The sequence below is a fragment of the Leucopleurus acutus genome (assembly GCF_964270905.1).
Source record: "Leucopleurus acutus genome assembly, chromosome: 1".
Classification (NCBI taxonomy): domain Eukaryota; kingdom Metazoa; phylum Chordata; class Mammalia; order Artiodactyla; family Delphinidae; genus Leucopleurus; species Leucopleurus acutus.
The window spans coordinates 164,664,005-164,734,505 of NC_139142.1; the positions used below are offsets into that span (position 1 = coordinate 164,664,005).

At 49.3% G+C, this 70,501-nt stretch overlaps 2 protein-coding genes and 1 pseudogene across 3 annotated transcripts; all 3 read left to right on the forward strand.

Annotated features, from left to right (window-relative positions):
- The first annotated feature begins 348 nt into the window (after positions 1-348).
- Positions 349-10,042, forward strand: AEN (apoptosis enhancing nuclease). Its single transcript, XM_082834997.1, has 4 exons — positions 349-378; positions 5,486-6,062; positions 8,478-8,678; positions 9,647-10,042. The coding sequence occupies exons 2-4, from the start codon at positions 5,550-5,552 to the stop codon at positions 9,881-9,883; spliced, it is 951 nt and encodes a 316-aa protein (XP_082691123.1). The 5' UTR covers positions 349-378; positions 5,486-5,549; the 3' UTR covers positions 9,884-10,042.
- Positions 10,043-15,822: 5,780 nt separating this feature from the next.
- On the forward strand, positions 15,823-29,508 carry ISG20 (interferon stimulated exonuclease gene 20). Its single transcript, XM_082838940.1, has 4 exons — positions 15,823-16,428; positions 16,724-16,975; positions 27,635-27,835; positions 29,375-29,508. Exons 2-4 carry the CDS (start codon positions 16,748-16,750, stop codon positions 29,459-29,461), a joined length of 516 nt encoding a protein of 171 aa, XP_082695066.1. The 5' UTR covers positions 15,823-16,428; positions 16,724-16,747; the 3' UTR covers positions 29,462-29,508.
- Positions 29,509-50,873: 21,365 nt separating this feature from the next.
- Positions 50,874-51,773, forward strand: LOC309961527 (myeloid-associated differentiation marker-like; annotated as a pseudogene). Its single transcript has one exon. The product of its transcript is annotated as a myeloid-associated differentiation marker-like (transcript).
- Positions 51,774-70,501: the final 18,728 nt, after the last annotated feature.

Genomic DNA, 70,501 nt, shown 5'->3' on the forward strand with positions numbered 1-70,501 from the left:
TAAGTCAGCCTGCCTTTAGTGGCACGGAGCTCATAGGAGCCCGCATCCCGACCCAGGGAGCGGGATGGATTGGACAAAATTGGGAGCAGAAGTGGGCGATAGGAGGCCACGATCCCCTCCAACCGCTTGAAAATTTCCCGCGGGCTGGGCCAGCCTTGGGCACAAACCACACCCCTCTAGGAGTCCCCGCCCCTTACGCTCCCAAGCGCCAACCCGCAGCGAGCCAGGCTCCCGGCCAATCAGAAGAGGACTTAGGCGGGCGCTGCGGTTCAGCAAGCCAACAGGCTGGCGGCCGGAGCAGGGCTTGCCCGGGCGTGTTGGAGCTGCAGGTTCCCTGGACGCCACGTGCTGGCGTGAGAAGACTCGCTGGGCTTTCAGGTGATTTCGGGGACCATGCTGGGGATCGCGGGGTGGGGTAGGCTGGCGCGACGTGTTCCCGGCCGCAGGGCCCCGCGCGGTGTGTCCGCCCCCGGCTTGTGGCGGGGGACGCCCGGCCGGGCCGGCCCGGCTCCCGGGCTCCCCAAAGTGCAGGCCTGGCCCCGGGCGCCGCCTGGCCCCCATCCCGCCCTGCTCGGGGTTCTCGGGCCTGAGTGGGCGGCGCTGGGCGATGGGGCTCGGCCTGGTGGGCGTCTGCCCGGCCGCCGCGACCAGTGAGTGACCAATGCCTCAGTCCTTCCGTGGGTGAGGCCGGGCTCCTACACGTCACTCCTCGGAACGCCGGCGCCGGGGGAGATCGTGCAGGGCTCTCCTCTGTTCTCGTCTTGTGAACTTTTTAGTAGCACAGGGGATCTTATCGAGCCAGCTTTTCTCAAATTAGGGAGATTATTAGTATCATGGCAAGGGGGTGAGGCCGCGCACTCTTTGAAATACAGATTCCAGGCCCCGTTTCCACAAATGGCAGTTACGAAGGTGTGGGGAGTAGGCCTGGAAATCAGCCTTTTAAACAGACGTTTAAACAGACTAGGTTGGGGAAGCCCCTAACCTAGTTCAGTGCTGGATTTCATAAACCCTCGTTTTAAGTTAGGAGACAGTGCCTTGGTCCAGTTGATCTAGCTCTTTAGGGCCAGAGCGGGGTCTAGAACTGCCCACCTTCCTGATCAGCCAGCAGGTTGGTGGCCCTGAGGCCACTGGGAATTCTGACTTCGAGGTTCCTTTGGGCCTTTGCCCAAAGGCCTGGTGGCTGCTGATTCAAAGTGCTGGTTCTGGGCTGGAGAGAGATTTGTTTGCCTCACTGAAATACTTTTATTTGAGCAAAACTTCTCCTGAGCTTCCCTGAGCTCCATGTGGGAGCCCAGGATGAGGAAGGTGTCCCCTTGATGATTAATTGTTGGTTCTGACGTGTCAGCTAGGTCAGGGCATGTAGAGAACTGCTTTCATCTCTTGCAGCACAGGGCCAGGGCCACAGAGACCTTTTTTCTCAGGGATCCTAATTTCTGGCTTCTTTGAAACCTTGCCAACAGTGTTAGGGAGGCCACCGACCCTTGTCCTGGCCTCAGCTCCTGACCTGTAGGGTCCTTAGCCATCTCAGAGAAGGGAAAGGGCCCTCCTCCCCTACAAAAGTCAGTTATTAATGGGTCTCTGTCTAAGGCCTCCCCATTACTGGGCTGAGACAAATTGAGGTTCTGTATTTGTCAGCCTTAATATGTGACTTGTCAATATGGGGAAGTTGATTACAGTTAAGAGCCCTTTTAAAAAGGAGAAGACTTCTTGGGGAAGGGTTAAGCAAGCAGAGGGAGGATAAGTCAGGATGGGTCACCGTGCCTCCCCCTGGCCCAGGCATCACCAAATGGCAGTTCATCTCCCCTCCTATTTCTCTTAGCCTCTGCTGCTATTGCTCAGATTCGTATGTTCTCCAGGTTTCTTCCTATATGGCAGTTGTGATCCCCCTCACGCTAAAACTCTAGGGAGATTGGTTCCCATCCACCTCTGGATTAAGGCCAAACTTTCACCACTCTCCAGGAACAGTTCTTTCTCACTGTCCACACTGCACCCGTCTCCTCTCCCCTTACCTCCTTGCTTTCCAGTTGCTGCACCAAACTCCTTGCTTTCCCACAATGGATGTGCTTTGCCTCCTGGACTTTGTGTCTGTGTTTTTTTCTGTCTGGATGCCCTTCCCTACCTGGGCTCCCTGGTAGACCTTTCTGAAACCCTTCAAAGTGTCCCCTCCACTGCCAGGGCTTTTCTAACCTAGCGCTTCTGCTTTTTAAATACCTGGCCTGGTGACTCAGGCATGGGTCCTTTGTCCATTGCTCCCATCCTGAGCACACTCTTGTAAGTTCCTGACTATCTCTCTTCCGACTAAACCAGAGTTCCCTGAGGATGTGGTCACTTCCAGCACTGTAGTCCCCACAGTCTGGCAGATAGCAGGCCTGGTGTCAGCTTCTGGAGAGGATCCGCTCCATGCCAGGTTCCGGGCTGGCTGTAGGGGAAGGGACAGAGACAAACAAAGCTCTCTACCTGCCTTCATAGTGCTCTGAGGTAGGCTGTATGTAACTGTTGACTTTGAAGAGTGCAGTAAATTCTCTGATTGTGCTGCCAGAGCAGAGAGGGGTGAACTTCTTTGCTCCCCAGTTAGACTGTAATTGTCCGGGGTCAGGGCTACTGTGCCATGTTTCAGTGACCTCCCTAGGTGCCTTTGGGGCTCCCTCGCTTGACCCGCCAAGACCAGTATAGGGACACCACCTTGGGGTAGGAAAAGCCACCAGAGTGTGATGGGCTTCCCAGAGTGCAGGCAGAAGGTGGAGTGGTAAAAAGCGGACAGGGGCAGTTCCTCCAGCCAGGCCTACCTTGTGCCTTACGCCCAAATGGCATCAGGCTGAAGGTGGGCCCCTCTTCCTCAGCCCTGGGGTACTTTTTTCAGGCCTTTGCCCCTAACATGTCCACTGATTCCTCTCACTTCTACCTGGAGGGCTACTGTTCCACGTTCATGCAGACTTAACCTCTTCAGCCTGTCCTGCTTCCCTGGCACTTCTCACGCAGCCCTTCACACGCCTTCTGCTCTGTTTCTGTCTCTGCAGTGAGACTCAACTCTTGGAGTCCAGGATCTTTCTTTGTAACTCTCTGCTCAGCTCTTGCCACAATTGGGAACCCAGAGGCCTCAGTGTGATATTAGCCTGTGCAACCCGGAGGATTGTTCCAGAAGGGCTTCCTGGAGGATGTAGAAAGGGTAGGGGGGATGTGAGTGGGAAGGGAGGCAGGAGGAAGGCCTGTGGGTTGGGAGTCCAGGCTGAGGCAGCTCTGGCCTGGGAAGAACTGGTTACCAACCATGAGCAGGGGTCTTCACCTCTGGGGGAAAGGGAGCATATAATACATGCCAGGAGGGAATTCCCCTGTGGTCCAGTGGTTAGGACTCGGCGCTTCCACTGCTGTGGCCTGGGTTCAATCCCTGGTTGGGGAACAAAGATCCCGCAAGCCGGGTGGCCATAAATGAATGAATGGATGGATGGATGGATGGATGGCCCGGATTCAATCCCTGGTTGGGGAACTAAGGTCCTGTAAGCCACGTGACCAAAAATGAGTGAATGAATGAATGAATAAATAAATAAAATAAAATAAAAAAGCAAATTATTAAAAAGGCAAAAGGGACTTCCCTGGCAGTCCAGTGGTTAAGATTCCGTGCTTCCAATGCAGGGTGTACGGGTTCGATCCCTGGTTGGGGAACTGAGATCCCAAATGCCGCTCAGCCAAAATAAATAAATAAATAAAAGGCAAACAATAAAAAGATAAAGTCCTTTAAATATATATATATATATATATGTATATGCAGGGAGCATATAATATATGCAATTTAATGGGGATTTGGCCACAATTCAAATATACACTAACCAAGGGAAACTTGGGACATGACACTCCTGACTCCACAGAAAATCCCTTTGTTCCTATTAAGAATAGTTGATTCAGGAGTTAAGGATGAGCAGCTAAATTTTATCCAGATGTACTAGGAAATAGCATTTTCATGAATACAGATGCAACTAAAATTGGTCACCTATAAAGATTTTAAAGGCTACATCAAGGTACATAGTCTTGACTAAAGACAGATTAATGAACCAAATGACTAATAATTAGTATTCTTAATAATAGGGTGGGGGAGGGAAGGATTGGGAGTTTGGGATTAGTAGATGCAAACTATTTTGTATAGCATGGATAAACAACAAGGTCCTACTGTATAGCACAGGGAACGATATTCAATTTCCTGTGATAAACCATAATGGAAAAGACTGAAAAAGAATGTATATATACGTGTAACTGAGTCCCTTTGCTGTACAGCAGAAATTAACAACATTGTAAATAAACTATACTTCAATAGAATTAAAAAAATAAAGCATAATTTTAAAAAATATATGCAGATCCTAGCACACATGGATTGTGCCTTTTTCTCTTCACAAGGGAAGGGTAGTAGGGCCATTTTACACGCAAAGAACCTGAAGTTCAATGGTTAGGTAACTTATACAGAGCTGAGTTACTCTGCTCTGTCTACTTCAAAGCGCTGGTTTTCTGGTGTGTGCAAAACATACTGGCTGACTTAGTACAGCAAACAAGATGAGGTTTTCCAGGCTACATCCTTCACTGTTGGGAAGATGCCGGCCTTATTGCATGGGATTTGCAAACCCATGTGAACAACAAATATTTCCTGTGGCAGTGGTGTGTGACAGCATCTCTTTACAACCCAGCATTCAGGGATGGAGAGCTTGTGGGAGGTACCACAGGAATCTGCAGCACTATAGGTCAGGGCTTTTTCTGTTTCTCTCTTAGAGTTGAGCTGGTTAACCAGCACACCAGTGCCTGTAGGCTTCAGTGATTAAACTACATGTCCAACTGTATTTAAATGTTTGTAGACAGTGTTGTGATGAGTGAATTAGAAGAAAGGCATTTAATAGATTACATCATTTTAGTTAACCCATACCAAAAATACAACTATTGTGGCCTTCCTGTGAAATATTTTCTCCAGGTTTTGCTGTGGGTCTTGTGTTCACATTTCATAAAGTTTTTGTTTTTGTTTTTGTTTTAAATAGGATATCATATATATGCCATTTCTGTAACCTTTATTTTCTCATAGCCATACCTCTAAAATGTTTTGATGCTAATGGTATTGGAGGTAAGCTATGGCTTGGAGGTTGAGAGCATGGATTCTGGGTTCACATCAGCCTTTGTCTATGTATTAATCGGGCAAGTTACTTAACCTCTATGCCTCAGTTTTTGTACCTGTAATATGAGGATAATAATGCTTTGTTCAAGTTGTTGGGAAGATTGAGTGATTCCATGTAAAGTACTTAAAACAGTGGTTTTGCAGGTGGTATCGATTGTATGAGTGCAGTTATTATTAACATAGGTCCTTGACTCCACCTGGGATGCTGAGACAAAGTGTAGGGCTCTGGGGCGGCCTGGCAGTAGAGCACTGCAGGGAGGGAGGAAGAGAGTTGGAGGGGCAGGGCTGGCCTGGGACACTCCTCACCCAGCCCCTCTGCCCTATGTGTTCTCTCCCCAGGCTGCTGCCCTGTAGGCAGATTACCTCCCAGACCTCCCTTGCCCTGAGCGGTGAGCTGATTGGGATGGTGGCCCGGGAAGCTTCTGAGTCTGCCCAGTGCCTGTGCCCTTCCCTGGCCAGCCTGAATGCCAAGGATGTGCTTCGGAGGAAACACAAGAGGAAGAGCCGACAGCACCAGCGGTTTATGGCCCGGAAGGCCTTGCTGCAGGAGCATGGGTTGCGGAACACACCCCCGGAGCCAGGATCCTCCCCAGGCACCGAAGCCGCCAGCAGTGTGAGGCAGCGTCCAAGGGCTGAATCTGGAGGTGCCCAAGGCAGCAGAAAGCCCACCCCCAGAGAATCTGCTGGGCCCTTGCCCAGCAAGTGCGTGGCTATCGACTGTGAGATGGTGGGCACGGGACCGCGAGGGCGGGTGAGTGAGCTGGCCCGCTGCTCCGTGGTGAGTTACCACGGCGAGGTCCTCTACGACAAGTACATCCAGCCTGAGATGCCCATCGTGGACTACCGCACTCGCTGGAGCGGCATCACCAGGCAGCACATGCGCAAGGCCATCCCCTTCCAGGTGGCCCAGAAAGAGGTGAGGGCAGGGCTGGGGGCTTGGGGGCAGTGTGATGGGCTGGGAAGAGCAGCCCCGGGCCTGAGTCAACACTTAGCCACTAGAAGCGAGAGACCATTGGGAAGTTACTTAACTTCTCCAAACAGTGGGTTTCCTCTCCATAGAAAAGGGTGAATAGAAATCCTGCCCTACCTGCGTGGAAGGGGTGCTGGGGTGTCCCACGTGATAGTGTTTATGGAGAGGCCGCGCCAACTGTAAGATGCGAAACAGCTTCTTTTCTGTTATGAAATCACTATGTGTCTGCCTAAAATTTGTAAGGCCCACAGTGCTGTCACCTTCAGGTGTTAAATGTTTTGGTATTTTTTTAATGTTAGTTTTTCATTGCTTTGAAAAAAATTAGTGTTGGGACCACACTGACATGCCAGGAATTCCCAAACGTCCTTGAGCATAGGAAACACCTTAATCCTTATTAATGATCTTGGATCCTTGTCCTCAGATCCCTCCATAGAGATTCTGATCCTGCAGGTCTCTAGGCCTTGGGAGGGCTCTGATGTGTGTGTTCCTAAAAACCGTCATGCTGTGTAAACTTGCACGATAAAAACCCCAGAGCTGATGGGGAAAAGGGGTTAGGGACACAATGCCCAAAAAACTTCATTAATGACACCCCAAAAATAAAAAGATAGAAACCTAATAACAGTGGGAGCACACTATTGCACAGGTTGAGTGGTTGAGAAATGCGTAAATACAGCACTCTGCCTTGAAAGACCTGGAGCGCTCGGGGAAGTGGGTGTCAGGGGGGTCGCGGCTCGCACTGTGGGAGGGGTTGAGAGAATTACCTGAAGTCAGGAAGTGGGAAGCCAGGTGAGGGCAGCACACTGGTGAACTGCGCTGGCTGGTAGACTTGCAAGGCGTGGGTGCTTTCTGGATTCCCCAGTGGCTCTGCTCAGCTAGGTGAGGTTTCTGCATTCACTTTCGCCCTTCTGTTTCTCAAGGGCGAAATTTGCATTATTCTCAAGTCACATCCTAATATATCAACCGTGTTGGAACATTTTTCATTTTCAAACCAAGCGTTGTAGCAGAACTACTTAACATTCTGGTTTATTCTTGGGATGAGGTGCATTTAGGAAATACTAATATAAGTCATCTGTGTCTTCCTTTTTCACATAAGATACACCCTAAGGATTTCTTTCAAAAGGTTATTAATCAAGCAGGTTGATCAGGAATAGAAGCAGCAGGAAGGGAGGTAGGTGGTGAACCCTCCAGCTCCCTGTTGCTTCCCTCAGCCTGCCAAGAGCTGGACCACATTGGATCTGCCTGGACTTGGAGCCAGTGTGGAGTGTGCTGGGTGCCTTCCCACCACATGGCTTGTGTTGGGGTGTGTGTGTGTGTGTGTGTGTGTGTGTGTGTGTGTGTGTGTGTGTGTGTTATGGGGGGGTGGTGACTAGAGTGGGGTGGCCCGTCCCTACCACTAAAGTCTAAATGCACCTTATCCATATGCCGTGAAGGCTGAGTTTAGCGATAAACCATGCATCACCAGCAGAGGCAGCTGTGGGAGGCTGGTGGCGCGTGATAAGGAGATGCCCATGGCCCTGGACATGGCCTCCCTAGGGCCTGAGGACGGCGGGAGGCAGGAAAGAGAGGCGCGCATTGTGTAGCTGGTGAGAGCTGAGCCAGAGAGCATGTTTTGAGGGTGAGAAGCAGGAGTCCTGTACAGCAGAGGGGCAAAGGGATAGAATCCTGAAGATAAGGACCGTTCCATTAATGCTGTAAAAGCTGCCGTTGGTGATACGTCTCCAGTGCCTGGCACAGTTCTGGGACTTCACCCTGACACCCTCCTGTGTGCTGAGCTGGTACAGAGCATCGCTAGTCCAGGCAGACATGGTTCCTGCGTGTTACCATGAGCTCACAGTGGGGGGCAGCCGGACAGGCCACGCGGAGCTGAATGTGTGCTTAGAAAATGTGGTGAATCCCCTGAAGGAGAGAACAGCGGGGGTCCTGATGGCGTTGGGGGAGGCCTGCTGATGTGTAAGCTGAGACCTGCCATGAGAGGAGTTGGTGGGGGTGGGGGGTGCCGGGGGGCTGGCAAGGTCTTCCGGGCTGAGAGAGAAGAGCCTGTGCTGGCAGGAAAGAGTGCTTGTATGGGGTCACTTACCCATCCAAGAGCCCCTTAATGCTCACTACCACCCCACCAATGCCGTCGCCAGCTTTCCTGTTTTGCAGATGTGCGGGAAGCTTAAACGGCCCCCTGATTATAGCAAGTAGTGAGTAGAGGGTCTGGATTCAAGCTCGGGGCAACTTGGTTGACAGTGGAGCCCGTGGTCGCCCCTCTGCGCTGCCTCATTCCAGAGGGGTCCCCGCACCCACTGGTCAGGGTGTCAGGATGTGTCTTGTGCCCGCCTGACAGTGGGGCCTTCCCGACTCCTCCTCTGTTCACAGATCCTCAAGCTCCTGAAGGGCAAGGTGTTGGTGGGGCACGCCCTGCACAATGACTTCCAGGCCCTCAAGTACATCCACCCTCGGGGCCAGACCCGGGACACCACTTATGTCCCCAGCCTCCTCAGCCAGCCCAGCCTCCACGCCCGGACCCGCGTCTCTCTTAAGGACCTGGCCCTGCAGCTGCTGCACAAGAAAATCCAGGTGTGTGTGCAGGGGGGCTGGGGGAGTGAGAGGGCCTGGCCTCCATGCTGGCCTGGCCACGGACAGGCCGTGGGCTTGTGCCTCCAGCCTGCCAGTCCCAGTCCTGGGGCTCCCGCATGTCCACACAGCCCTGGGTTTTTTCTCTCCTTCGCCCTCCTTCCCCAGTGCTTTGTGACAGCCAGCCACACCCTCCCGGGCTGCTGTCTTTCAGATCTGTCTCCCACCTAGTTCCTGGCTCTGTTCCCACGCTTGCATGTAGAACCCCATCTCCTGCAGCCTTCGGTCAGGGGCAGCTGATCACTCTTGCTCCTGCTGTGCTTCACATTCATAATTCCATCTGCTCCTCAAGGCTTTGAAGCAGGGATTTTTTTTTTTTAAATAAATTTACTTATTTTATTTATTTATTTTAGGCTGCATTGGGTCTTCGTTGCTGGGCGCAGGCTTTCTCTAGCTGCAGAGAGCGGGGGCTACTCTTCGTTGCGGTGCACGGGCTTCTCATCGCGGTGGCTTCTCTTGTGGAGCACAGGCTCTAGGCACACAGGCTTCAGTAGTTGTGGCACGCAGGCTCAGTAGTTGTGGCTCACGGGATCTAGAGCTCAGGCTCAGTAGTTGTGGCGCACGGGCTTAGTTGGTCCGCGGCATGTGGGAATCTTCCCTGACCAGGGCTTGAACCCGTGTCCCCTGTGTTAGCAGGCGGATTCTTAACCACTGTGCCACCAGGGAAGCCCTGAAGCCGGGATTTTTAACCGGGTTTTCTATTTGAGGAAACAGGCAGGCTTCAAGAAGCTAGGCTTGTGGTACAGCTGGGATTCTAGCGCTTGTCTGTGTGACTAGGACCCATGCCCTTCTCGCTGTACCAGGCTGTACACCCGCATTCTGAGAGTATGCATCTCTGGGCCAGGACCCAGCCCGGGCCGCTGGGCTCCCACCAGGACTGCAGGCAGTGATGCGTGGGCTCTCGTCCGCAGGTGGGCCAGCACGGGCACTCATCGGTGGAAGACGCCGTAACGGCCATGGAGCTCTACCGGCTGGTGGAGGTGCAGTGGGAACAGCAGGAGGCCAGCAGCCTCCAACCCCACCCTGAGGACAGAGAGCCCGACAGCAGCACAGACATGGAGCAGTATATGGAGGACCAGTACTGGCCGGAGGACCTGGCCCAGGGCACCAGCAGAGGAACAGGAGAGGCACCGGGCAGAACGGAGTGAGGGAGGGGAAGCTCCACTGGAGAGCGGGGACCAGGAAAGTGGCTGGGGCTGGATGCCACCAGTGTCCCCCAGGGCCTAAAGTGTTGGGACCATCTGCCCACAGCACAGTCCCCGATTCTGTGGTTTTGCTGATGGCACTTTATAGGCACCATGAAAATGGCAGGTAGGCTATAGCTGCTTGAGCCTAGCAGGAGTAGGGGATGTGCCGGCAGACTCCCCACCCCCAGGCTGTGCTCTCTAAAGGGATGATCTCTCCCTCCTTGGGGGTGGGTGGGGTGGGTGTCCCTATTCAAGAATTCCCTTGTCTCGCCCCAGTGACCTGGGGTAAAGCTCTCTTCCTGTTGTCACCATCTACCTCTTCCTCCACAGTCATTTTCAGGAGAATAACTACGCCCTGAAGCTACAGAGTTAAGGCCACTCAAGGGTCATTTTGTCCCTTTCTCTCAGAAATGGAACCCTGGCTGTAGCCATCGTAGGAGCTGCCAGGCTACAATGGAATAGCAGAGACCTCAGCTCGTGGGGAGCTGGGTCTTCACTTGCTCGCCACCAGAACTCACCAGGCACTGTTCTGGGAGGAGGGAAGGCAGATGAGCTTTGGGTGGAGACTCGCATATGTATTTTGACCCAAGTCAGGCATTCCTCCTGCCCACCCAGCGCTAGGCTCTCTTAAGCAAAAGTCTGAGAAACAAGACAGCGGTTTGAATTCTGGGACCCCTGTGCAGAATTGCCCACAGGGATCTTTATTTATTGAGAGCAAGGCCACGGGTCTGTAGGGGAGCAGAGGGCGGGTCCACTGGGGCCGGGCCGGGCATTGACAGCTGTGCAGCTGTTGCACTCGGGTAGGTGCCCCCAATCACTGGTGGTTGGGTTTTCTCCAGATTTCTAAAAATGTTCTGTGTCAGGATTCATCCCCTACCCCTCTTTCCTTGTTTCCTAAGGGGAAGTTTGGGGGTATTGGGGTAACCCGGAGCTCAGGTCACACAGAACCTTTGAGCCCCATCTTTGTTCACTACTCAATAGCTTTGAGACTCAGGCAAGTGTGTGACTTCACTCTTGAGTCTGTTCCCTCATCTGTAAAATGGGAATAATAACACCACCTACCTCACAGGTTGTTAGGAGGATGAAGTGCTGAGTGCTTGGCCCAGTGCCTGGCGCCTAGTAAGCCAGACCGGCTGTGTTTTCTTTAAGGATCAGTGTTGGGCTTTCCGGGTAACACCTGAACACGCCCTCAGGTTGAGTGGCTTTGACCCAGACAGGACTGTCCTCGTGGCTGTTCCAGCAGGTGGGGCACAGGCTGCTGAGGACAACTCAGCGGTTCCGGGCTCTCACCGTTCCCCGTGATGCTTGGATTTCACGTCAGTCTGAGCAAAGCAGCAGGGCCAGGAAGGGAGAGACACTGAAACCACGCAACTGCAAAAGCAGGGCCGCAGATTGCTCTGGGAGCTGGCTGAGTCACTGACCACGCCTCGCCTGGCTCCAGGACTTTGTTCTAGGTTCCTTAAACATCTGTAGCTGACGCCACACTCACAGTTGAGAAGTAGCTTTGGTTCTTTGGTCTGTGGGTTGAGGAAGGATGGAACTGCTAGCAGTGGGGAGATGTACTGGGTTTAAAATCAGCTTTGTTGTAAAACCTGGAAAAAAACTCAATTGGAAAGTGGGTGAAGTGGCCTTTTCTTTGAATTCTTCAGCTAGGGTGGGAGGGTGGCTTGGGGGAGGGATGGTGGTGATGCTGGGGCGCTGAGTCTTGCTGGCTGCTTTGACCTTTGAGGTGGGCGGCTTTCAAGATGATGCTTTGGGATGTAGCAAGAAAATACTACAGAATTTATAGTTTATTATTTTTTTCCTTTATTTTTTTTAACATCTTTATTGGAGTATAATCGCTTTACAATGGTGTGTTAGTTTCTGCTTTATAACAAAGTGAATCAGCTATACATATACATATATCCCCATATCTCCTTCCTCTTGCGTCTCCCTGCCACCCTCCCTATCCCACCCCTCTAGGTGGTCACAAAGCACGGAGCTGATCTCCCTGTGCTATGTGGCTGCTTCCCACTATAGTTTATTTTTGAAAATCTTATAACTGCCCTAGTATAGAGCACAAGTTTATTAAACTTCTTTCTCTTTGAAGGTACATACTCACTTTTTTTATTTTTAAAAACTTTTTTTAGTTTTAAATATAAAATACACAATATAAAATTTACCATCTTAGCCATTTTTAAGGGTAGAGTTAAGTAGTGTTAAATATATTCACAATGTTGTGCAACCTGCCTCCAGAACTGTATTATTTTGCAAAACTGAAACTCTATACTCATTAAACAATAGCTCCTCATTCCCTCCTTCTTCCAACGGCAACTACCGTTCTTTCTGTTTTTATGAATTTGATTAGGTACCTCATGTAAGTGGAATCCTACAGTATTTGCCTTTTTGTGTCTGGCTTATTTCACTTAACATAATGTTCTCAGAGTTTGTCCCCGAGGTTGTAGTATGTGTCAGAATTTCCTTCCATTTTAAGGCTAAATAATAATTCATTTGCATGTATATGACACCTTTTGTTCATTCATCCATCCATACATCAACAGACATTTGGGTTACTTCTCCCTCTTGGTTATTGTGAGTAATGCTGCTATGTCTCTCCAGGACCCTGCTTTCAATTCTTTTGGGTATACATCCAGAAGTGGGATTGCTGGACCATGGTAATTGTGTTTGTTTATTTATTTATTTTTGGCCGCACCGTGGCTTGCAGGATCTTAGTTTCCCCCGACCAGGGATTGAACTCCGGCCCACAACAGTGAAAGCTCAAGTCCTAACCACTGGACTGCCAGGGAATTCCCTGTGTTTCATTTTTTTGAGGAATCTCTATACTGTTTTACACAGTGGCTGCACCATTTTACATTCCCACCAACAGTGCACAAAGGTTCTAATTTCTCCATATCCTCACCGACACTTGTTATTTGTGGTCTTTTTGATAATAGTCATCCTGACAGGTGTGAGGTGATATACCTCGTTGTGGTTTTGATTTGCATTTCCCTGATGATTAGTAATGTTGAGTATCTTTTTCACATATTTATTGGTATATAGTTTATTTTTAACACATTCTTTTTTATGTTTTAAAAAATGTATCCCAGGGCTTCCCTGGTGGCTCAGTGGTTGAGAGTCCGCCTGCCGATGCAGGGGACACGGGTTTGTGCCCCGGTCCAGGAGGATCCCACGTGCCGCGGAGCGGCTGGGTCCGTGAGCCATGGCCGCTGAGCCTGTGCGTCCGGAGCCTGTGCTCCGCGACGGGAGAGGCCACAACAGTGAGAGGCCCGCGTATCGCAAAAAAAAAAAAAAAAAATGTATCCCAGGGACTTCCCTGGTGGTCCAGTGGTTAAGAATCCTCCTTCCAATGCAGGGGACACGGGTTCAATCCCTGGTTGGGGAACTAAGATCCCACATGCCACAGGGCAACTAAGCCCACGCGCTGCCACTACTGAGCCCGCACACCTCATCTAAGATCCCGTGTGCTGCAACTAAGACCCGACACAGCCACAAAAACAAAACAAAACAAAACAGTATTCCATAGCACAGTTTGACATGTTTTAAGTTGAACCACATTAAATTGCCGATATTTGACTGAGGTGTTTCCATCTGTGGTATATAATTTAGAAATTCACATATACATTTTAGGGGTACGTGACCAGCTGAGGTTGGAGACAGTTGAGCTGGATTTCAAAGGGCAGGTTGCCTGTAGGGAGAGGTATCTGACCCACCGTTATGATTCATCCACTCGGCCTGTGTCCTATGCTGGGGGTTCAGAGAAGGCCATGCAGTGGCAGCCTTTAACCTGCTACAGGCACTGCAGGTGGGCCAACTGGCAGGATGCGTGTCTTGTAAGGCTGAGAGGTTTGCCCTGAATGACTCACTTTCCCCCTTACCCAAGGAAATTTGTGGATTGGTCTGGCCAATGAGTGACACCAGTTAAACCTGGGAAGCATCCCCACTAGGAAATCCCCATCCCATCCCCCTGGCTGGGGTCAGGGATTCCTCTCCTAGGCTGTTACTCGCCAATGTTTGTGTCCAACCTCAGAGCGCACAATACATTTGAAAAAATTCAGTGTGATCCAGGCAGGGTTCCAGGTGCAAGTGGGAGGGGGAACAGTAAGTGAACAAGTCCAATATGTGGTATCTCAGATGGCATCAATTCTTATAGAAGAAACCTGGGAAGGGGATGAGGGTGTAGATTTAAATAGAGGCCAAGAAAGGCCTTGGTGGGAGACCTGAGGGAAAGGGAGAAAACTGGATAGATAACCTGGAGGAAGAGCTTTCCAGACTGGCACAGCAAATGCCCAGGCTCTGGGGACAGAGAAGAAGCCAGTGTGCAGGAAGGAGGTGAGAAGGGGGTGCTAATTGAAGGTGTGGGACAGGGGCTGACCTTGTAGCACGACTGTACATCTCCTTGACCTGAAGGTGCAGACCTGATTATACCCCTGCTAACCCTAGGGCTTAGCACGTGATAAATGAATTATGGAATGACTGATCTCTTCTGAAGGAGTCAACATGTGAACACACGGAAGGCCATCAATTTAGGTCAAAACCTAAAAAAGAGTCTTAGATTGGATAGTGGTGCAAGATGAGATTGGAAAGGCAGGTGGGACAGATGTAAGAGGGTCTTGGGGACTGCGTGGGAGTTGAGGTTTATTTTTTTTTGGACAGCAGGAAATCACTAGGTTCTTGAGCAAAGTGCCATGACAGTGTAAGAGATTCGATTTTGGAGAACTTAAATCTGGTAAGATTTGAAGGATAATTTAGAGCAGGGCGTGAAGATGGAGGTAGGGCAGGTGAGGACTGGGGTAGGGTGTGGGTAGAAAAGGAGAAATGCAGAGAAGACTGGAAGATGCAGGTTTGGAGTTGACCACGGAGCAGGTTTAGGACCCGTGGGGAAAAGAATCGCAGGGGTGAGTACGTGTTCTGCCTGAGTCCTGAGGTGGCCAGTGGAAGAGAGGGGGTGAGGCCTGTAGTGGGGATGTTGATGTGGGCCGATCACCAGAGGGTGCATGGGGTCCTACGGGGACTGTAGAAACAGAAACCTCCAATTGGATCTTTAGGGGGTTACCTTTTCAATGCATGTTCATTTAAAGTAACGGGAATTTTGCTTCATCTCCCCCTAAATCAGGGTGACAATCCTTTATGCATTTGAGAAACAAAAAATTCCCAGACAGCCTGAATTCAAGAAAAAGTAGCTCATTCAGAATGGGAACCCCAAATAACCTCTTCTAACTCAACTTCCCACCAGTTGAGCGACAAACAGGAACAATGACTTATCCTTTAAACGTATGTCAGTATCTGGTTTTCTTTTTGAGGTCTGTTAAATGAAGCTGGATGTCACTTGGTGAAAACACCGAGAACCTGGGGAAATTCCTTTCCAAGCCACAAATCTTTGTGGCAACGGGGGGCTGTCAGATTCAGCTCGACAGCTCAAAGCTTGTTCCATATGGATCTGGGGTAGGAGGCAAGATGGGAGCGCTCAACTCACCACAGTATATAATGGACAATTTCCTCATTAAAGCTGATTCTATTTTTGCCCCGGATGTAACTCATTCATTTATTCAATAAATGTTGAGTGCTCCCTATGTGTTAGGCATTGTTCTAACGGGTCAAAGTTCTAGCTTGGGAGAGCGTTGCCCCTGGGAAATATGGCCGGGCTGGTGGGGCTCCCTCCAGGCCTGCTTCTCCGTGTCCTCAAAACAGTGTCAGTCCAGCTGGAGGCAGAGCACGTCGAGGGCAGACCAATGACCCTTTCTGAGGCATCCCTGAGCCAATAGAGGCCGTAGGGCTTTACTGGGTCGGCAGTGGGGGCTAGCCCCTCTTGCACCCCAACCTTCTCCTGCCCTTCCCAATCAATAACCTCAGTGTCCCAAGAGCCAGCTCTCCCTGCCCCCATAAAAGACCTCGCAGGGGGACTTCCCTGGTGGTCCATTGGTTAAGACTCCATGCGCCCAATGCAGGGGTCTCGGGTTCGATCCCTGGTCAGGGAACTAGATCCCTCATGCCACAACTAAGAGCCTGCATACCACAACAAAGACCTGGTGCAGCCGAATAAATAAATATTTAAAAAAAAAAAAAAAAAAAAGACCTCACAGAGTTGTCAGATTGGTGGTGGCCCCGGAAGTTGTGGGACATTCCCTGGGCTCCAGTCCTGGGGATGTTTATTCCCCAGGCAGAGGGTGAGAAATGAAAGACAGATGTTGCAATCCACTCCATCCACATCAGCTGCGTCATCCGAGGAGGGGGAGGGCTTGAGCGGTTAGGTGGAGGGCAGGGGCAAAGATGGGACACACGGACAAGGAGCCGGCAAGCTTGGTCAATTCTGACTCAGGACACTGAACTCCCGAGCCGGCCGAGGAGATGAAGCAGCCCAGTCCACGTGCCCCGCCTCCCGCCCCTGATTTCACTTGATACCAAACCAGAAACTGAAACAGGGTCAGGATTCCCGGCTTGAAGTCAGAGATGAGTCACTGCTAAGAGCAACTGCAGTAGCTGAGAAGGGGCACCAGAGAGGCAGGCCGGTAAGAGTGGGAGACAGGGTGGTGGGTTCAAGGCATTTCTCCAGGGTAGCAGCCAGGGGAGGTGCTGGGAGGGGATATCCTGGTCCTGAGGCTGCCGGACGGGACCAGAGAGAGGCCCTGGGACTGCCGGCTGAAGAAGCCAGTTGGGGTGGCAAGAGGCCAACTTCCGTCTGTGCCAGGTGGTGTTTGTGACAAAGGGCAGGGCAGAGGGTGTAGGCTGGCTGGGAGGTGGCTGAGGACGCCTGGGGTCTCAGCTGGCCCTCATGTGATGCCCCTCCTGCCGCCCCCTCTCCAGCACATCTGAGGGTCCTGGTGGAACATGGCAAGAGGCACAGATGTGGTGGCCATGGACTGCGAGATGGTGGGGCTGGGGCCCTTCAGGGAGAGTGGCTTGGCTCGCTGCAGTCTCGTAGACTACCACGGCACCGTGCTCTACGACAAGTTCATCCGGCCTGAGGGCGAGATCACCGACTACAGAACCCCCGTCAGCGGGATCACAGCTCAGAACATGGAGGGGGCCACCCCGTTTGCCGTGGCCAGGCTGGAGGTAAGAGAAGGGCCATATGCCATCCAGGCCAACACACATATACCCCCCCACACACACACACAGACACACTTCCCCAGCACCTCCCCTGGTTGCCGGAGCTGTGACCTGTGACCCCAGCCATGTCAGATTCCCTGCCACCCATGCGTGGGGAGCAGCAGAGCATGAGAAACACGTTGGTGTGTCCATCACATCCCTGAGGAGGCTTCCTGCCATCAGACAACCTTAGACTCGTGTCTGGGAGCAGCCTTCGGGGCATCTGGTACACCTTGCTGGTCTTACGATGGGGAAGCTGAGTCCTGCCTGCTGTTCCCTGCATACTGATTTGGGGGCTAGATTCCTCCTTCTTTCCTCTATGCCAGCTACCTCCGGGGAGCCCTGTGGGGGAAGTGGGGGATGGGTCCTGGGTGGAGGCCCTCACTGGCTGGGCGCTCGGCAGGGCGCCCTCCTGGTCCTGAAGGACAGGCCAGCCAGAGTCCACGGAGCTCAGGGAGAGCTTGCTCCCAGACCCCCCACAGGCCATCCACTCATAGAGATGGGTGTGGCACACCAAAATCTCCCATTCTCTTCCCCTTCAACTTGTTGTGACATCTCCAGTCTACTTTCTGTTTCTCTGAATCACTAGAAGAAAACGAAACTCAGCCACTCAGCACCAGGGTTGGTCATTCATGGGAAGGTGAACTCACCCTGGGGAAGTTCATGAAGAACACAAAGAACTGAGGTTCACCTCAGTCCCACATACTGCGCATGTGCCAGGCTCCAGGTGCCGGAGATAAGCCCACAACAATAGCCCCTGTTTTCTGAGCACTGGCTACTCACTGGATGCTCTCCTGAGCTCCATCCAGGAGCTCATGCCTCACAAAACAGTCTGCCAAAAGTGTCTTCAGGAGCTGTTAGCTCAGAGCTAAGAGGGCCAAGTTTGAATCCTGGCTTTGTTCCTTACCTGCTAAGTTACCTTGAGCAAGTTCCTCACCCTCTCTGTACCCCATTTCACCATCTGGAAAAGAAAATGGGGGTGATGACAGCACCAATCTCACAGGATATTGTGAGGATTGGAAAAGGGGCTGGAGAGAGTGCCTATATAAGTACTAAAAAACTGTTAGCTGTTAGGTTTCTTTCCTTGTTGTCCCCATATTACAGATGAGGAAAACTGAGGCTCTCTTGAACTAAACAGTGATTTGGTAGAGCTGCTGAAACAAAGTACCAAAAAGTGGGTGGCTTAAATAATAGAAATGTCTTCTCTCACAGTTCTAGAGACTAGTTCTAGAAGTCCCAGATCTAGGTGTCAGCAGGGCTGGTTCCTTCTGAAGGCTGCAAGGGAAAACCTGTTCTCTGTCTCTCTCTTAGCTTCTGACAATTTGCTGGCCATCTTTGATGTTCCTTGGCTTGGAGAAATGTCACCCCAATCTTTGCCTTCATATTCACATGGCATTCTCCCTGTGTGCATGTCTCACAAATTTCCCCTTTTTATAAGGATATCGGTTGTATTTGTTAGGGACTCAACCTATTCCATTATGACATCCTAACAATAACGTCTGCAATGACCCTATTTCCAAATAAGTCACATTTTGAGGTGGTTGGGGTTAGGATTTCAACAAATGAATTTGAGGGGGAACGCAATTCAACCCATAACACTAAGCAACTCGCACAAGTTCAGATAACTAGAATGTGGAAGGCTCAAAACCTCTAGAGCTGTGTGTCCAGTAGGGTCCCACCAGTTACGGGTGACAGGTGAGCACCTGAAAAGTGGCTGGTCTGTCTGAACTGAGATGTGCTGTAAGTGTAAAATATGCGCTGGATTTCAAAGACTTGAATGAAAAAAGAACCATAAAGTACTTCAATAATTTAAAAATATAGATTATATGTAGAATGGTAGTATTTTATATATTTTTATATATTAGGTTAAATAAAACAGTAACACTAATTTCACCTATTTCTCTTTACCTTTTAAAATATGGCTGGTGATGATTTAAAATTACGTATGTGGCTCACGTTATGTTTCTTTCTATTGGACAGCACTGTTCTAGAGGTACTAAGAGGGTACTAAGGAGCCCTGAGGAGGGGGCAGAGTACATCAGGGTGGTCCTGGAAAGGCTCCATGAGGCTGGTGCTATTTGCCAAAGGGGAGGGAGGAGTCTGTGTATGCAACTCAGTGGGCCATAGAGAGCCACTGAAGATTCTTGAGCAATAGCATGGCAGGAAAACCACTGTCAAGAAAACCTGAACGGGGGTGCTGGGGAGACGGATGGGAGTGAGGAAAGAGATGGCAGCAGAGAGAAGAGTTAGAGACCCCAGGGAGCAGTGTCTTAGTCATCAGTAGCATCCAGAAGATCGGAAAGAAGGAAACATTAGGACAGAGGAGAACAAAGGTGAGTCACCGAGAAGGGGAGGGCAACACGAAGAAAGGTGGCGTGCTTTAGGTGCCGATGGGAGACCCAGGGATACTACATGGAGCTGCCCACACTCAGAGCCCCACGGAGCAGTCAGGTGGGCGGCTTGGCCCCGTCCCTTCTCCTCCCCGGCCTCCCTCCCCATCCCAGCAGCAGAAAGGGCAGAAGAGAAATGCGATTCCCTGGACGCCCTCCAGCACTGGCCTGAGAGTCAGGACAACTTGGTCCTCATCCAGACTTGGTGCCAAAATGCTTTTGTTTCTCAGTTGGAGATTATGCCGGGCCCTTCCAGTGTGTAACACGGAGTGCCGTCCAGAGTAGGCACTTAACAGCCATTCGAGGAGGGAGGCGGGGATCTAAAGACCGGGCAGCTCTTTGGAACCACATCTGCGGTTCACATTTCCTGCTCCATCACTTACTGGTTTGTGTGACCTTTGGCAAGTTACTGAAACTTTCTGAGCCTGAGTTTTCTCATCAGTGAATGGGGAGTACTAATGCCTCCTTCCTGGCCTTGTGTAGGTTGGGTGTAGTGATGTCGTCTGTATCCCTAAGCACAGTGCCTGGCTCATGGCTGAAGGTCATCAACGTGCCTGTGGAGAGAACAAGGCAGAAAGTCAGATTTTACAACCCGTCCCCTCTCCAGCTTCCCTTGAGAACCTCGGTCTTAGATTCTGGCCCTCGTTTTCTGCCTGCTGCACAATGTATGCTCCCTGCCCCTGTCTTCTACCCTGCTGCCAGAGACACTTCCCCAGGCCTGGCTCAGATCATAGCCCCCGCTCCCATCCCCACCCCCTGGTTCAAGTACCTCCAAGGCTCCCATTGCCTAAGGTCTGGCAACCCAAAGTCCATGGTCCTCTAAGTACCACATACCTACATTTTCTGCCTTCTCTCTCAGCTCAGCCATCGCCCACTGTGCTTCAGACCCAACCCTACTCTCTCCCATCCCCCATCCCTTTCCCTAGAAATACTGCCATTCTGGCAGGCCCAGGCCAGAGGAGTCCTGTGTGAGGCCCTGCCCGACCCCCTCACCCTCCCCACCCACAACTCTAACCCCCTGGGGGTCTCACCCTCCTTGCTATAGCCCACACACTTCCTTTCTTTCTTTGGCCGTGCCGCCTGGCTTTCGGGATCTTAGTTCCCCAACCAGGGATAGAACCCGTGCCCCCTGCAGTGGAAGCACTGAGTCCTAACCACTGGACCTCCAGGGAATTCCCATAGCCCACACGCTTTAGAGCTTGCCTAGCCACACACACGGGTCTGTCTAGCTCCACAGCTCCTGCCATGTACTTTATCTGCCCCAGGTTGGATATTGTGCTTTGAACATAGAAGGTGCCCTGAGAATGTTTGTGGGATTGGAGTTGAATTGATTTTCATAATACAAGAGTTCTGGCAGCTGCGTGGAAGAGAATTGCCTCTGCCCTCGTGTTGGCCTTTGCTGTCAAGATACAGTAATACACGTACAGCCCAGGGGGCAGGGAGCAAGCACTGTCTTGATTTATTTTTAAAAATTATCTATCTATTTATTTTATTATTTATTATTTATTTTGGCTGCGCTGGATCTTCATTGTGGCATGCGGGATCTTTAGTTGGGGCATGCGGACTTTTAGCAAACTGTCTTTAGACTTGGCTGGATGTGGGTCCAATCCCAGCTCTGCCACCTGATTGCCCTGTGTCCTCCGGCTTGTTGCTAAACCTCTCTGTGCCCCTCAGTAGGATCCTCTGTAACACAGGGGTGATGAAGCAGCACAGGTGTATCCAGCATCATGTCCGGGCCCTGTTCTAAGCACTTTTCATACCCCCACTACCTTTACGCCCCACCACAACCCCGGGAGGTAGTTAACTAGTATCATCACCCCATTTCACAGATGAGCAAACTTAGGCACAAGGTTGAGCAAATTGTCCAAGAAAGGGGTGGAGCAGAGACTCAACTTCTGGCCTGAGGGCTTGCTTTGTGATGTTCTGATCCTGTGATCAAAGTGTGTAAATGCGGGCTGTGAATGCTAAGTGCCTGATGTATGAACAGGTAGTGTCGGAGCAGCATTGGAGTGAAGCTGTGGTATGAGGCAACCACCATCATCTGTTTTCACGAACGAGGACGCTGAGACACCCTGACCTCACTCATCACCCACAGTAGTTTAATCCCAAAGACCAGGCTCACAGATCCCAAGCTATGCTGAGGAGCCCCCAAAGGGCAGAAGCCTATTAGCCATTTATCAGACCCCACAAGTCCAGGCAACACCTCTCAGCTAAGCCACCAGCTCACCAGGCATTGGTTTCTTGCAGTCCTTTTTCAAAGGACTGTCTCTTCCTGCAAGTGGGCCCGGCTAGCAGTGAGCCATAGACCAGGCCATAGAAGCCAGGCTAGCTCCAGGGAGCCACTGAGGCCCCCAGTCCACCCAGGGCCCATGCAGCCACGAGGCACTAGGATTTTGAGGGGGCTCCCCTCACCCCTTTTCTGTTTTTTATTTTTTGTAATAGGATGACATTGCTTTTATAATGCAAGGTAACTGCCTTGTTATCTTCTGATGCCTATAGGTCTCACTGTCATCCAGAACGGTGGTTCTCAGTGCACTGTGATTTTGCCCACAAGGGCAAATCCGGAGGCGATATCTGGAAGCATTTAGCAATATCTGGAGGCATGTCTTTTTTCTTTTTTTTTTTTACAGTAAGATCAGATATTTTTATTTTATTTTATTATTATTATTATTTGCGGTACACGGGCCTCTCACTGTTGTGGCCTCTCCCGTTGCGGAGCACAGGCTCCGGACGCGCAGGCTCAGCGGCCATGGCTCACGGGCCCAGCCGCTCCGTGGCATGTAGGATCTTCCTGGACCGGGGCATGAACCCGTGTCCCCTGCATTGGCAGGCGGACTCTCAACCACTGCACCACCAGGGAAGCCCTTATTTTATTTTATTTTATTTATTTTTAACATCTTTATTGGAGTATAATTGCTTTACCATGGTGTGTTAGTTTCTGCTTTATAACAAAGTGAATCAGTTATACATATACATATGTCCCCATATCTCTTGCATCTCCCTCCCTCCCACCCTCCCTAACCACCCCCTCCAGGCGGTCACAAAGCACCGAGCTGATCTCCCTGTGCTATGCGGCTGCTTCCCACTAGCTATCTATTTTACATTTGGTAGTGTATATATGTCCATGCCACTGTCTCACTTTGTCCCAGCTTACCCTTCCCCCTCCCCGTATCCTCAAGTCCATTCTCTAGTAGGTCTGCATTTTTATTCCTGTCTTGCCCCTAGGTTCTTCTGACCATTTTTTTTCTTTCTTTTTTTTTTTTTTAGATTCCATATATATGTGTTAGCATATGGTATTTGTTTTTCTCTTTCTGACTTACTTCACTCTGCATGACAGTCTCTAGGTCCATCCACCTCACTACAAATTACTCAGTTTCGTTCCTTTCTATGGCTGAGTAATATTCCATTGTATATATGTGTCACATCTTCTTTATCCATTCATCTATTGATGTACACCTAGGTTGCTTCCATGTCCTGGCTATTGTACATAGAGCTGCAATGAAAATTTTGGTACATGACTCTTTTTGAATTATGGTTTTCTCAGGGTATATGCCCAGTGGTGGCATTGCTGGGTCGTATGGTAGTTCTATTTGTAGTTTTTTAAGGAACCTCCATACTGTTCTCCATGGTGGCTGTATCAATTTACATTCCCACCAACAGTGCAGGAGGATTTGGAGGCACTTCTGATTGTCATAAGTGAGGTGCGGAAGGCTGCTACTGACATCCAGTGGCTTGAGGCCAGGGATGGTACTGAATGAACATCCTACAATGTACAGGACACACACTCACACCAAAGGAGTATCTGGCCCCAACTGTTAGTTGTCCCAAGGCTGAGAACCCTGTTCTACAGAGAGCCCCACAAATTAGACTGTCAGCACAGGAAGGAACCTGCGAGGAGACCAAGGTCCAGAGAGGGGCAGTGACTTGCTAAGGACACACAGCAAGCTGGGCTACAACTCAGTGCTCAGATGCAGGGCTCTCACCTGACAGGTCAATGCTCTTTTAATTCATTTTTTAATCTAACGGTAATTGTCCGTAGGCTGTAACTCATTTTTGTAAGTAAATGCTCTTTTAATGTTAACCTGGTATGCTGAGTAGCACCCAGCCCATGACTGGGATTGGGGAATGGTAATGACACTCTTAGTTTGCAGATAAAGAAACTAAATCTTGTGTGGCATTGTGGTTTAGGTGGGAAACAGAAAGGAAGTCACAGTAGCTTGTGAACAGGGACTGGTTTCAGCTGTACCAGTGCTGTAGCCCTTGCCTGTGTTGGAGTACCCTGTCGGGGCCCTGCCACCTGGCAGGTCTCTCTGGGGCTCAGCCAGATGGAGGAGGATGACTTCGTCATCCAGGTTTACCCCGGGTAAGCAGACAGAAGCTGGGGGCAGGGGTACCCAGAGAGCTTGGCAGGGGACAGAAGGAAAGAGGGGGACCAGGGTCACTCTTGAAGATGCCAGTAGGGGACCTGGGCCTTCACAAGGGCAACATTCTTCAGAGTCCCTTATAATCACGTCTCCTGGCAGCCAGGAATGAATGAACGGGCAGATGGAAGAATGGATGCATGATGGGAGCAGCGGGCTCTAAGGGGCTGGACAGGCATCCGTGCCAGGATTTCCACACTTGGCAGATGGGAAGAATACCCTAGAACATTTGCTAATGCCCCTCCCCTGGCGATGTTGATTCCGCAGGTCTGGAGTAGCGCCCTGCCCTCTGGATTTCTAACAAGGGTCTCGGGTGATTTTTTTGATCAGGCCTGGGAAATACCTGGACTAGAGGGAAAACACAGTGGAAAGAGAATTCGGGCAAACACCAGGGCCTGTCACTCCTCTGCATGTGATATGGGTACACACCACTGGCACCGCCCTTTCCCTGTTGGTAAGATGGTATGACAATCCCCGCCTCATAGGGGCCATATTCATGATTCAAGAAATCTTCAGTGAGTGCCGTCATGGGCCCAGCAGTAGAAATTATTAATTTCCACCCTGAAATTAATAATGCTAATATAATCCCTAGGTTCTCAGTAGGTAGTAATAATAACAACTGTGATAATAGTGATAGGGTCAGGCAGATCCGGACACTGCATCTCAGCAATCAACTCACCAGCTGTGTGACCTGTGCAAGCCTCTTACCCTCTCTGATCCACAACCCCCTTCACTATAAAATGACACTAAGACACTTCACTATAAAATGACACACTCTTGTTGAGAGGCCCCATGATGAGGTGAGGAAAGTACCTGGCCTAGTGCCAGGCAATGAGAACAGATCGATGCATGTCCCTTTCCCCACCCACTCCAGTTCTTTCCAGGAATTTGAGCCTCCCTCCCCTGTGTTTGACACGCCCACCTCATGACACTGATTCAGGGCAGGTCCGAAGCCAGCAGGTCACACAGCCCTGAGGCCCCTCCAGCTGGCACCTCCACACCACCCTGGGTTTCCCTCCCAGCCCTGCCACAGAAAGTCCGTGGAGCCTCACGTCGCCAGGCCCTCACCTTACAAATGGGGAAACTGAAGCCCAGAGACCATCTTCAACCTCCCTGAGACCACATAGCGAGTTGCAGCAGCCTTTCCCTACCCGGTGCCCGGCATCTTTGTCCTGAAGAGTTGGCATCTCTCTGCTAAACAGACTGTTCTCCTCCTTTCCCTACTTCTTCCTTCCTTCTGCTTGTCCACCTCTTATTTTATTTGTCTCATGATGAGTCTCATGGTCTTGAATGTACCCCTCTCCCCCCCGCCACCACCGGGACCCTGGGGCTCGGGAAGTGATGAATTTCCCAGGAATCTGCCTCACAATGACTTGGCCCTCTTACGCCTGGGACCGGCTGCTGTGGCTGACTCTAGGGTGGCACAGTCCCCTCAGAGCTTTGTGTGAACTGGCCCTGAGTCAGCTCATAGACAGGAAAACAGTCCCCATTGTTCAGGAACATAAAGGATGTCAGCAAGGAAAGGCGTGTGACCTACAGTTGCCCAGCACAGCCACATCCACTGGCCCTGGGCCTCTACCTATCCCCTGTGTGCTGCCCGAGCCCTTTCCTCCACGCGTAGGATTCCCCTCGAGCTGCTGCTCTGAGGTTGTGTGCCCTTACTACTCAGGGTGACCCACAGACCAGCAGAATCAGCACCACCTGTTAGAAATGTAGAATCCCACATCCGAATCCAGATTTTGGTGAGATTCACCAGGGGATTCCTAAGCCCAAGTGTGACAAGAACTGGTGTCCCTCAGGAGTGGCCCAGCTTTATTCTTTGAGTGCTTTCTCCAGTCCCTAGGTTGGGTGAGGGTCTGTCCAGAGGAGGACCCCAAGAAAACCATGGTACTGGTGGGGCAGGCTTGTGACATTACCTGTTGACGGTGGATGGACCGACTCTGCCTCCAGTGCTGTGACCGTGGACAGGTCACCTCACTTCTTGGAGCCTTAGCTTCTTTCTGCAAAGTGGCCACAAGGGGGAGCAAGTCAAACACCCCATGGGATGTCTGGGGAAGCCACTAGAAGCAGAAGCAGGACACCGGACGGTGTTAGCCATCCAGAGGGCTCCTTCCTCGGGCACAGAGGAAGAGATGAAGGCTGCCGGAGAGCTGTCCTAGGGGGGCCTGAGATGCCCATGGGCTGCCCTTCAGCTGGCGCCTGGTACAGCTCGCTCCAAGGTCCCCCTTCCGTCCTCCCCAGTGGCAGCCAAGGGAAGGAAAGGTGACCCACCTGTGTGGCCAATGATTGAGGCTCTCCATAGGGCCACCGTGGGAGAGGAGGTGAGAACGGAGGCCTGGGCATACGTGCAGGGCACAGGACTGGGGCACCCTGAGGGCTGCCCTCTGCAGCTTGGCAGCTGGGCTGGCGGAGGCCTGGAGCAGGCGGCTTTTCAGCATAATGTGGTGGTGATAAGCTGGCTTTGAGGGCTGGCCCTGCCACGAACTAACCGTGTGACTTGTCTCAGTTATCTAATGACGCTTAGCACGTCACCCCAAAACGTAGTGCTCCAAACAGTGTCAATATTTATGTCGCTCAGGCATCTGCAATCTGGGCAGGGCTCGGCAGACGGGGACAGCTGGTTGGCTGAGGCACCTGGCAGGCCCGGGATTAGAATCACAGAATGGTTCGCTCACCCACCTGTGCTAGGGCTGGTGCTGGGGCTCCTTGGGCACATCTCCCTGCATCAGGGTGGTCTCCCCAGCATGGTGGCTTCAGGGTAACTCAGGGCTCCCGGGACACTGGCCCCACAGAGAGATCAGAAGTCCCACAGCCTGGCCCATATTCAAGGTGAGGGGAATTAGACTCCATCTTTTCTGTGAGGAGTGTCAAGGAATCTGCAAATATTTTAAATTCATCAGAGTCACCTTGAGTAAATGACTCCACTTCTTAGCACTTTAGTTTTTTCAACTGCAAAATTCAGTTAAACACAACCCTCCCTCATAGCTGTATGGGTTTTCTATGTCTGCTGTAACAGAACTGTAGACCGGGTGGTTTAAAAGAACGAAAATTTATTGTCTTACACTTCTGTGGTTCAGAAGTCCGATGTGGGTCTCACTGGGCTGAGATCAAGGTGTCAGTAGGGCCGTGTTCATTTCTGGAGCCTGTGGAGGGGGATCTGTTTCCTTGCCCTTGCCTGCTTCTATGGCCGCCCCTGTTCTGAACTCTCAGCCCCTTCCTCCACCTCCACAGCCAGAGGCAGCCTGTCCAGTTCACATGTCAGATCTCTCTGACCTCCACATATAAGGACCTTGGGATTATGCTGGGCCCACCTGGATCATCCAGAAACTCTCCTTATTTTAAGGTCATTTGATTAGCAACCTCAAGTCCATCTGCAACTTTTAATTTTCCCTTGCCGTGTAACATGTTCACAGGGCCTGGGGATTAGGGAGTGGGCATCTCTGGGAGGTCCACCCGCCTGCCACAGGAGGGCTGTTAAAAGGATTAAACGACATAATGTATGTGATGCACAATGAATGCCTGGCTCATGGCCATTGCTATCACACAGAAACCACGGAAGGAGTTGGGATGGGCCTGCCGGCATCACTAAACTGTTGAGGGTGAAGGGGCCTGGTCCAGTCTCCTCATTTTATCGATGGTATATATGTTCCAAGCCCAGAGAGGGATGGTGATTTGCTCATAGTCACACAGCAAGTCCAGGAGGACCTTGCTCATAGTCACACAGCTCAGGCCAGCCCCCCGTGATGGCACCAAGTTGCCCCAGACCCACCTGAAGTGCCCTGCATGACGTGTAGGGTGCATGTCTTCCTGGCCAGATCCTGCAGCTCCTGAAAGGCAAGCTGGTGGTGGGTCACGACCTGAAGCACGACTTCAAGGCGCTGAAGGAGAACATGAGGAACTATGCCATCTACGACACGGCCGCGGACAAGCTTCTTTGGCGTGAGGCCGGCCTGCTGTACTGCCGGCGTGTCTCCCTCCGCGTGCTGAGCCAGCGCCTCCTTGGGCGGCGCATCCAGGTGAGGACCACCCCTTTCCCAGCCTGGGGCCGGACTGCCAGCTCTGGGGGCCTGGCCCTTCCCGCTAGGACTGTAAAGTCTCCCAGTAGCTGCGGAGCAAATATTTGGCCCCAAGGATGCTCAGCCTCCCCTTAGTCCTGAGAGGCTGTGTGAGAGGGTAGGGGTTTCTCCAGGAGGGCAGGGCATTTATGTGAGAGCTGACCCAGGAAGCCCTGGTAGAGTGAGGATGAGCGGCAGGGAAGGGAAGGCACCCAGTCAAGGCGTTTTTGTGTGTTTTCAAAATCATGCCAGTTTCCCTGTGGGTAACTGAAGCTTAATCCCCCTGCCTAACTCTGCGAAATGGTATAGAGCACAGAGCGCAGATGTATCCAGGGAGCCGCACTATTTACACACACCTCCCTTTAGGCAGGAACTGATGCTGCTCCCGGGGCCCTAATTCCTCAGCACTTGCAGCCACAGACAGAGCAGGCCCCCCCAGAGCCCCAGGCAGAAGCCTCTGGAATTGCCCCCCCAGATAGGAAAGCGGCAGATATCCAACAAGGGGGGTTCCAAAAGTGAGAGAGGGACCCTTAGCTCAAACCCACAGGCAAAGCAGTCTCCAGGAGCCGGCAGGCGTGTGCTGGGGCCTGGGAGCTCACCGAGGTGGAAGGGCCCAGGGAGGCGGGCTGGACACTAGGAGCTGCGGCCACACGTGGGCCCTTCCAGCACAGCAGATGTTTATGAAGCACCTGCTCTGGGCCAGGCTGGACCAGAGGCTGAGCACCCGGGTGAGCAACGCCCAGCCCATCCTTGAGAAACTCGTGGTTGAACGGAGGGTGGCCCGAGACCTGAGCATCAGCACATCTGTGGGACATGTCCACAGAGGGGAGGGCAGGTGTCCTGGAGCAGGGACGGAAGACAGGGGGCAGGCAGGACACCAGGTCTGAGTGGAGTGTGACGGGGGCGTCTTAGTGGAGGAGGCAAGAGAGGGGGCGCCGGGGAGGGGAGAGACCGAGCCCCAGCCTGAGGAGTGGGGGGCGGCTTGGCTGGGAAGCAGGAACGTGTAGGAGACAGGGGATGGGCCTGAGGTCGGGCCCCTCTGTTGGGCTTGTGGCACCAGGGACCGAGGACAGAGTGTCAGCACGTGGATTCACTGAAGAGCCCTGTTCACGTGCTGAGCAAGGAGTCCCTTAGAAACATCTGTGTCCACATTCCTCACTGCCCTGGGGCTCCCTGTGAGAACTGCTTCAGCCCCTCTGGGTCTGAGGCCAAGTCTGCAGTGCCCTGCCCACACCCAGCGGATTGTAAGCGCCTGGAGGGCACAGCCTGGCCCTCAGGATGCTGGATTCTGTGCCTGGCCATACCTGGGTCTAGTGCTAATGGGTGAAGCCAGGCCTGCTCCAGCCACCTGCTGAGTCCAGGGTGTCAGAGGCCTGGGGAGACTCACCCACTGACCCACTTCAGCCCCGGAAGTCAGAGTGTGAGCAGGGAAGGCCCGGGTCACATGGGCGCCTGGATTCAGCCACACCCCAAGTCCCCACTCTGTACCTGTGTCTGCAGGACAGCGTGTCGGGACACAACTCGGTGGAAGATGCCAGGGCAGCAATGGAGCTCTACCGAATCTCCAGGAGAATTCGAGAACTATGAGGACTGCCCGTCTGGTGGTATTCAGCCCCCTCCCCAAGGACTACAGACCTTCGTGTCTTCAAAACAAAAATGCCCTTCTTTTTGGAAAAATATTTTTAGCAATAAAATGACTCTATATTTTCTCTACTCCCTCGGCTTCTCCTCTTGTCTTTTACTTTCTTCTCTCTGAGCCGGGTGTTGGTGGACACCACCTAGCACTGAGAAGACAACGAACACTTGAGCCAGGATAGGGACAAGTGTCAATTTCCTTAACGTCTTGAATCCTGTGGGTCCAGGAAGAAGTTCCTGTGACTTAATTAATACCCCTGCCTCAGGGCTTCCCTGGTGGCGTGGTGGTTGAGCATCCGCCTGCTGATGCAGGGTACACGGGTTCAAGCCCTGGTCCGGGAAAATCCCACATGCCACGGACCCATGCACTACAACTACTGAGCCTGTGCTCTAGAGCCCACGAGCCACAACTATTGAGCCCACGTGCCACAACTACTGAAGCCCCTGCTCCTAGAGCCCATGCTCCGCAGCAAGAGGAGCCACTGCAATGAGAGGCCCGCGCGCCTCAACAAAGAGAAGCCCCCCTCACTGCAACTAGAGAAAGCCTGTGCACAGCAACAAAGACCCAATGCAGCCAAAAATAAATAAATAAAACTTAAAACAAAAAACCCCAAATACCCTGCCTCCACCTCCCTTTTCCAGTTGCATTTATTCCTGGGAGCGTGGCATTATTTCCTGGGGGTGACACCCACTCAGAGGTCCATTCATCCCATCTTGAAATTGGTTCCAGGGCACTGGTGAGCTTCCAGGCAAAGGTACAGGAGGAGTGATGGATGCCAACCCTGGTGACCTTCAGCAAGTCATCCCACCTCTCATTTGTAAAATAAGGAAGCAAAGGTGGTGGACTCTGGAGTCTGTGGGAACTAGGTTGAAATTTGGGTTCTGCCATTTAGTAGCTGTGTGACCTAGGGCCAATTACTTAATCTCTCTGTGCCTCAGTTTCTCCATCTGTAAAGCAGGAACTTCTAACAATTCATAGGGTTCTTGTGAGATGCTGTAACAAAGTGTCCAGGACCATGCCTGTCACAGCTCAAGCAGCCTCCAAATTCGATAACTGGTGATTATCCTGTACACAACCTGGCGTTCTAGGAGAACTGCTGCCCTCTGCTGCAGGGCCTGGCTCTCTAAAGGAAGGGCATGGGTAGGGTATGGAGAGAAGGATCCAAACCAGAGCAGTGACTGTGCAGTAGAATCAGCTGCAGAGTTGTTATTTTAATCCCTGACTGGGTCCTGCTTTGGCTCCACTGAACCAGACTCCCTAGGGGTGGAAGTTAGGGTGGGGGAGTGGGGGTGAGGCAGGCACCTGTTAGTATTTTGACCTTCACAGGTGATTTTGAATCCTAAGACATCTGAATCACATGAGGAGCTTTCTCAGCACCCCCCAGTAGCTAAGCACTGTGTTCTCACACTGGACCAAGCACCAGCATCACCTGGAGCCTGCTGAGCCCCATCCCAGAGTTTCTGATTCAGAAGGTCTGGGGTGGAACCCAGGAATCTGCATTCCCAACAAGTACCCTGTTGATGTTCTGCTGCTGGTCCGGGGACCATGCTTTGAGAAGCACTGCCCAAGCGGCAGGTGATTGTGATGTGCAGCCATGGATGAGCCACTGGCCTAAGGGCTGAGCACCACCAGGTGGACACCTGTCATGGATCCAGCCTTGACCCTGCTATCTCCCTGGGCTGCCTGCTCATGCAGAGAGAGGGCCATAGTCCTGCAGGATGTGCCCTAAATAGCCCACTGCATGGGTGAGGGGCTCGAGGTGAGGTTAAGAACCCCAGGGATTAAAGTCCAGGCCCATCCGACCCCAAACTCCAGTGCTTTACACTCAGACAGATTTACAATGGCGGTACCTTCCATTTGCACCACTGACTCTGAAAGCCTGGTCTGGGAAGGGTTGGGGAGGTGCACCTTGATCTCTCTGGGTTTTCTCTTGCCCTGTCTCCCATGTTTTAGGGTCATGACCTCTGCTCTTAAGATTAATTAATGAACACTGGAAGCTGCTGGGTGTGGCTGCATGTTTGGCTGTGCGTGGCCAAGTGGAGCCCTTGGGCCGTCTCGCCCCCAGGCTGCCTTGCAGTCAGAACTGGCGGGGCGGACACTGGCAGGTGGTATGAGGGGCTGGGTCTTTAACATGGTTAGGCGGCTGCTCCAGGGACCTCTAGATGCCCTCGCTCAGCCACTGAGCTGAGGCTCAGAGGGGGCTAGTACAGTGGTACAGCCTGGCCTGGAAGGTGAAGCCAGGCTCCCTGACTCCCAGCCCAAGGTTCCTTCCAGGGCTTCAGGCTTCCTTGAAAGGAGAGGAACAAGGATTCCCAGAGGAAAAGCTTTCCCAAAGGAAATCTCTAACCAGACCTCCTGCTTCTGGCTCTGGGGTTTGGATGCCCCCAGGGGAGAGAGAAGATGGGGAGGCCCCCCTACCTCCCGGGTGGGCCCCGAGGTGAGGGTCAGTCCCCAGAGGGCAGCATGTGCTGTGGCCCCGGCCCCTCTCCAGAGCTCCCTGCCTCCTGCCCAGCCAGCTTCTCAGTGGAGGGAAGCACAGTCACGTGGGAAGCACATGGGTTGATGCTCTAGAGAGACTCCAGTTTCAGTCAGCAGACCTGGCTTGAGTGTCTCCCTCTGAGCTCAGGGCCACTGGCCATCAAAGGGGCTGAGAAGGGGACTGAGATCCCATAGGCAGGGTGTCCAGCCCCAGGCTGGGGGTAGTGGGGACCCATAAACAGCAGCATCACTACTGATCCTAATAAAAGGAAGAGCTGCTCCTGCTGCCCCTCTAGACTCCTGACCTACCTGGGTCCCCACCCACCTGGGGTTGATGCCTGCAAATGCTGGGTTTATTCACCGAGGTTGTGAAGGAGGGAAGCAGGGAAGGTGATGTTTGTGACTAGTTCTGTGATAGGTGCTTCAAACACATCACCTTACACTGTCCTCCAGTGACCCTGCCTGGGGCTGGTTTATTTCCCATATTACCTTTAGGAAACCAAGCCTGGCTCCTGAGCCCAAGCTCTGTCCTCCCCAGCAGACCTGCTCCTGGTGGCCCAGAGCAGTTCCTCAGAGAGCAGACCTGGGACACACCCAGGAGCCCTGCTGTTACCTAGTGGCTCTACTCATCCCTGGGCAAGTCTCACTTGAGTCTCCTCCTCTGTAAAATGGGGATATTAGTCCCAACTCCTGTAGCCATCATGGAAACAAATGGGGCCACGGTGAAATCTGCCCCAGTCTGGTCAGGCATCAGCTGGAATCTCCTCCCCATGAAGACTACTCCCTCCTGGTCTTCTGCCCTCAGATCTGAAAAGCGTAGGTCAGGGTCTGTCCCAGTCAAGAGGGAGAAGGGAGAGCTGGGCTTCTCAGCACCACCTTGCCTTCCGATCTCTTCTTCCCAATCTCTTTAGCTGCCCCACTGTGCTTCCCCAGGTTAGTGTCCAGTCCCCTTTGCCCCCCAGTCCACCGGTCACCTTCCATCTCCCCCACTGCTGCCGGCATCCTGCCCTGGGCCGTCCTCCTGGGCCAGGGGGAGGGCACACGTCCTTATGTTGTCCCTCATCTCAGCTCACAGAGCACCTGTCCTGGGGACTGTCTCTTCTCCAGGGCAGGAGGCCCCATGTGTGACTCTGCTGCCCTGGGTGGAAACAACCCATCCCTGAGACCATGATAGACCCTGGCAGCATGGCAGCGTGTGGATGGGGAGGAGGGGCAGGCAGTGGGGGGTCTCGAGCCGGGTGGGGTCCAGATGCCATCTGGCATCACAGTCATGGCCGGGCACTCGTGCCATGTGCTCCCACCTGAGCCCGTGGGAAGGTCCTGCCGCCTCCCCTCCTGCCCCAGGTGGGCCTGCGGGTGAACCTAGAAAGGCAGAGCCTGATGAGTGTGGTCAGGGCTCACAACCCAAATGCCTAAGGGGCCCATCCGGGAACAAGTGAGTGACCCAGGCCTGATATTTGTCAGAACTAGGAATGCAGGCCCGGCTGCACTGGGCAGTTGCCACTCGGCCCAGCTGACCTTGGCTGTGCAGAAACCCTGGCCCATGGGAACATCTTCAGGGCTGTCTCTGGACCACAGGCCACCAGGTTGAGGCCTGAGCCCTACTCCACCTCCCCCCTACCACCTGACTCCTTTCACCTAGGGGCCATGGACCCTTGGCCTGGATAAGTCCAAGGACAGATGATTCACTGTCTCCTAAGCTCTGCTCAGAGGGAGGGCTGAGGTCCCTGATCTATACACACAGGGCTTCCCCACTGAAGCTTCCAACCAGGATAAATCCAGTGTCACCTCTACATGGTGACCTGTCACCCATCTTCACATCATCTTCATGTCTCCCGTCTCAACCCTGAGTCTCCGACTTTCCAGGTTAAACATCCCCAATTTCTTCAATGTTTTCCCTTATGTGGAGCCTGACCAATTTCCCCTCTGCCCCTCCACCCACCCCAAAACTGGCCTCTCCGTCCCTTCTCTGCCCCATTCCCCAGCCCCATTCTCAGTGGATGCTTAACAAATGAGTCAAATAGACACCAGGACTCAGTTGAGCCCAGGGAACCAGCAGTGTCCTCCAGCCCAAGGCTGGCTTTGGAAAGACCTGTACGTTCACGGGGCTCTGGCAGAATGAACTACGACACAGGGACGTGATCATCTCCTGCCCCCTCACCCTGAAGGCATCAAGGGGAATCGGGGGCGTTTGGAAAGGACAGTCTAAAGTGGCCCTACCTCTCTGAGCTCACCTGGGTCACCCCTGACTCAGACCTGTTTGCAGCTGGAATGAGGAAGGGATTGGAAAGAGCGCCTGCCCCTCTCAAACCCCGTATCCTTCCCTCCTTCCCTCCCTCCTCCGCCCACAGCCCAGCCCGAATGGAGAAAAGAGCTTCTATGCTCTAACCCCGGCTCTGACTTCTGTTCCCACCTCTCCATGGAAACCGTTCTCACCAGGTCACCAGTGAGCACCATGTTGGCAACTCAAGGTGTATTTATTTACCTTCTCATCACTAGACGTCTCAGCATAATTCACCTGAGTCAGGAAGCCCTTCTCTGGAGTGACTTTCCTCCTGCTGCTCAGCCTCTCCTCCGTCTTTCTCCCCCTCCTTCTCCTCCTCTCCCATCATCTGAGTGTCTCAGGTCCTCAGGACTTGGGCCTAGACCACCTCTTCTTTGTGTGCCTTCTTGTGCTCATCTAGTCCGATGGCTTTAAGATTCCACTCAGTCGACAAATATTATTGTGCACCGAGTGTGTGCCAGGCACTGTTCTAGGCACTGGACAGACAGCAGAACAGAACCAATAGTTCTGCCCTCATGGAGCTTACACTCCAGTACAGGAGATGGAGAATATGCAAACCATATATATTATATCAGGTCTTTGCGTGATAAATGCCATGAAAAAGGGGAAACAGGTGAAGAGAGAGTTATTGGAGTGTGGAGGGTGGGCAAGGCTGCTATTTATGTGGGTGGGCAGGGCAGGCTGCTCTATTGATGTGACATTTAAGAAGATACTGAATGAAGTGAGTATGATGACAGTCCCTTATTTGTGCTTCCAGAGCTGATTTCTACTGAGATCCAGAGTCATATCCAACTGCCTCCTGATCTCTCAGGACACCTCACACTCACCATGTCCAATCCCATCTCTTGAATCGCCCTGCCTCCGACAACACACACTGATCCTTCCTCATCTTTCCGTCTCGGTCAGTAGCACCACTTTCACAGATGCTCTTCACAGCATACTTGTGAATCCACCCACTCTTCTTCCTCTCTAGAGCCGCCACCTGGTCCAGATCCATCCATCCCCTCACTTGCACTCCTGCCATAAGCTTCTAGCTGATTCCTCTATTTCCATCCTTTCCCGCAATGTCTGCTTTGGAATGAACTCAATCTAAGATAGCTTGGACGGCTTCTCTTAGGATGAAACACAAACTCCAAAACATCACCGCCAAAGCCCTGCCAGCTCTGAGCCCTTTCTACCTCTACAGCCTAATCACTTCCCTCCCTCCAGCCACTGAGAGCTCTTCCAATTCCTCTTTGTCATCTCAGGGCCTTTCCCCTTACATGCCTAACCTGCCTCCCATCCCTGAACTGAGACCAGAGAACAGCCTGGCACATGGTAGTACTCTGCTCAGTCAATGCCACTCTAGACCTCAGATTCCTCATCCAGAAAATGAAGATAATAGCATCAATGTTCAGACATGAAGGTTCTTGATTTCACGCTGCAGAAAACATCTCTGGTAACTTATGCAGAGAACAACTGTATGAGAAGGATGCTGAGTAGCTTGAAAAATTACTAGGGAGGGACCAGGCTCAGAACAGGCTCAGAACAGGAAGGAAAGGTGTTGGGCAGCCAGGACACAGCCAAGGGCAGCTGATTCAGGCACCGTGGCCATTGGAAGCACACACTAGATGCTACTGCGGGCCCCAGCAGAAGGAATTCTGATCTGACCTGGTGTCTGTCTATCACTTGCTCCTTAGGTGTGTGTCCAGGTCCCGCTTGTGTGGCAGGTCAAATATTTACCTGGCCTTTTAAGTTTCTTATTGAGGGTTAGGCCCAGCCTCTCACCAAGACTCACACGGTGGGGACATCTTCAAATATAGTGGGAAGTTCAGGTTCTCAATGGTTCCGCTCAATGGAGGTGTCCATCACATAAGGCCATGGAGTGTTAGGGGGAGTAAATGGTATATAACATGACCCAGTGACTCTCAAATATTTCCCCTAAAGGCAGAAGGGATGGAATGTATCCAGGTCAGGCAGTCCAGCCTGGATCTTGAGACTGTAAGCTCGTGTAATGTTCATTAAGCAAACACCTCAATGTGCCGGGCCCTCTTCTCAGCACTGGGAACATATCAGTGAACAAAGAAGAAGATACCTCTGCTTGGTGGATCTGTATTCTAGTGTTTATCTTTGAAGCCTCATGTTTCACTTGAAAGTGAATGTAGAGTTTTGCATTTTATTTTGTAACACGGACATAATAATGTACCCATAACATATCAGGGTTTGTTTCAATACGATAGTAATGGCTTCCTACTAATGGGCTACTGGCTGTGCTGCCCATTTGCCTGAAGATACAGAAAACTGTGCCTTTATGTGTCTATATCTGAGCACGTTCTGGGTGACACCAAGAGCAAAACTTCAAACGAGTGTATGGGAGGGGAGAAGAGAAAGTTGGGGTGCCAGGGCCCTGTGGGAGGGAGGCAGAGAGTGAGAGAGATGATGGAAGGATGTGGGGCCCTGCCAGCCTCTGCCAGGGTCCAGGAACAGAATATTCTGGAAGCACCTCCTTCTGTCTGCTGCAGCAGAAAGAACCACGGGCTTTCTTTTAAGGGATTCGAACAAGGAATAATCCCAGGCTAGCAACAATGTGTTCCTGGGGGCAGTGGTCTGGGCTGATGGGCAGCTGGCCCCAGATCAGCATGGACTTGGACCACTGTGGTCACCATGTGACCTGAGAGATGGCATGTTGCTGGCTGCAGTGGGCAGTCGGGAGCCCGAGGGTCAGGCGTCCTGCAGCTGGAACAAGGGGAGTGACTTCCCTTGGCAGTAGTGCTAAAAGGGTGTCATTGGTTCTAAGATTTGTTAGGGACAACGTAGGGAGGGAAGGAGGCCCAGACAGACACTCCCACGCCATGAGCAGCCTGGTTGCCCAGATGGGTGGTTTTGGAGAACTTTGTTTCCTGAGGAAGATCATTCTCCTTCCAGGCAAAGCACTGGAGGGATTTACGGGAAACAGATGCTGGTTGGAGTGGAGGTGAGGGGATGGGCTTGATCTGAGCATCTGCCACCCCCCCATCTCACCACCCCTGGTCAGAAGTAGACCCAGAAAAGACCAACTAGGACAAACCCTCACCAGCCCAGCCTGGCTCCAGAAGAGACCTCAGATTAGAGCTCGCACATTTTGTCAGCTAAGAAAGTCTCCATGAGGGCTGGGGCTGCAGCTAGGCTGTCGTTGACACAACAACTATAAGAGGTCACACGTGTCGAGGTCACACGTGTCCTGCTCACTGCAGGTCAAGCACCGCTCTGGATTCATTTGTTCTTCCCAGCAACCCTGTGAACTATGTACTCACTGTCCCCATTTTCACAGGCACGGAGAGGTTAGCTGGCCCAAGATCACACATGTAGTAAGTGATCGAGCTGGGATTTGAACCCAGGCATGTGGCTTCAGGATCTTAAACCCTGCTTGGTATTAACTTTGTACCTTATACCCAAGAAGAATAGAGCAGCTAATATTGTTTCAGCACCAGCTATCTTACCATGTGATTTCATAGCTAATTTCATTTCATCTTCAGGGATGTTATTATTGTCATTCACATTTTATAGATGATGAAACTGAGACTCAGAGACTACATTGTGTAGTTTGCTCATGGTCACAGAGCAACACCTGACAGAGCCTGGATTTGAATACAAGTCTGTCTCACTACAAATCTCAGCACATAATAAAACCTCAGTAAATGCTGAGCCCTTTCCCTCTTCTCTTGGGTCCAGGAGTCATCTCCTGGCTCCTGTGTGTCCTGGTCTGGCTGCAGTGCCCCACCCAGAGGTCCTGCAGCAGCGCTCCCATCTCAGCCAGAACACTTCCTGTTGGCAAGCCAGCCAGAAAACTCCAGAGAGAGTGTGGAGTCCTTAGACAGGCTGATGAAGCCTTGCCGACTCTCCTGTGACCACCTGCATCTCTACAGGCACCTTCGGACAGAAGCCAGCTGCATAGACAGGGCGACATGGATTGGCAGTCAGCAGCTGGTCCTGAGGAGGGCAGCCAGTAGCCCAAGGCCACAGGACAGAACAGACCCTCTTCTCTCCACTCAGAGGTGGATTGAGGAAAGCCAGCTCCGTGATTTTTCCAAGAAGCTGTTCCAGAGCCAGAGAATGGGAACCTCTCCACCCTGGTTCTGTTCAGCACCTCAGGCCTCAGTCTGCGGCTGGCGTCAGCTGGAGTCATCCCAGCATAGAGGAGGTTATGGCTGGCCAGCTGATGAGGGCTGCCTCTGGCCGCTGCCCCTGGAGACAGAAAGCCCAGGCCAGGCAGGGTGCAAGGAAAGGGCTTGAGGCTTGGGCACAGGGGGGCTTCTCCAACAACTGTGTATGCTAAAAGGCAGTGGGAGGCCCTGGCCACTCAGCATATGGGCTTGGTGGCCACAGAACCCCCTCCCCAGACCCCTGGGCCCAAGTCACCTCCCATCTCCCTGCCTTTGGAGATAGGCATGTGCGGGCATCTCTTAGCTCCTCCCCCAGCCTGTCCATCAAGGTTGCAGGGAATGTGGAGACCAACTGGCCAACTCTCCTTCCCCTGACCCTTCTTCTCCTAGTGGTATATTTTTCAAACTTAAATTTAATTTTCTTATAATGGTAATCTATTTACGTGGCTCAAAATTAAAATGTCCTAAAAAGCCACACATTGAGAAACCTGGCCTCTGCCTGGGGCTCCATCCATTCTCCCCTCAGCTCCCCTCCCCACCCAGGACCAGGTAACTCCTCCACTGCACTCATGGGAGTCCTTCCCGTGCTCCTGATGCAAATTAAGCATATACAGATATATTTATTTTTATTTCTCCCCCTTTTATTACTTAAAAATAACATACTAGGCATCGTTTTGTATCTTACTGTTTTGAGTAAATATATCCTGGAGATATTTCCTTATCAATATTTGGAGAGCATCCTCATTTTTTCCAGCTGTATAGTACTCCCTCTTCTGTCTGTACCTTGGTTTATGAACCAGCATCATAAAGATGAGCAGTGGTTGTGTCCAATCTTATTTTGAAATGAGATCTTGGACGGAGTTTGATTCACGCCAGGCTGCTCGGGGTAGAGAAGGTGCTGGGTGAGGCCAACACCCTACTTGCTACCCCACTGCCTCACCAGAACCCTAGTGCTCCAGACCACAATTTTAGACCAATCTGCTCACCTTATGAGTAGGAAACTGAGGCTCAGAGCAGGGACTAGACTCATGTGGTCATGAGTTACCCTGGGGAAGAATTGAACTAGAAACCAGATCTCTTGGGCTCTGCTCTCCAGACTGCTCACGGTTCATCCCCAGGGGGACCAGACCAGGGCAGTGGCGCCACCTGACTGGAGTCAGAGCAGATGTGACTGCGGACCCAGCTGTGAACGAACTCCAGATCTGCCTCTCTCTCGCTCTGGCCTTCCAATTCCTTTTTCATTATTTGGAATCAGCCCCTTTGTACTCCCAGCAGGAAAGAGCTCAGGGAAGAGGCAGGGTGAGGAGGGGACCAGGGGTCTCTGGCCCTCCCCCTACATCTTGTAGATGAGGAAACTGACTCACCCAGCAGTGAGTGACCTCCTCAGGGTGACATAGCAGGTTTGTGGCAGAACTAGGGTAGATGGGGCATAAGCCCAGCCTGGAGGATGCTGCTACCACACTTGTAACAAGCAGCGTGGGGCAGTGGAAAAGCAGCCGGCCTGGGAACCAGGAAACTTGTGTCCTGTCTTTGATTCTGCCAGACACAGGGTGACTCTGGACAAGTCCTGCCCTCTCCCTGGAGTCCAGCCGCACCTCCTCTATGGCAAGAGGGTTGGACTAAGCAGAGGACCTTTAAGCTTTCTTTTGAATCCCAAAGTGAGTGGACTAGACCTTGTCTTGGAACTGTGACAAATGACCCTTAACCTCCACCAAAAGGGAAGGATGGAGTAGCCACCCTCATGAACCATGAGACTTGAGTAATGGGCACCTCAAGTGAGCCCTTTCCTTGGCAATTCTTTTACTGAACCACAGATGCATTGCTAACCTCCTGGGAAATGAGCTCCCAGGGTTGAGTTCAATTTCATTCAGGAAAATATAAGAATATGAGATTCTTGTACCCAGACTTGGTGAAGTCAATGCATACTTGCTTTTGTGGATTAAAAATTAGTCAATAGTCAACCTAAGAAAGAAATGGAAAATTTTATTCTAGCTAACCTGAGGATTGTAAATGGGGAGACAGTCTCTCAGGAAGCTCTGAGAACTGTTCTGAAGAGGTAAGGGGGGAGGCCAGTATGTATGTGACTTGGGGGAAGGGTTACATGCAACTAAGCACACAGCTTGGTAGAAGGTTACTGTTGTTTGCAAGGAGCAGATATCTTAGTTAACGGTTTTAGTGTTTTTCTAAGTATGAGAAGATGCAAGAAACTAGGTTCATAAAAATTTCTGCTGAAAATGTCTAACTATCTGAGGACCAGTTCTGCCAGTTTTCCCAGATCACAAAGTGTCTGAATCTGATCTTTGTCCTGAATTCCTTTCAGGGTGGTTTGTAGGGCAGTGACTGCAGTGGCTAATGACTTGATTCTTCTAGAGCTGGGTGGTGGGCAACATTCCTTTTTTTTTAAATTTAATTAATTTATTTTTTATACAGCAGGTTCTTATTAGTTATCAATTTTATACATATTAGTGTGTATATGTCAATCCCAACCTCCCAATTCATTCCACCACCACCACCCCTCCACTGCTTTCCCCCCTTAGTGTCCATACATTTGTTCTCTACATCTGTGTCTCTATTTCTGCCTTGCAAACTAGTTCATCTGTACCATTTTTCTAGATTCCACATATATTCGGTAATATATGATATTTGTTTTTCTCTTTCTGACTTACTTCACTCTGTATGACAGTCTCTAGGTCCATCCACGTCACTACAAATGACCCAATTTCGTTCCTTTTTATGGCTGAATAATATTCCATTGTATATATGTACCACATCTTCTTTATCCATTCGTCTGTCGGTGGGCATTTAGGTTGCTTCCATGACCTGGCTATTGTAAATAGTGCTGCAATGAACATTGGGGTGCATGTGTCTTTTTGAATTATGGTTTTCTCTGGGTATATGCCCAGTAGTGGGATTGGTGGGTCATATGGTAATTCTATTTTTAGTTTTTTAAGGGACCTCCATAGTGTTCTCCATAGTGGCTGTATCAATTTACATTTGGTGGGCAACATTCTTTATTACACAATCCCCTCCATTTTGGTCTTAATTTCGACCAAGGTTTGCGAGGCATTTCCTGACCATTTTGTCCCAGGAATGCTGATTCCCAGGTCAGCTGAGGATTTCACTGATAGACCAGTCAATGTGCTATTACTCATCTAGTCCTGGTAACAGTAGCCAAGTGCTTCTGGACCACGTGTCTTACTAGTCTGTCAGCTCCAGGAAATGGTTCCCTCCTGTTGCTTCTTCCCATATCTAGAATCACACTATTACAGTCATGGCTCTTATAGACTATACATCAGGTCAATTGTTTCAACTCACCTGGTCATCACTATTTTTATCGGAGACTCAGTCACACATTTGTTAATACGAGAAAAAATAATCTTGTAAAAAAGGCAGAGTGCAAATAATATAGCCTGTGACATTAATCAGGTCATAAGGAAGTAGTATTATCTTCTAAGGAGTTACATGGCTGGGTCCAGAAAAAGAAAAATTCATCTTTATGGTGGAGCAGGTATTTCTGCCCTTGGGGAGGTCTGGTTAAGGCACAATGCAGATGCACAATGCACAGCAGAAGGGAGGGAGGAACCCCAAATGGGCAGAGAAAATTCTTATGTTGAAATTTTTCTTGTCTTGCCTTAAAATATGAATTTTATTTCATTGTTTCTTAAGATTTTTCTGCCACAGTTATCCCCTCCTGGGAGCACTCCCCCTCCACCTAACCTGCCACTGGGTGAAGATCACATGCTTCACCCCAGGACTGGAGTGAGTGGCAGCAGTGAGGGTCCTTCCCCTGTCTCTCCCCCAGGCCCCTCTGGCCCTGGTGACACAAGGATGCTGGGCTCTGAGCCTCTGTGGATGCGCTTAATCGAGGAAGAAGTCTTGGTGTGACTTCCAGGTCACCAGTTACTGCAAAGGCCTGCTGGTCTCAATGCACACAGACACATGCACGTGTGCCCACACACACACAGCATGCACACAGACACACACCTTTAAACAGAGGCATCCAGGAGCTGGCAGGGCCCCTTTAAGAGCTAGGGGACAGGATATTGGACATTCGGGTGGGGCTCAACCTCTCCTTTCCTAAGGCTGGGACACTCCATTGGCTCTGGCTGAGGTGAGGGCAGGAGATGGTGGAATGGTGGCACAGAAAGGGCGGTTTGGGTGAGGAGGGAAATCAGGTGGGCTGCCTCTGAGCTCTAGGCAAATTTGAGGCAATTAGGATTTGATGATTTTGTGGGGTTTGTGTTTTTTCTTTCTTTTTCTTTAAACGGTAAAAAAAAAAAAAGAACATTATGGATTTGGGATAAGGGACAAGCTTTTTTTTTCTATTACTGGAAGAAGGAGCTGCTGGGAAACAGAAGTTCTGGGGAATTTTTAAAAAATTATATACATTTTATAGGTCACATTATTCATGAGTCCTAGAGAAGCAGGAAGCAGCAACAGAAAGCAAGAGGCACAGAGAAACACATGTAAGCAGCGCAGTTTGACTGTGGCGGCAGCAAGGCCCACCCCCCCAAGCCACCTGCCCAAGAAAATTTGAAAAGAAGCTTCCCCGTTACAAAAAGGATCACCCAGTAATTTTTGCCCTCCTGACCATCATTTGCCCTCCTGGTCATCATTACTTTTATCGGAGGCTCAGTCACACATTTGTTAATGCAAGAAACAATAATCTTGTAAAAAAGGCCGAGTACAAATAATAGAGCCTGTGACGTTAATCAGGTCATAAGTAAATAGTGTTATCTTCACCATTTTTCTGAAAAAAGAAAACAAAAATAAAACACCCAGGCTAATATCACCGTTAAGGCTGGCAGTGGCCGTTTTTGTCTCCCCGCAGAGGCAGGACATGCTGTTTTGAACACCGAGGCAGGAGGGCCACATCACTGCCCCTCACAAACACTGCAGAAGGTTGTCTCCAAGACCCTGTGATTTTTTGCCAGGTCCTTTTTTTTGATTCCCCAGAGAGTAGCTGGGTTGGAAGGCATACCAACTACCTTTAGGGTGGCCTCTAGGCAGTGGGTTTTTGTAAGCCTGGAAAAATTCTAGAGCCAGTCTCAGGTGTGGCTGAGCACCAGGTGGGGCCTTAGAATCTAGAGGCTTTAATCCTTCCGCCCACTGGAAATTACTGACATCCAGAGTTTTTTTTTTTTAACTTAAAGGGGAGGTGCACTGTACACCCCCCTCCACTGGAAGAACGGAGGCCCAGTGCCTAGCTACCCACCCCACACCCCAAACCCCCACACACACACCCCAACGAAGGCACAGCCAGGGGCACAGGCATGCTTTGGCTGTGAGGCCCCTCCGGAGGCCCAGGGTGTGAACAGCTGCACAGAGGGCTGTGTGATGTGGAGTCAGCACCTTAGGAGGTGGGAGGGGGGCGGTGGGCAGAGGAGGAAGAAGCTCAGGGTCCCGGTGGATCAGAAGAAGGAAAAGAGGAAGAGGCGGTCAGGACACAGGAGACAAGAACACAAAAATGACCAGAAAAGGGCCAAAAAGCAGAAAATGTAGAAAATAAGAGAGTGAAAAGAGAAAGAGGCAAAACAGGACCTGGGCAACCACACAAAACAGGAAGGAGACAGAGCAGGAGGGAAGGAAACAGGAAAGAGAGCGAGATGGTTGGGGAAGGATGTGAGCAGGGAGAGAGGGGACAGGAAGAGGACATCAGAACTCCGTGTAGAAACTTCCAGTTAGAAGAGGAATCTGGAGCCCCTGGGTTGATCCTTAGTCCCTACAAAAGCCTCTTGGGCCAAGTATGCCATGTCGGCTGCATAAATCAGCAGGTTGATGGCTGTCATTACGGTCACAGCCAGTCGTTGGTCCCAGATGCACACCAAGGAGGTGAGTCTGTCTCTGCAGCTCCCATTGCTGGACCGCTGGGGCTGGACACCAAACTTCTTACTGAACTTGTAGAGAGGCCAGAGGACCAGGCAGTGATGTAGAAGAAGATGGAGAGCACAGTCTGCCCCGACAGGAAACGTGGAAAGCGGACAGGCAGCTTTTATCTTCGTCGCAGTCAGACCCCTTCACCATGAAGTTCATGGCTCCCAGGATGAAGCAGATGGAGTACATGGCCACGTACCACACCAGTGCCAGCTGGTGCTGGTACAGGTAGGGGCTGCTGATAAAGATGAAAATGACACAGGCCACATAGTTCTCCAGCCTCCTGAGCATGCCTGGCAACGTGGGCACACAGTTAGATATATCGCCAGGCCAGACACAGACCCAGGCCACTTCAGTGGCGTAAAGCACAGCAGCCATGCAGGCGAATGTAGTGGTGGTGATGGTGTGGTTCTTGGTGGGGCCTGGAGACAAGAAGTGGATGTAGGTGATGCGGAAGATGATGGAGGCTGAGAGGCAGACGACGGCAAAGTAAACGGTGTGGGAATAGAGAAGCCGTCCCAGGAGCAAGGGAGGCAGGACTGGAGCCCACAAAACCCCACCATGAAGATGATGTGGTACACAGTGAAGCAGAAGCACCGATGAACATGCACCAGTTAATTACGTCACCCTTCAGAGTGTCCTCACTGGCCACCAGCAAGAAGGGCACGCAAGTGGAGAGCAGCTGCAGCAGGTGGAGGAAGAAGCCCACGATGGGCACAGAGCCCAGGTGTGAGGATGAGCACGCAGTAATGGTGATGATCAGGCAGGTTACCATCACTGGTGTTGTAACCTTGCTTGTTTTACAACCAAAGCCTTGTGAATAGTTAAACACAGCTCTGGGGTTTGATAGACTGGTTCCTGTTTTGCTTTGCCTGCTTTGCTCTGTCTTTGTTCTTCTTTCTCCAGAAATATATGACCACTGACCCCTAGAACACTGGCCCTCTGATCTGGACAATGTAAGGACCAGACTCAAGTTTAAAAGCCAGCAAGGCACCTCGTGGTTAATGTAAAGGTCTCCAAAAGAGAAGAGCAGGGCACCCCCAACACGCAGCCTGCAGCCATTTCCTGCTTCCCTTCTTGTATAAAAACGGCTAAAACTTGCATGTAAGGAGTTGGTTCTTTTGTGCAGTAAACCTCCTTCTCCCCTGGCTGCCGGCTTCCTTAAGATAAAGCTACTTTTCTTCTACCCAACACTTACCTCTCAGTGTTGGCTTCTTCAGCGACAGCCAAGCCTGAGCTGGGTGACAAATGTCTTGCAGCCAGGCAGGCGTCAGGTCCCCGAGGCTCCGGCTCCTCCACCTTGTCCTGGGGTGAGGAGGGGAGTTCAGCTGGGAATGTCGGGGCGACAGCTGCTTCTGGCCAGGATCTACAGCCATGTCAGCAGCTGCCGAACTTGTTCGTTTCCGGAATTTTCTCTGTCTTTCCCCACTCCTTGACGACAGCCTGCTTCTGCTTTCTGTTGAGAGAAGGAAACTGGCCTCTGAAGGAGCAGCCGAGTTCTTGAGCGAGTGCAGGGGTGTGCGCCCCGGAGCCCCCTTCCCACCCGTTTGGGCATATTCTTTGCCCTTTGGGACTTTGGGATCAGTTTGGACACCGCGGGAGTGGGTAATGGCTTGTTTATGACTCTGCACCAGTATCTCCCCGAGGGAGAATTTGTTTGTTTGTTTTGAAATCTGTTCTGGGGAGCCAGTGAAGTGGGGTCTACATCCGTCCCTTGTAGAATTCCACTAGGACGTATCTTGGCAGCCTGGCAAAACTGTAGCTATGACCTTATAACCGAGAAAAATAAAATGTTATTTTTAATTTTTTAAATTTTAATGCAGCCTGGCCCATGTATGTTTTCGATTCTGAAGAATGGTGGCTCCTGAATGGGTCTCTAAATTACTCCACTATTTTGTAGTTAGAACTGTTTTGTCAAATATCTGGTAAATAGGAGGAAATTCCATGTGCAGGCCTTCCTGTTACTCCATAATAAGGGTTCTTCCAACAAGGGCACTAATTTAATGCTCTAAAAAAAAAAAGGGAAAACGGCCCTTAAAAAGGGAAACTACACTGTGAAAAGTCCACCCCCTTTACAGATGGGTCTTTGCAGGCAAGGGAGGAAGAAGAGGGGGTCAGCTTCTCAGGGAATTGAATCCACCCCAGCTGCTGTGGTTCTTCTCCTGATGCCTGAAGCAGGGGCTGCCTGGGGTCCCTCCCCCCGGTCTCTGGAAGGAGGAAGAGTTCTAGTGCACAGAGCAGAGCCTCAGTGCCCTCACAGCATGAGGAGGAAATGAGGTCTGAAGTAGTCTGTCCCTTTAAGACCCCACAGGGAGATCAGTTTGACCACAGTGTGTCCCCTACAGGGGGAGGCGGAGGGGTAGGGGGGTGGATTTCCACTAAGACAGTTCCTTGCGGGAGGTCTGAATGCACAAGGACAGCCAGTTGGCTGTTATCGGTCTTATACTCCGTTTTCCACCTTAGACCTACTAAACTGTAAAAACGCCAATCCTCCATACTGAGATGATCCACAAAAAATGGTGGAGACGTTCATTAGTATTTTTTTCAACTCACTGCCAAACACGGGCTGTTGCACAGGCGTGGGTGACGATTATGTTGACAGCGATGAACGGCACCTTGTTCTAGACAAAGCCCAACACTTGTCTCTCAGTATTTGACTTCTTGATTGATGAGCAGCCGAGCCTGAGTTCAGTAACAGTGCCACAAGCTAAGGGGCCTCCAGAAGCTAAAAGAGGAAAGGAAGGACCTTCCCCTGGGGTGTCAGAGACAGCAAAGCCCTGCTGACAACTTGATTTCAAAAGTCTGGCCTCCAAAGCTGTGAGAGAATAAATTTCTGTTGTTTTAAGCCACAAGGCTTGTGATAATTTGTTGCAGTAGCCCTAGGAGAACAAGATTAATTTCCAGAAATGAAAAATATAATCTTTGTCATATTTTTTAAAAGTTTCCAGAAAAGCTTGCCGACCTCCTGCTCTAGAGCATATGGGCACATTGATCCAAGGGACCCCTTGTCATAATCCTGTGGTCCCCCAGTGTCTGAGACTCACAGAGTATGATTCCCTGATTAGAGAAGGGTGGTCAATCCACAGGAGCTGGGAGGGAAGGAGATAAGTAAAGGAGATGGAGAGGACCAAGGCCCAGTGGAGAGGACCAGCTGCATCTGTTGGGGGATGGTAGAAAAGCACAATGCAGTGTGCATGACATGGTTTCATGATTATAATTGGGGGAAAAGAAATCTACAGATACACCCTACAAACGTATGCATATATGTACGCACATGTCTAAATATGGTTTCAGAGCATGTGAAATGTGTTGAAGGTTGCATCTGAGGTTGAGGACATGGATGCTCCCTGGATGGGGGTGTGGACACGCCTGTGAGCAGGCAGGAAGCCTGGCCACGCTGAAGAGGGGAAACTGGGCACATGAGATATGATCAGAGTCCTGCTTTATGTCACGTATACATGAGAATAAGAAAATATAGAAAATACTAAACAGAGATGAAGAATGAAAAACATTATAACATAAAGGGCATAGAAGCTGCTCAGCTCTAGCCAGCCCCCCTTCTAAGGAGCGCAGCGCAGTGACACCAGATCTCCTGACGCTTCAAAAGGAGCTGAAAATCTGGATTTTCATGTGAAATTAAAACCTGCAGCTACCAAACACTTAGAGAAGAAATAATACCGATTTTACACCATCTCTTCCTGAAAACACTGTGAAGGAAAACCAAACACATCCCCGGACCACCTCTAGTACAAACTGGCTTGCAACCCCTGATCTGAAGCAAATCAAGCTTGCATGTGCTAATGTCCAGAGTGGGGTCAGGGCCTTCTGGGTCCTGTTTGAGGGGAACAGGCAGCTGGCATGAACTGAGTGGGCCATGTGCCAGGCCCTCTGATAAGCCCTTCACATTCTTTCAGACACTTAATTGACACAAAGTAGGTATTAAGCCAACTGCACAGATGGGGAAACTGAGACTTTGTTAAGTAACTTGCCCAGGATCATCCAGCTATGAAGTGTCTCCTCCATGCCCCACAGCCTCCCTGTAGCTCTGAGTGTCCATCTCCCCTCCTCCTTCCTTCCTTTCTCCCAGCCATGACTTTCCCATCTCACTGTCTTTCGAGTCCAGCATGCCAGGCTGTTGGGCAGGCAGGGCTCAGCCACATCTTGGATGTGCTCTGACTGGGGCACCATTTCCACGCTCACAGATTAGAATGGAGGAGGGGCTTTGGGGGAAATTCAGGCAAACCTGTTGCTTCACCCGTGGGGGAACTGAGGCCCAGAGAGGGCACATGCCTTACCCAGGGCCACACAGCTGGAACCCCCATGCCTCTCCTTCTCCAAGCCCTCCCTCTGTGGTGTAAAATGCATCCAAATCTGTCATTTAGCCTTAGGTGTAAATCGTAGGGTCAGTTTGGGAAGTAAGTTGGGAACAAACTCGGGGACAGTCAGAGTGACACCCCCAGCCTCCCTTAAATCCAGTGCCTCTTGCCCACACCCCACCCCTGGCAGTGTCCACTGGAAGGCCAGCAGGCTCCAGGGCTCCACTGGCAACTGGGGCTGAAGGAGCCTTGTGAGTCCAGGTAGGTTCTCGGGGTTTGCTCTGTGTTTCTCTTTCCAGCCTCAGCTTTTCCCAGGGTTTATTATCAGCAAAGATGACAAGGCCCCTGATGGCAGGAAGCTGGCTGCGGGCTCAGGGTGCTGGCCCTTAAGCCCTGGGGGCGCCTCTTGGCAAAGAGTCCCTTTGAAAGAGGGCAGCTGTCCCTGAGGAGGGAGTGGGCCGGGGAGGAGCTCTCAGTCCCCCACACCCTGGGACCCTTGCAGGAGGCCCTGTGTGAGGCAGGACTGCAGCCCTGCTGGCAGGACCGTCTTGGGCAGGTGACCTGGCCGATTCCCTGGTCTCCATGGTCCCTGCCATGCTCGCCACGTGTCCCCTGTCCCAACCCTGAAACCCTTTTAGGCCTCCGTCCTCCCTCTCTCAGTTCCATTCCAGGCGGCCCCTCCTCCATGGGGAAGGTTGGCTCCATGCCTGCATCCCTTCTGGGTCAGAAGACACCTACTGGGCTGCCTCGGGGCCACTCGGACCCCGGAATCCTCCCCAGCTCATCTCCACTCTGCCGCCCCCGCCCCAGTCCCAAGTGCATCCTCAGGGCTGTCACCTGCCAGAGGGCCAGCAGGTGCCTCCTCTTTCAGCTCCTGCCCTTAAAAGGGGGCCTATCATCTGTCCATGCTCCATCCCCTCCCTAGGATGCCCTGAAAGGCTCCACATCAGCATCCAGACACAACATCCTTGTTCATTTCCAATCCCTCCCTCCCGCCTTGAAAGCTGCTAAGCAGTCTCCCAGGCCAGAAAAATCCTCGCTCAGGCAGTACTACTCCTAGATCTTTCCAGACTCACACCTGGATGGCAGCTTTGGTACTTAACAGCCAAACATATTATTTTGTTGTTTGGTTCCCCCGTGATGCTCCTTCTTGTAGTAATGCTGGGTTGGTGTCTTCTTTCCCAAATAGGGAAGAGTCACATGTTAAGGCAAAATTTGGGGGGGAGGGGATTCAAAACAGTTCCTACTTCACATATCATCTTGTCCCCACTGCCTTGCTTTCACCCCATGGCTTACCCCTGTTCACCTCTGAAGCTGCCCTCCTCTGGGTGGGGCTGGGTCACCTCAGATGGCAGCTCCTTCTAGTGATGGCTGCAGGGAGGAAAGGCCAGGACATGTGTCTCTTCAGGTTGCTGTGGATGGAACCCATGGCTCTGAAGGTGTATCCTGGGTCCCAGAGCCCCGAGCTTTGGTCCTGGGCTACCACCCATGTGCGCTGCTTAAATGCTGGGCTTAGAGAAAACATTCAAGCCCACAGCTCTGGCATTTTTATCTGGAGTTCCCACTTTCTAGCCATGCAACCTTAGGGAAGGCACTTGATACCCCAAGAGTCAGTTTTCTTATCTGTAAAATGGGGTCAGCAGTACAATCCACAATCCGTTTCCTGAAACATTTCAGGTCAGATATGATCCAGAATTCAGAATTTTTCAGCTTCAATCATGTAACATGGTGCAACTACTCTGTAGGACATAACACCCCACTGGGGCCTGAAAGCTCCTTTTAATCAAACACGTTAGTATTTCTGCAACTGAACTTTTGAACATTCACACTAAGTGAAATAAGTACAGACCATATATTGTCTCATGTCTGTTCAGGTCAAATTTTCTTACCAAATGAATTTTTTTAAAGTTCTTTTTCCATTTCAGAGCCTTGAAGCTTTGGGGTTATAGATAAGGACCATCCTACCCTGTGTCTCTGTAGATAATGGCACACAGCACAGAGGACCTAAAATATTCATGGTTTGAGGCCAGACCCAACCAAGCTATGAGGTTTGGGATAAGACAAGTCTCCTGACAAGGCCAAGGGTGATAGGTGGGGCGAACCATTCTGGAGCGGCTGTGCTGTTACCCGAGTGTCTGAGTCAGTGGTTCAAACCCCACACATCCTGAGCCTCAGCCACTCCTGAGCCGTTTCCAGGTGTCTGACTTAATCAGCTTCTGGAGCCGGATCTTTCTCTGGTGGGTTCTCAGTGAAGACCGCTGCTGTACTGGTGACGGTGACCTGAGTGACCATGTGCTTGTCCTCAGGTCTGGGCTCAATGACCATCATGGGCTTCTTCCTCTGCCTGGGGCAGCTGCTCTCCACCTGTGTGCCCTTCTTGCTGGTGGCCAGTGAAGACACTCTGAAGGGGGACATAGGTAACTGGTCCATGTTTGTCTGATGCTTCTGCTTCACCATGACCCTCATCATCCTTATAATTAATTATGTGTATTCCAGTCCCGCTTCCCCCGGCCGTTGGGATGGTTTTCTCCATTCCTTTGCCTTTTACTTTCCCTTCATCTGCCTCTCAGCCTCCATCATTTTCGGCATCACCTAAATCCAGTACTTGCCTCAGGGCCCTGCCCAAAATCATGCCATCACCACCACTGCATTCTCAGGCATGGCATCTATGCTTCATGCCACCGAAGTGGCCTGGGTCTGTGTCCGGGCTGGCGATATGTACTGATTTCTGCCCACTTTGGGAGGTGTGATCAGGAGGCTGGAGAACTATGTGGCCTTTCATCTTTGGCTTCATCAGTAACACTGATTTGTATATGCACCAGCCAGCCCTGATATGGCGTGTGGCCGTGTACTCTATCTGCTTCATCCTGGGGGCCGTGAACTTTATTGTGAACGGGTGTGACTGCGACAATGAAAAAATCCTGCCCATCCCCTACCGCAGTTTCCTGATGGAGCAGACTGTGCTCTCCGTCCTCCTTTACAGTACTGCCTGGTCCTCTGGCCGCTTTACCAGTTTGACGAGAATTTTGATGGGCAGCCACAGTGGACCAGGGATGTGAGCTGCAGTGATGAGCTCTGCCCAACACTGTGCACCTGGGACCAACGACTGGCTGTGGCCACCTTGACCACCTTGAACCTGCTAGCTTACGTGGCTGACAGCATGTGCATGGCCTTGTATTTTGTAGGGTGAGGCTCTGCCCATGACTGCCTATTCCTCTTCTTAACAGAAGTTTCATTACCATCAGAAGTTTCATGACATCCTCAGATGTCCTCATCCTGTCCCCTCTCTCCCTGCTCACATCCTTCCCCAATCATCTCACTCTCTTTTCTGTTTCCTTCCCTCCTTTTCCTCTGTCTTCTTCCTGTTTTGTGTGGTTGCCCACATTCTGTTTTGCCTCTTTTGCTTTCCATTCTCTTCTTTTTTACATTTTCTGCTCTCTGTCTCTTTCTGGTTGTGCTTTGTTTTCTTTTCTACCTGTTTCCCTACTACCTCTTCCCCTCCCTTCCACTGGGACCCTGAGCTTCTTCCTTCTCTGCCCACCACCCCCCTCCCACCTCCTAAGGTGCTGACTCCACATCACACAGCCCTCTGTGCAGCTGTTCACACCCTGGGCCTCCGGAGGGGCCTCACAGCCAAAGCATGCCTGTGCCCGTGGCTGTGCTTTAGTTGGTGTGTGTGTGTGTATGTGTTTGGGGTGTGGGGTGGGTAGCTAGGGATTTGAACCCCTTTATCCCAGTGGAAGGGGATATACAGTGTACCTCTCCTTAGAGTTAAAATAATATCTCTGGAGGTCAATAATTTCTAGGGGCAGGAGGATTAAAGCAGATACCCTGGGTCCTGAGCTCCCACCTGGTGCTCAGCCCCACCTGAGATTGGCTCCAGAATTTTTGCAGGCTTACTTAAACCCACTGCCTAGAGGCCATCTTAGAGGAAGAGAGGGGTGAATGCCTTCCACCCCAACTACTATCTGTGTATCCAAGTAGGAGCTGGCAGAGAACTGCACCGACTTGAAGACAACTGTCTGCAGTGTTTGTGAGGGGCAGTGATGTGGCCCTCCTGCCTCAGTGTTCAAAACAGCATGTCCTGCCTCTGCGGGGCCAAAAAAATTGGTCACTGCCAGCCTTATAGCTGATGTTATCTTGTTTTTTTGTTTTTTTTTTCCGGTTAAGAGGTCACAAATTACTGGGTGGCCTTATTCTGAAGGAAAGTTCCTTTTCATTTTATTTTTGGTGGAGTGGTTTGAATGGGGTGGAGACTGCTGCTTCCATAGTGAAAGAAACTGCAGTGACTGAGTGTGGTGCACACACGTGTGTTTCTGTGTGCCCATTGCTTCCTGCTGCTGCTTCCTGCTTCTCTGGGACTCATGAATAATGGCATCTATATAAATGTGCGTAATTAAAAAAAAACTTCCTGGAGCTTCTGGTCCCCATCAGCCCCTGTTGTCAATCACGGAGAGAAGCTTTGTCCCTTCTATGACATCTATGATGTTAGTTTTTAAACCTTTTAAAGATAAGTAAGATAAGTAAAGATAAGATAAGTAAGAAAACCCAAAAAATCCACAGATCCTAATCGCCCCAAATTTGCCCATAGCTCAGACGCTGCCAAGCAGGTTTCCCTCCTCACCCAAAGCACCCTCTCAAGGGACCCCTCCCTCAGTCTCTCCCCCACCACGCCCCATCCCTCCAGCCTGCCCACCATCACCTCAGCCAAATCCTAGGCAATGGCCCAGCCTTAGGAAAGCAGAGGTACACCCCACCCCAATGCCCAGTATCTGGTACCCTAGCTCTTAAAGGAGCCCTACCAGCTCCTGGGGCCTCTTTTTAAAGGTGTGTGTTGGCGTGCATGCTGAGTGTGTGTGCGTGTACCTCTGTGCTCCTGTGCATTGAGACCAGAAGCCCCTTACAGTAACTGGTGGTCAGAAACGCATCACAAGCCTTCTTCCTCTCTTACTCCCAGCCAGGATGTTCAGAACTCAGCATCCTTGTGTCACCAGGGCCAGAGGGGTCAGGCAAGCAGAGCTCTGGGGGAGAGGCAGGGGAAGGACCCCCTCCCCCAAATGCTGCCACTCACTCCAGTCCTGGGGTGAAGCATGAGTTCTTCACCCAATGGCAGGTTGGGTGGATGGGGAGTGCTCCGAGGAGGTGATCCCCACAGCAAGGAAATCTTAAGAAATAATGAAGTAAAATTGCTATTTTAAGGAAAATTTGCTATTTAAATTTTAAATAAAATTTGCTATTTAACCAATGAGAGACTAGCTCTAGGTGTTTGGACAGGCACATGTCACTCTAATTTCACATCAGGAAGAAGAATTAACCAAAGGCTCAGCCTGCCGCCTCAGAACCAGAATAGGGCCTGAAGCAATCCCGCGGTTTTGCGGCCAGCTCCCAAAAAAGCGAGTTGAAAAATGGAGCTCAGGGGCACTGCAATTCACAAACCTGCAGGGTTATAAAAGATAACTATCATGCAAAAATATACTGAGGTAGGGCAACGAAGAGGATTTCAAAGCAATGCAGAATTGCAGGAAACAGTTTTCAAGAGGTAGATGGGACTTGCCTTTAAAGCACAGGAAAAGCGGCAGAACTTCGACAATGATGCAGTTGGCCAAAAAGGGCGTATGCGTTTTTTCCTGAATATATTCAGGAAAAACACGTACGCCTTTTTTGGCCAACCAAACAAGTGGGCAATCAAATCAGCACTACAAAGAAGTCTCATTTCGAATCGGTCAAAAGTTCCATCCTGAAAAAGTGTAAAAACCAGAAATGCAGGACAGGCCATGGAGAAAAGGGAGCATTGTTACCTGATGGGCGGGATGTAAACTGCCAGTGGCCACTCTAGAGAAGTGTATGGTGTTTCCTAAAACATCTACAAAGCAGAGCTACAGAGCATAGGGCACTTCCAGTCCTGGGTGTATATCTTAGGAAAAACAAAAATCGACAGGACACAGGCACCCCAAAGTTTAGGGCTGCTCTGTTTAGAAATTCCTCGACTTTGCTACAATTTACATGTCCTTGGAAGGAAAAAATGGATAAAGAAGATGTGGTACTTATGTACAATGGAATATTACTCAGCCATTAAATCAGTGAAATAAGGCCAGTTGCAGCAACTCTGGAGACTTAGGTACGATCATTCTAAGTGACATAAGTCAGACATAAAAAGAGACTTATCATAAGGTATCACTTATAGATGGTATCTAAAAATGGCTACACATGAACTCAATTACAAAACAGAAACAGAGTCACACTTTTAGAAGACACACTTCTGGCTGCTAAAGGAGAAAGGTGGGGTAGGGTGATGCATAATCGAGGAGGTTGAAATTAGCATAGATACTGTTCCATAAACAAAATAGGTAATTGACAGGACCTACTGTATAGCTCAAAGAGCCGGACTCAGCACACTGTTGTCACCGGAAAAGGATATATAAGACTGGTAAGAATCTGTAAAAGAATTTATTGATGTCTCTCTTTAAGTGAATCAAGTGAATAGATGTAGAGCAGGAAGAAACACAGTATTGAAAATCAGCTATACCCCATTATAAAATTAAATAACAACAACAACAAAAAGACAGTGTGAGAGAGAGAAATTCTTACAAAATTTGTTCAAGGGCTGTGATGCAACCTGGACTGACGACATCTAGCCACACAGCTGGATGGGACCTAAGGCTCTACACTCGTGGGTCTGAGAGGCTTGGTGGGGTGGGACAGCAAATGCAGAACTTTTAGAGTAATACTGCCTGGTCCCCATGGGTTCCATATCTCCAGGTGCAGGGGACCCTTCCTACAGCTTAAACATGAATGGGACATCCAGAGGATGCTACACCGTCTGTTTGGGAAGAGTTTTGAAAAGTCACCTCATCTCCACTTCTCCTGATATTTGGGTTCCCCCCTCCAGCTCCTTTCCTTAGAGTCTCCCCACTCTGGGAAGGCAGCACACTCAACAGCCGGTTTTGCACAGCTTGGAATTTTAAGGCTGAAGAAGGGGAAGTGGGGGATGGAATGAGACACAAGCCCTGGATGTTTGGACAGGCATATGCCACTCTAGTTTCCTAATCTGGAAGAAGAATTTCCCTATCCTTCAGGTGCCCCAGTAACCGGAATGGGTCGGTAGAAATCCTGCCCCTTTGTGGCTGCTTCCCTAAACAACAAGTTGAAAACTGGTGCTCAGGGGCACTGCAATTCACAAACATGCAGGGTTGTAATTGACACCTCTAATGGAGTCATTTCTTGAGCCAAGTATTTGTAAAGGCCTTGCAAGCAAGGCAGAATTGCAGGAAAGGGATTTCAAGAGGTAGTTTGCACTCGCCATTAAAGCACATGCAAAGCTGCTGAACATCGCCAATGATGCAGTTGGCCAAAAAGGCCATATGCGTTATTCCTTAATATATTCAGGAAAAACCCTTACTCCATATTTGCCCAACAAAACAGGTGGGCAATGTAAATTATACTACAAAGAGGTATCACTTCGCACCAGTCAGAATGGCCAACCTCACAAAGTGTAAAACCTAAAATGCAGGACAGGGTGTGGAGAAAAGGGAACCCTGACAAGCTGATAGTGGGAATGTAAATTGCTAACAGCTACTCTGGAGAAGTGGGTGATGATTCCTTAAAAATCTGAAAACAGAGATTCAGAGCATATGGTGCTTCCACTCCTGGGCCTGTATCTTGGAAAAAACATAAATTGACAGGACCCAGGCACTCCAAAATTTATGCAGCCCTGTTTACAAGAGCCTCTACTTGGAAGCTACCTAAACGTCCTTGGAAGGAAGACTGGCTAAAGAAATTATGGTAGATATGTACAATGGAATATTACTCAGCCATGAAATGAATGAAACAAGGCCATTTGCAGCCACTCGGAAGGACATAGATACATTCATACTAAGTGTCATAAATCAGACAATGATAAGTATCATATGATATTACTTATCAGTGGAATCTAAAAATTGATACAAAGGTACTATCTTACAACACAGAAGCAGAGTCCCAGACTTAGAACACAAACCTATGGTTACCAAACTGGAAAGCTGTGTTGGAGACATAAATCATGAGGTTGGAGTTAGTATATACATATTTACAGAGGGAAAACTTGTAATCAACATGGACCTGCTGTAGAGCACTTGGAATTCTTCTCAACACCCTTTAGTAACCTCAATGGGAAAATAATTCTAAAAAGAATATATAGTCATCTCTTTATAAATGAATCATGTTGGTGTATATCAAAAACGAACACAACATGGTAAATCAACTATACTCCATTATAAATTTAAAATTAAATTACAGAAAAGAAAAATGATCACTAAATTCATTTAGTCACGGTGAATGTGTTAGTGTCACATCCCTGGACACAGACCCAATTTGGTCCCGAGGCTGGACTGTTGTGGGCCTGAGGACCTCGGGAGGATATGCCAGCTACTTCGACCCCTTGAACTTGTAGTACCTGGTCCCCCTGCATGGGATCACAATCTCCAGATCTAAGTGTGCCCTCATACTACTAAACCAACCCTCTGACACCCAAAGGATGGTGGACTGTCTGGGCTGGATGACATTTGCAAAATCACCTGGTCTCAACATATCCTGGTGTTTGGGTTCCAACCTCCCGACTCCTTCGTTAGGGTCATCCCACTCTACAAGAAAGCACCCTCAACAGGTGATTTTGCAGGGTTTATACTTGTTCGGGGGATGAAGGGTAAGGGGGAAGAAGGAATGGGACAGAAGCCCTTACATGTTTGGTCAGGCACATTCCATTCTAATTTACAACCCAGGAACAAGACTTTACCTACATCTAAGGTTGTGTCAGTAACCAGAGAGGGACAGTAGAAATCCTGCCGCCTTCTGTTTCCCATAACAACAATTCTAAAACTGGACCTTATAGGCACTTCATATTCACAATGCCTGGGGAGCTGTAAATGACAACAGCCCTCAAAAAATGTCTTGGGGTAGGTAATCGAAATAGACTTCAAAACCAGGCAACCTTTCAATAACCCTTTTTCAAGGGGTAAATTTTACTCACACTTCAAAAAAAATAAAGCACATATGAAGATGCTCACCATTGCTTTATATTAGACAAATGCAAATCAGATGTACAAAGAAGTATCACCAGGAACCAGTCAGAATAGCCATCCTCACAATGTCTATGAACAAGAAATGCTTCAGAGGGTGTGGAAAAAAGAGAAACCTACTACTTATTTATTTATTTTTTAATCTGTGTTGGGTCTTCGTTGCTGCGTGCGGCTTTTCTCTAGTTGCATTGGCAGGCGAATTCTTAACCACTGTATCACCAGGGAAGTCCCAGAATCACAGTCTCCCTTTTAATATACCTTAAGCCCAAAGAATCCATGGAAAATTGTTACAGAAAATAAGACAATAAAATATTGTAAGGACTATAACAGAAGTATATAGTACACAGTTCATATAGACACATCCCAAGCAGTTACAAAGTATATTAAAAGGGAGGCTGCAATTTTAAAAGAATAAGATAAATTATACCCACAAACTCCCAATCTTTCCTGAAACGTTGCAATCTGAAACCCTATTGTAGGAAGCAGAAGATTCCAGGGGACATTCTACAAATGAAGGACTCTAAACCCTGTGGTTGGATAAGGAATTCTGGAAGGAAGGTATCCTCACCCAAGGAGAGCAGGTTCCTATACTTCTCTAACATCACATCCCTGTACAATTCCCAATGATCTTGGTCCAGGCATTGTCACCCCTCTTGAGAGAAATCTATGGCTATATCTTGTAATGTCAGCAGTCCCTGAAATTAAAAGTACACATGCCACGTGGCCACGGGAAGAGTTCATAATGTGACCCAAGAAGAAAAGAGCAAGTTAAGAGAACTGGTTTTAATTTAGAAGAGTGTCTTCAATTATCCAGTAATATATATATAAAAATAGTAATTATTATTAGTATATTATTAATATTAATAGTAAATATATTAATAGTAATATATATATATATTTTTTTTTACAAAGTAACTTTCTCTACCTTATTTCTAACTACAAGAAAAGAGTATGGGGATTTCCTGGTGGCGCAGTGGTTGAGAATCTGCCTGCCAATGAAGGGGACACGGTTTCGAGACCTGGTCTGGGAAGACCCCACATGCCACGGGGCAACTGGGCCCGTGAGCCACAACTACTGAGCCTGCGCGTCTGGAGCCTGTGCTCTGCAACAAGAGAGAACGTGACAGTGAGAGGCCCGCGCACCACGAAGAAGAGTGTCCCCTGCTCGCTGCAACTAGAGAAAGCCCTCGCACAGAAAGGAAGACCCAACACAGCCAAAAATAAATAAAGAAATTTATTAAAAAAAAAAAAAAAGAAAAGAAAAGAGTATGGCATGTGATCCACAAAACCAGTGTAGAGACTATACTTATCTGGAAAAGAAATGATAAAATGATGGTTTCAACACAGGCATATGCATTTTTGAGTGTTTTATTTATATCAAACTGGATAAAATGTGTGTATTTCTCAGACAGAAAAGACATGTCGAGGTAGAAATGTACGTTTCAACTATTCATGGGTACACAAGTACACTGGGGAGATTGTAAAAGTGCAGATTGTGATTCAGTAGGTCCGGTGGGCCTGAGTTCTATTTTTTTAACAAGCTCATTTTTAACTAGTGATGCCACAGTCTCTGATTCATTAACGACAGTTGTGAATAGCAGAGACATAATTAGAAAGGTAAAAATTCATATTTAATTTTGAACATAAAGTGTTTTATGGATTTTACACCTTTAATAGGATAGTAAGCACAGCAGCAACAATCACCTGAGAATATTTATTATAGATCGTGTATCTTTCTAACTTTTTTTGTGTAGGATTCCAGGAAAAAAGCCTGGGCTGCGGCCACAGTGGGCGGGGCCCTCAGGCCGGCCGCCCCTCCAGGACCCCCGACGGGGCCCTGCGCTCCTGGCGACTCCCTCCCCCGCCGTCCCCCTCCCTCCCGGAAGGCGTCGGGGCAGAGCGGTCCCAGCCCCTGCGCCCAGAACGGAGCCCGCGTTACCGCAGAGCTGGAACTCCCAGCTCGGAGTCTCTTCCCTCCGCCGTCACGGAACTGCCCCGTATCCCGAGGGGAGGGCGGCCTCACTGAGGCTGCCGGCTCTGGAGGGGCCCCGGCGGCCGAAGCCGCGATAGACGTGGGGACGGCGGGCCGGGTAAGTGGGCGCCGAACCTCCGCCTGGTCCGGTTCCCGGGCGGCAGCGCAAGACCAGCTTCTGAGGGGAAGGGGTTCGCTGCCACCCGCCGCTGCTGTGCAGAAAGAGCGGCCCCCAGCGTCTGGTCCCGGGGAACTTCGGTCCCTCCTCTCGCCCCAGCCCTCGGCCTGGCTCGCGGGGCCTGGGGGGCGTGCGGAGGGGGTCGGCCTGAGCGTCCTGAGGGGAAACGGGGCAAGGGAGGCGCAGGGTCCGGCTGCAGCGTCAGCGCCTCTCCTCCCGATTGCGGAGAAAGCGGCTGAAAACTCCTCCCGAGGATCGCAGGCCCCTTACTCAGCCGAGTCCCTCTGCGCTCCTTCCTCCCTGAGCTAAAGTACCGGGGAGAGGGGACAGGGCAGGGGACTGGCGCAGGTAATGGGGAACATCAAAAGGTGATTGTTAACTGAGGAAAACCAGCTCTCCCAAGGTGAGGAATGTAGCGCTTTTCTTTGTATGGGAAGATGCAAGAGTCTGGGCTCACTGAAATCCTTCCTTTGATATGCACCTCAGCTCTCTGGGGCCTGCATTCTGTATTTGCATAACCTGAGATCCTCAGGGCCTGCCGGCTCACATTGGAGGGCTGCAAGTGCTGATGACTGTGACATTCTTTGTTTACTGAGATAGCAAGAAATATTCCATTTCTCACAGGCTTGAGGGGCAGACAGTGAAAAAGAGTCGGAGAATCTCACTCAGCATGTACTTTGGTTTACATATAGATAATATTTATACTTAACTGTGCTAATAGAGGTTCTCAAGTCCAATCAACTTGTACTACTGCCCTCTATGTATTAATTTCATCAATATCATAAGATAAATGCCTATAGAATTGTCTTAATCCAGTTAAATAGGATAATGATTTTTAAAGGAAACATAATAGAAATATAACAACAAAACCTTTACCACTCAAGGCTGGGTCTGGAACAACCTAAATAAATGTTCCATTGTTAAAATATTGAAAGATGTATTCAATAGAAATATCAACAAAAATGACAAATAATAAGGGCAGCAGAATGTTGAAATGTTCTATCTTTATCATTAAAGTGGCAGAAAATCACTTATTAGTAGGCACTGGGGGCAGAAGATGCCTGATTTTATATCTTTGTCATATTTGTGCAGTTGTTTCGACAAGTAACTTAAAGACAAAATGGAAAAACAAGGAGGTTTGTGCCTGAGATCATGTTGATGTGAAACCAGGGATGGCCATCTTGTGCCAGGTGAGTTAAGTTTACCTGGCAGGTAGACCGCAGAGCTCCTGGGAAGCAAGGGTTGGAATTTTTCTGCTGGGTGCCGCTTAGGTTCTGGGACTTGATTGATTGTGAGTCATGTTTTGGGAAAGACCTGATCACAGGAAAAGGGTGGGAATAGAGTGATTTGGGGAGCAGCTAACAACATTCATCACGGCTCATGGCCTGAATGAATTTTAAAGAAACAGGAAAACAAATGCTTCTTATGGAATCAGAATGTGAGGGCTGGACAATCCCACAAAATGAGGAACACCCGTCCCATTTTCCAGATGAGAAAACAGAGGCCCAGCAAGTTGAAATCCCTCACCCAAGTTGCACCCGTCTCTCCTCCCCGCTACATGGTTCATGAAAGCAGGACTCTTCCTGTCTTCATCACTGCTGAACCCCAAAAAGGGCCAGGCATCTAGCAGCCGCTCCAAAAATTTTGGTTGACTGTAGGAACAATGCTATTTCTTTCTTTCTCACTCTTATTCAGGATTGTGCCAAGAACTCCCCAGGTTGCAATGTAATTTGATAAATGTAAATATTAATTGAGTTTTGTTGTGATGAGGACTTAGGCTTTGAAGGTAACACACTTGGTTCAGATCTTGGTTCTGCCACTCAATGGCTGTTTGGCTTTGGGTAAATTACTAAACCTCTCTGAGATTATTTCCTCCTTTGTAAAGTGGTGATAAATCTATCTGAGCCAGCAGAGCACCTGCATGAGAGATGTGCACTAAATATTGGTCTTTCTCACTCTCCCACGCCATCTCTTTGTTCTTCCCAGAGAAGTTGTACAGAAGGATATAGTACTTAAAAAAATATATTATTTATTTATTTTTGGCTGCGTTGGGTCTTCGTTGCTACGTGCGGGCTTTCTCTAGTTGCGGCGAGTGGGGTCTACTCTTTGTCACAGTGCGCGGGCTTCTCATTGCGGTGGCTTCTCTTACTGTGCTTGTTGTGGAGCACCGGCTCTAGGTGCTCGGGCTTCAGTAATTGTGGCCTGCAGGCTCAGTAGTTGTGGCGCATGGGCTTAGCTGCTCCGCGGCATGTGGGATCTTCCCTGACCAGGGCTCGAACCCATGTCCCCTGCGTTGGCAGGCAGATTCTTAACCACTGTGCCAGGGAAGTCAGATATAGTACTTTATAAAGAGGGGTTTTAATTTATTTCAGATAGTGTACATTTTTCTTGTAGAAAAGTTTATTCCACTACAGAAACATTGACATGCAATACCACTACAAATGCAGTATTCTATGGGTTAGATATTATCAGTAAATTTTATAAGTAATTGGGCAAATGCCAAAGCACTAGGTACTGGGGAGTAAGAAGACTCAAATCTGGGGTGCCCCCACCCGAATTAGAAGAGCAGCGTGTGTTTTTCAAATCCATATTTCATCTGGTCTTTGTTTCTCATCCATCCTCTGTGTCTGCCTCTCCCAAGAAGGCTCAGACCCTCCGCTTTCACACCCTCCCGGCTGGCTGTGCCCCAGCTCACGCCCTGGAACCTCTGCACACCTGCGTGTGCCTGCTCTCCCTGTGCATCACCAGCTTTGCCAGGGAGCTGCTGTATCGTGCACTGCTTACTGTACCCCAGAGTGCCTAGACCGTTCTGGTACATGAAGTACACCCTCATCACCATGTGTGCACGCCCATCCCCTTACTTTATATCCTGCCTCTAAGCCAGGCTTGGGGGTGACTACAGTGTGCATTCAGCTATGTTTGGTGCTGGAATTAAAGTGAAGTTCCCAACTTTTGAAGTTGCAGGCTTGAGGGGCACACAGTGATTTAAAGTCGGGTCACCTGACTTAAAGCGGGGCGGGGCTGATTGATTGAAAGCCAAGGCAGCTGACTTAAAGCCTGCATCCCTCAGCTGCAGGACAAGACCAACTTTGGCGGTGCACGGGTTCGCTCCAAGCAGCACTGCTGTTCAGGAAGAGCTTCCAGTAGCGCCTTAGTGCAGGGGGACTTGGTCCGTTGTCTTGCCCCTGCCCTCAGAGGGGGGCCACCTGCTCTTCTGGAGGAGAATCAGGAAGGAGGAAGTGCAGAATGCCGGCTGTAGTTGCGGCACCCCTTGTCTGATATCAGGGAAAGGGGTGGGGCTGTGTGGTATCCTGGGGCTGGACTCACCGGGTGGGACTCAGCCTCTCAGCCTCCTAACCTCACCCCACACACCCCACAAGAGTTTCCAATAATATGTAATTGCACCTTAGGTTCTCAGTCTTCAAATTCATACCCAGGCTCCCAGGTCCCTTGATTCAGCCAATTCCTCTGTGCTCTTTCTTCTATTAGATACAGTCCCAGAGGGAGGGGCTGGGGGATGGGACTGGAGGGACCCCGGCAGCACTGGCCTCAGCTGACTGAATACATCCGGGGCTTGCGCTATCACACATGTGCGAGGACCCTTAAGGCGGAATCGAGGGGGCCAGTTAGAGGCAGTCCTTGCTGCCTCAAGTGAGTATGGATCGCCGTCGGTGGGGAGCACGCTGAGCCCTGAGAAGTACTGTTAGGAGGATGTGTTCCTCCCTCGGCTTCAAGGATGTGGGTGGGCTTCAGGGCTCCAGTTCCCCTCCAGGCCTCCAGGTCCAACTGTACCCCAGCGGCCTTGCAGACCTGGCTTCCTGTCCCAGAACTTGCCAGGCTCCAGGAAGAATCCAGACTGCAGAGATGGTGCCTGAGCGCTCCAGCTTAAGAAGTGCTGTCCCCGGGGACCCAACAGTGGAGGGTGGAAGGGTGCAGGGAGTAGGGGGTGGGGTAGGGAAGGGTGGCTGCCCTGGGAGACATTGAGAGAGAAATATCACCACCCCCCCCCCCCCCGCCCCCTGCAACTGACCCATTGCTGCCATAGGATCTCAGGGCCTTTTAGTCAGAGATGCCTCTGCTTCTTTACTCCTGTGTTCAAAACTACGCAAAACCAACTCTTCATCCTCTTGCTGCCTTGCCAGGACTTTTAAAGCACTGTTCTTTTGAAGCCCTCGTTCCCTAAACTGCAGTTTGGACCTGTCCCAGCTATTTAAAAGTGTTTTCCATAAACTGAGACTAAATCCTACTCTTTTGGAAAAACGACCTTCACTTCAGAAGAGATCGTCTTTTCTGCCCATTCCTTCCTTCTACTGCCCTCTTAAGAACCCCTGTGCTCAAAGAGCTTGGTGATTTATATTTTGCTTGATGTCAAAAAGAAACCTTCCCCATGCACCCCAAAAATCTTTCCTGGAACATAGGTGTTTCAAAACCATAACAGTGTTTTTCAGTTAGTATACACTGGATAGACTGCCTAGCAATCCCTCCAAGAGCCAGAGGTGAGCAACACCTTTACTTATTTGATTGGATGCCCTTCAAGTTTAGGAAGGTCTCATTCTTATGACCCAGCAGATAAGACAGAGCCCTGGATGGCTGTGGCTGTGATTAGATAACTTCTGGTGATTTTATTTCCCTTATTGAGCTGCTGCTTCTAGGTTAAATTCATTTTATTACCTGTCCATTTTTAAAGAAAGACTGACAAAGTTACTGTAATAGGTCAGGAGTCTGAGCTCAGGGTCGGTCAAAGGTACTCACAGGGAGGAAGGTGTATTAAAAATAGGTGGATAAAACAGGAGGGTTGACAAGTACAGCCAGGACACCCGTGTTCCACCGTGCATACTAATAAAAACCAGAATCTCCTCATTTATCTCTGGTGGGAAGTTGTGATGGTTTCACAGGATCAAACTCAAATCATATTCAAACTAGGGGATTTCCCTGAGCATAAAAGGAAGTATCCATCCCTAGCAGGAGTCGATGCAGAGGGATAAAGACGCAGATGTAGAGAACAGACTTGAGGACACAGGGAGGGGAAAGGGTAAGCTGGGATGAAGTGAGAGAGTGGCATAGACATATATACACTACCAAAGGTGAAACAGATAGCTAGTGGGAAGGAGCTGCATATAGCACAGGGAGATCAACTCAGTGCTTTGTGACCACCTAGAAGGATGGGATAGGGAGGGTGGGAGGGAGGGGCGGGGATATGGGGATATATGTATACAAATACCTGATTCACTTTGTTATACAGCAGAAGCTAACACAACATGTTAAAGCCATTATACTCCAATAAAGATGTTAGCAACAACAAAAAAGAACCCCAAAAAACTAAGTCAATCAAGCCAACCGAGACATTGTACGTGTTTACATTTCAAGAAATCCACAAGAGAATCCTTTATTCTGTATGCAATGAATGGTCCATTCGAAAAGAAAAAAATTTTCTAAAATGTTGTTTTTCCATTTATTGTTCAGAGCATCATTTTTAATGCCTCTGCATTCCTTACTATTCAAAACAAAGTCATGTGAGTTACAGGGAAGCAGCTGATTGATTTAAAGTTGGGTCATGTGCTTTAAAAACCAGTGGCAGTTGATTGATTTAAATCCCGGTCATATGACATGAGGAGGGGGTGCTAAAAACTGCTTTTTCATCTCTGGCTCAGAATATCATATCTACCTTGGTTTTTCTTATGATTTAGAAAACTTGAGCCGTCTCTCCTTGGAATCATCAGGAGAAAAATACAGTATTTCGAGTTCATTCTTGAAACCAGCTTCTCACTGTTAAGGTGTATTGACTAAAAGATCTTCCTTCTTCAAGAGTCCAAACCTCTGTAAGACGCCTCATTGTAATTGGAGAAAAAAGAAGAATGAAATCAGGCCAGCAGCTGCAGGAGGCCAAGGCAGCCCCCAGGACTAGGGAAGGAGGAGGAGGAAGGGCTGAGAGTTGCCATTAGATCAGACAACCTCCAGAGGGCGCTGAAGCACCGGCAGAGACCACCTGCCACTCCCAGTTTGGCACTCCAGGGTCAGATTTGGGTTTGGAGATGGGGTTTCTGTAACCCCAAGGAGGTGAGCAGAGAGGAGGAGTTGATTACCGGTCTCCTCTGACTCTCTCGCGCAAATTGGCTGGCTTCTCAGGGGGCACAGAGTTTGCTTTCAGCAACTGATGGGGCACTTCCAGGCTGGTCGGGTTGCCCAGTGGCCCGACAGTCTGACAGGCTGACTGTGGTGTGACCGCCCTTTGTTTCTCCTGAATCTGTACATCAGGAGGTCATTGTTGCGGGAGCCCATTCATCGCCACCGCGCCCCCCCCCCCCCCACCAAGGGGGATGGCACCTTCCCTGGCTGTACCCTATGATCACCAGGTACTTGAAATGAATGCAAGTTTTTTGCCTTCAAGGAAAAGCTCACATAACTGCTTCTGCCTCATAATGTGTGGGATTTACAATAATGGAAGGACAAATTCACCTGTTGGTCTCCATGTAGGAGTTTATTTTGCATGTATCCCTCGTACATGAGTAGATAGCAGAGGTTTATTTTTGTTACTGTGTGTGTAGTTGTGGCAGAGGATGTAGGTACGGTGATTTGAAGCCCTCAAAGAAATATTCTCAGAACTCTCAAGACTTCTCTTGATTGGAACCGAAAGAGACCTGGAAAAGGAGGAAAAGAAAAGGAGGGAGAAGGAATGACTGTTTCTCAGTAAATTCACCTTCCTGGTTGATTGTTCTGTCTTCTCATTTCTTAACTTCTATGTATGTCTAATGGAATAATGTAGAAAGGCTGATTTTTATGCTTTAAAAGATTTTACATCACAAAGAAACTAGAAGTGGCTAACAGAACTTATTCAAGTCAATTTTACATAGAGACTTTGATATTAAATTTGTATACTAAAATGGGTTAATCCAAATTTTCTCTTTCTTTTTGAGTGAATATTTGTAACATATTTTTGTAGATAATAATTTATCCTAGATATACAAAATTGTGAGAATGGGTACCATTTTTCACCACTTAAATGATTTCTTTTAAATGAATTGTACACTTTAAATGCCAATGTTGTATCTTACATGTTGTTTTTTAATTCCTTGATTTCCAAAACTTGTGTTAATTGATTTCTATCTAATAATCGGTGTCTCCCCTTTATTGTTTCTTACTTTATATTTGATTGATCTATAGTTAATTTACATTATTATATTAGTTTCAGAGGTACAACATAGTGATTCATAAATGTTTAGGTTCTTCTCCATTTATACTTATTATAAAAGAGTGGCTCTATTCCCCATGCTATACAGTACATCACTGTAGATTATTGATTTTATACATAGTGCATTATACCTCAGAATCTCCTACCACTATTTTGCTCTTCCACCTTGTCTCTCCCTGCTGGTAACCACTAGCCTGTTATTTAATCTGTGAGTCTATTTTTTTTTGTGTTCAATTTTTTAGATGCCACATGTAAGTGATAACCTACCATGCTTGTTTTCTCTGTGGCTTATTTTACTAAGCATAATACCCTCCAAGTCCATCCATGTTCTTGCAAATGGCAAAATTTCATTTTTTGCTGAAGTCATCATAAAAATCTTTTTTATCCTCTAACCTATTGATGAACACTTAGTTTGACTCTATATCATGGCTATGGCAAATACACTGTTATGAACATTCGTGTGCATTTATTTTTTTAATAGTGTTTTTGTTTTCTTCTCATATACCCAAGAGTGAAATTGCTGGATATTATGGTAGTTCTATTTTTAGTTTTTTGTGAAACCTCCATTCTGCTTTCCACAATAGCTGCACTACTTCACATTCACATCAAGAGTGTACAAGAGTTTCCCTTTCTCCACATGCTCACTAACCTTTGTTATTTGTGATCTTTTTGATGACAGCCATTCTGACAAGACTGATGTGATATATCTCATAGTTATGACTTGCATTTTATTGCTCATTAGCTATATCTAGCATCTTTGTGAGTTCTGGCTGTCTATCTATATTTTTTCCTTGGAAAAATGTCTATTTAGGTCCTCTCAATTTTTTAAAAAAAACTTTGGGTGTTGTCCTGATATTGAGTTGTATGTGCTGTTTCTGTAGTTTAGATATGAACCCTTGCTTGGTCACCTTTTTGGTGTTAACCTCTTATCATGTGCAAATATTGTCTCTCCTTCAGCAGGTTGTCTTTTCATTTTGTCTTTGGTTTCCTTTGCTGTGCAAGATCTTTTAAGTTTAATGAGGTCCCATTTGTTTATTTTTGCTTTTGTTTCATTTGCCTTAGTAGACTGAACCTAAAACTGTTGCTATCATTTATGTTGAAGAATGTTCTGTATTTTCCTCTAGGGGTTTTATGGTCCTACATTTAGGTCTTTATTCAGTTTTGCATTTATTTTATATATGGTGTACTAAAATACTCTAATTTTATTCTTTTCCATGTAGCTGACCAGTTTTCCCAGTACCACTTATTGAAGAGACAGTTTTTTCTCCATATTGCCTGCTTTGTCATAAATCAATTAAATACAAGTGTGTGGGCTTATTTCTGGGATCTATATTCTATTCCAGTGATCTTTGCGTCTGTTTTTGCTCCGGTACGATTCTCTTTGATTACTGTCGCTTTGCAGTATAATCTGAAGTCAAGTCGCGTGATGCCTCCAGGTCTGTTCTTTCTCAAGATTCTTTGGCTATTTGGGGTCTTTGTGTTTCTATACAAATTTTAAAATTACTTTTTCAAGTTCTGTGAAAATGCTTTGGTATTCTGATAGGGATTGCATTAAATCTGTAGATTGTCTTTGGTAGTATGTTTATTTTAACTGTATTAATTCTTCCAGTCCATGCACCTGCTATATTTTCCCATCTTTTTCTGTTGCCTTCAACTTCTTTCACCAATGGCTGATAGATTTCTGAGTACAAGTCTTTTACCTGCTTAGGTGTGTTTGTTCCTAGGTATCTTATTCTTTTCGGTGTGATTGCATATGGTATTGTTTTCTTAATTTTTTTCTTTCTGACAGCTTTGAGTTTTGTTTTTTCTTCTTTTTCTAATTCCTTCAAGTGTAACATTAGGTTGTTTATTTGATATTTTTCTTGTTTCCTAAGAATAAGCTTGTATCACTATAGCTTCCCCCTGTGAACTGCGTTGGCTGTGTCCCATAGATTTTGGATCATTGTGTGTTCATTTTCATTTGTCTTGGTTATTTTTAGAATCCCTCTTTAATTTCTTCAGTGTTCCTTTCTTCCCCTTTTATTCCCTTCATCTGTGATGTGAGGACTATCTTTAATATTATGTTTGGATTTCTTTCAGTTTTGTGTGTGTGTGTGTGTGTGTGTGTGTGTGTGTGTGTGTGTGTGATTATTTAAGTTGCTGAGCTCTTAATTTCACATGGACACTAACAACCCTGCACTGTTACTCTGCTACCCCACAGTTACTGAATTTGACCTTATATTTTGCATCTACTTGTTTTGTGTGTCCCTGAACTTCTTATTGTGAATATAGATGATTTTATTACTGTTTTCTTTCATCCTTCCCATTAGCTATGTACATGGTTGATTTACTGCCTTTGTTGAATATTTGCCTTATCCAATGAGGTTTTTCCTTTAGTAAGTTTCCTTTCCTAATTTTTATGTTTCAGTCGTGGCCTTTTCTTTTTCACTTAGAAAAGCCCCTTTAAGATTTCTCATAAAGCTGGTTTGGCGATGCTGAGCTCTTTTAGTTTTGCTTCTCTGTCAAACTTTAGATCTCACCGTCAAATCTGAAGGAGAGCCTTGCTGGGTAGAGTATTTTTGGTTATAGGCTTTTCCCTTTCATGACTTTAAATATACCATGTCACTCCCTTCTGGCATGCAGAGGTTATCCTGAAAAGTCAGCTGATAACTTTATGCAAGTTCCCATGTTTGTAACTTGTTGCTTTTCCTTTGCTCCTTTTAATAGTGTCTTTTTGTCTTTTATTTGTTTGCCATTTTAATTACAATGAGTCTTGGTTTGGTCCTCTTTGGGTTGATCCTGTTTTGGCCTTACTGTGTTTACTGGACTTGGATGTCTGTTTTCTTTCCCAGGTTATGGAAGTTTTCAGCTCTTATGTCTTCAGGTATGTTCTACAGTGCTTTCTCTTTCCTTTTTGCTTCTGGGACCAGTATAATGCAAATATTAGTACACTTGATGTTGTTTCACAAGTCTGTTCAACTTTCCTCATTTCACTTTAATCTATTGTTTTACCGTTCATCTTCAGTGATTGCCAGTACTCTGTCCTTAAGTTTTCTGATTCATTCCTCTGTATCATTTAGTCTACAGTAGTTTCCTTTTAGTGTATTTTTCATTTCAGTTATTGTATTCCTCATCTCTGTTTTGTTGTTCTTTAATGGTCTAACTCTTTTTTCAAACATTCTAACTTCTTGCTCTGGTCGTCGGTTCTTCTCCTGAGTTCTTTGATCATCTTTACAGTCATTACCTTGAACTCTTTGTTGAGGAGATTGGCTGTCTCCACTTCACTTAGATCTTCTTCTGAGTTCTTATCTTGTTCCTTCATTTGGATCGTGTTTCTGTGTCACCTCATTTTTCTTAACTTGCTGGTTTTATTGCTATGTATGTAGTAGGCTCGTTACATTTCCTGACCTTGGAGAAGTGGCCTTTTGTAGGAGGGGTCCTATGTGTCCCAGCAGCCCACTGTCCCCTGGTCACCAGAGCTATATGTTCTAGGTGTACCCCCTATGTGGGCTGCTTGGGCTCTTCTGTTGTGGTGGGCTGACTACTG

Excerpts from the sequence above, each read along its gene's own strand:
- AEN (XM_082834997.1), top strand. The coding sequence starts at position 5,550 with ATGGTGGCCCGGGAAGCTTCTGAGTCTGCCCAGTGCCTGTGCCCTTCC. Across the intron at positions 6,063-8,477 it reads TCCAGGTGGCCCAGAAAGAG|ATCCTCAAGCTCCTGAAGGG; the intron begins GTGAGGGCAGGG and ends CTCTGTTCACAG. Across the intron at positions 8,679-9,646 it reads TGCTGCACAAGAAAATCCAG|GTGGGCCAGCACGGGCACTC; the intron begins GTGTGTGTGCAG and ends TCTCGTCCGCAG.
- ISG20 (XM_082838940.1), top strand. The coding sequence starts at position 16,748 with ATGGCAAGAGGCACAGATGTGGTGGCCATGGACTGCGAGATGGTGGGG. Across the intron at positions 16,976-27,634 it reads TTGCCGTGGCCAGGCTGGAG|ATCCTGCAGCTCCTGAAAGG; the intron begins GTAAGAGAAGGG and ends CTTCCTGGCCAG. Across the intron at positions 27,836-29,374 it reads TCCTTGGGCGGCGCATCCAG|GACAGCGTGTCGGGACACAA; the intron begins GTGAGGACCACC and ends CTGTGTCTGCAG.